At 31.3% G+C, this 67,942-nt stretch overlaps 8 protein-coding genes and 1 long non-coding RNA gene across 28 annotated transcripts; 2 read left to right on the top strand and 7 right to left on the bottom strand.

Annotated features, from left to right (window-relative positions):
* Positions 1–13,296: 13,296 nt before the first annotated feature.
* Positions 13,297–19,580, top strand: LOC105126232 (B3 domain-containing transcription factor NGA1-like). Of its 10 annotated transcripts, none has more exons than XM_011027043.1 (3): positions 13,297–14,126; positions 14,250–16,320; positions 16,897–19,526. In XM_011027043.1, exon 2 carries the CDS (start codon positions 14,287–14,289, stop codon positions 15,526–15,528), a length of 1,242 nt encoding a protein of 413 aa, XP_011025345.1. In that variant the 5' UTR covers positions 13,297–14,126; positions 14,250–14,286; the 3' UTR covers positions 15,529–16,320; positions 16,897–19,526. The 10 variants fall into 10 exon arrangements, with proteins under 10 accessions (XP_011025345.1, XP_011025343.1, XP_011025338.1 ...); XM_011027041.1 differs by having other exon boundaries at positions 13,298–15,595; positions 16,249–16,320; positions 16,897–19,580; XM_011027036.1 differs by having other exon boundaries at positions 13,298–16,125; positions 16,249–16,320.
* Positions 18,682–20,165, bottom strand: LOC105126234 (uncharacterized). Its single transcript, XR_842377.1, has 2 exons — positions 19,426–20,165; positions 18,682–19,200 (listed from the first exon to the last, which is right to left on the bottom strand). It is a non-coding gene; the product is annotated as an uncharacterized LOC105126234 (long non-coding RNA).
* A 2,358-nt stretch (positions 20,166–22,523) lies between these two features.
* Positions 22,524–25,977, top strand: LOC105126231 (protein arv1 homolog). 3 transcript variants are annotated; one of them, XM_011027030.1, is made up of 9 exons: positions 22,524–22,739; positions 22,835–22,882; positions 23,001–23,090; positions 23,265–23,310; positions 23,406–23,488; positions 23,575–23,684; positions 24,238–24,304; positions 24,454–24,529; positions 25,249–25,977. In XM_011027030.1, exons 1-9 carry the CDS (start codon positions 22,653–22,655, stop codon positions 25,353–25,355), a joined length of 714 nt encoding a protein of 237 aa, XP_011025332.1. In that variant the 5' UTR covers positions 22,524–22,652; the 3' UTR covers positions 25,356–25,977. The 3 variants fall into 3 exon arrangements, with proteins under 3 accessions (XP_011025332.1, XP_011025334.1, XP_011025333.1); XM_011027031.1 differs by having other exon boundaries at positions 22,569–22,739; positions 23,590–23,684; XM_011027032.1 differs by lacking the exon at positions 23,001–23,090 and having other exon boundaries at positions 22,528–22,739.
* Positions 25,978–29,832: 3,855 nt separating this feature from the next.
* On the bottom strand, positions 29,833–33,289 carry LOC105126229 (protein CUP-SHAPED COTYLEDON 3-like). 6 transcript variants are annotated; one of them, XM_011027025.1, is made up of 9 exons: positions 33,031–33,287; positions 32,797–32,924; positions 32,373–32,647; positions 31,818–31,952; positions 31,621–31,719; positions 31,418–31,522; positions 31,062–31,328; positions 30,480–30,752; positions 29,833–30,388 (listed from the first exon to the last, which is right to left on the bottom strand). In XM_011027025.1, exons 2-9 carry the CDS (start codon positions 32,873–32,875, stop codon positions 30,107–30,109), a joined length of 1,515 nt encoding a protein of 504 aa, XP_011025327.1. In that variant the 5' UTR covers positions 32,876–32,924; positions 33,031–33,287; the 3' UTR covers positions 29,833–30,106. The 6 variants fall into 6 exon arrangements, with proteins under 6 accessions (XP_011025327.1, XP_011025326.1, XP_011025330.1 ...); XM_011027024.1 differs by having other exon boundaries at positions 32,797–33,288; XM_011027028.1 differs by having other exon boundaries at positions 31,062–31,286; positions 31,481–31,522; positions 32,797–33,288.
* Positions 33,290–33,638: 349 nt separating this feature from the next.
* Positions 33,639–35,508, bottom strand: LOC105126228 (NAC domain-containing protein 69-like). Of its 2 annotated transcripts, none has more exons than XM_011027022.1 (5): positions 35,402–35,508; positions 35,008–35,207; positions 34,639–34,907; positions 34,067–34,261; positions 33,639–33,977 (listed from the first exon to the last, which is right to left on the bottom strand). In XM_011027022.1, the coding sequence occupies exons 2-5, from the start codon at positions 35,180–35,182 to the stop codon at positions 33,870–33,872; spliced, it is 747 nt and encodes a 248-aa protein (XP_011025324.1). In that variant the 5' UTR covers positions 35,183–35,207; positions 35,402–35,508; the 3' UTR covers positions 33,639–33,869. The 2 variants fall into 2 exon arrangements, with proteins under 2 accessions (XP_011025324.1, XP_011025325.1); XM_011027023.1 differs by having other exon boundaries at positions 35,358–35,489.
* Positions 35,509–41,349: 5,841 nt separating this feature from the next.
* LOC105126227 (NAC domain-containing protein 69-like) lies at positions 41,350–45,050 on the bottom strand. Its single transcript, XM_011027021.1, has 5 exons — positions 44,223–45,050; positions 43,946–44,125; positions 43,583–43,860; positions 42,144–43,154; positions 41,350–42,002 (listed from the first exon to the last, which is right to left on the bottom strand). Exons 1-5 carry the CDS (start codon positions 44,527–44,529, stop codon positions 41,868–41,870), a joined length of 1,911 nt encoding a protein of 636 aa, XP_011025323.1. The 5' UTR covers positions 44,530–45,050; the 3' UTR covers positions 41,350–41,867.
* Positions 45,051–45,340: 290 nt separating this feature from the next.
* LOC105126226 (uncharacterized calcium-binding protein At1g02270-like) lies at positions 45,341–49,608 on the bottom strand. 3 transcript variants are annotated; one of them, XM_011027018.1, is made up of 12 exons: positions 49,339–49,606; positions 49,211–49,250; positions 49,032–49,108; positions 48,815–48,919; positions 48,566–48,671; positions 47,857–48,077; positions 47,661–47,737; positions 47,447–47,561; positions 47,210–47,335; positions 46,195–46,305; positions 46,005–46,112; positions 45,341–45,822 (listed from the first exon to the last, which is right to left on the bottom strand). In XM_011027018.1, the coding sequence occupies exons 1-12, from the start codon at positions 49,339–49,341 to the stop codon at positions 45,577–45,579; spliced, it is 1,335 nt and encodes a 444-aa protein (XP_011025320.1). In that variant the 5' UTR covers positions 49,342–49,606; the 3' UTR covers positions 45,341–45,576. The 3 variants fall into 3 exon arrangements, with proteins under 3 accessions (XP_011025320.1, XP_011025319.1, XP_011025321.1); XM_011027017.1 differs by having other exon boundaries at positions 49,032–49,250; XM_011027019.1 differs by lacking the exon at positions 47,210–47,335 and having other exon boundaries at positions 49,032–49,250; positions 49,339–49,608.
* Positions 49,609–60,263: 10,655 nt separating this feature from the next.
* Positions 60,264–63,555, bottom strand: LOC105126225 (ribosome production factor 1-like). The gene is made up of 11 exons (XM_011027016.1): positions 63,150–63,555; positions 62,984–63,064; positions 62,782–62,877; positions 62,559–62,642; positions 62,389–62,458; positions 62,120–62,202; positions 61,643–61,722; positions 61,282–61,380; positions 61,063–61,171; positions 60,646–60,735; positions 60,264–60,526 (listed from the first exon to the last, which is right to left on the bottom strand). Exons 1-11 carry the CDS (start codon positions 63,402–63,404, stop codon positions 60,488–60,490), a joined length of 1,086 nt encoding a protein of 361 aa, XP_011025318.1. The 5' UTR covers positions 63,405–63,555; the 3' UTR covers positions 60,264–60,487.
* A 983-nt stretch (positions 63,556–64,538) lies between these two features.
* On the bottom strand, positions 64,539–66,872 carry LOC105126218 (WAT1-related protein At3g30340-like). Its single transcript, XM_011027011.1, has 6 exons — positions 66,281–66,872; positions 66,020–66,082; positions 65,775–65,891; positions 65,274–65,688; positions 64,996–65,147; positions 64,539–64,909 (listed from the first exon to the last, which is right to left on the bottom strand). The coding sequence occupies exons 1-6, from the start codon at positions 66,460–66,462 to the stop codon at positions 64,744–64,746; spliced, it is 1,095 nt and encodes a 364-aa protein (XP_011025313.1). The 5' UTR covers positions 66,463–66,872; the 3' UTR covers positions 64,539–64,743.
* Positions 66,873–67,942: the final 1,070 nt, after the last annotated feature.

Raw genomic sequence — 67,942 nt, 5'->3', positions numbered from 1 at the left:
TTTATATACCTGCTCAATACATCTTAACAAGATATTCATAAATCATAAATCAATCATCGACAATTTCATCAATGATTATCATAATTATAAATCATCGACGAACTCACTAATAAATATTAAAATAGTTAGAGAATTATGAAGATTTGTGAAAGAAATTCATGAAATTAGGATTGACCAATAAAATTGTTGATGGATGAAAATTCATTAACGAATTTCTTATCACCGACAAATGTTAACTTATAGGAGAATTATAAAAAGTTTATGATGAGATTCATAAAATTAGGAGTGACCTACAGAATTGCCGACAGATAAAAAATCATTGGTGAAATTTAAGGGTTTTAAGAAAATTTCTTAAATTCTTGAAATTATAGTAAAATAAAAATTGAATTACATTATGTGAGTGTTTTTTCATTGAAGATAACATTAACGAGTTGATTGTGTGTTTATATATTATTTTTATTTATTAATTAATTTTTAGGTTCATAAATATAAAAATTATCTATATATTAACATTAATAAAAGTACTTTAATTTCAATAGAGCCAATTTAGATATTATCGTGAATGGATGTCTATGGTTGAGGCTTTGTGGAGGGAGGTTTAAGGCTAGTAGATAAATTATCAAGACTTTTAGTTTATATATATATATATATATTAAATTTAGAAACTAATTATTTTAAAAAAAGGATTATAAGGAAAATTTTTGATAGGACGAGACAACTTTTGGGATGGACAGACGAGTCTAGGAAAACCACAATACAATTATGTAAGTTTTAACATGTGAAGTATATATCTTTTGTAAAATTATAATATTTTTTTCATTATTATTTTTTTGTTTAATGATTTTTTGAACCAAGTTATATGATTTTTAGTATGATATACACTTATGCTTATAAAAGACCCGAGTCAGATGATTTTAAGGTGTTGAAGAATTTTAGACATCCCCGTATCATTAAGAGTAATTAAGAAAAATATCTAGAGTTTTTAATGTCAAATGCGGTCACAGAGTGGGTTATCACATAAAAGTAAGGAGACTCATGATTCTATTAGCAAGCATACTAGTGGATCGTTTCTTTTTATTAACCATGTAAATGGACTAGTAAGAACTTGTTATATAATTAAAAATTTTTCTTTAAATGTTATTTATTATTTGTGATAATGTTTCGCTAATGATTTATTTTTCAAGATACGTAGGTTGGACGAGAGCCGACTCCGATGGAATTAAATGAGGAAACACATATATAGAAGGATAGACATAAAAAGAAGCAATAATTCATGGACAACCGAGTCAAGGTGTTTGTTATTAGTAAACTTTAAAAAAATTTGAATATTTTTTGACTAATATTTTTTACTTGAAATCTTTGACTTGTTTTTTCATGTAGGAAACATTTAACATCGACATGCATGCCAAACACGAAGAGGACCATACAATTTATTTAGTGATCTAATGTTATGGCTGGAGGCTAAAGCAACTAGTGGATCTATTAGGAGTTGAGTTTACAACATCTATTTAATTGTGGGCCAAGATATGAGGAAAAATTGTATTGTCTTAATTATAAACACCCTATAATCTGATCCGATATAGCCATCTCCAACTCTTCAAGAGTTGGTTCAAAAGTAAGTTGTTGTTGTGAAGGCTAAACTAGAGGCACAATATGAAGAACAAAATAGAAAACAATGAGAGTAGATAATGACATACCTGTTAACTTATTATCCTTCCATTAATAGACCTCCAAAAAATTCTCCTCCTTATGCCACTTCTACCAACAACTCCATCTTTTTTCAAATATATTAAGACATTTATAATTGATTTTATAATTAAATTAATAATATAAAATATATTCTTTGATTTTATTTAGTAGTTTAATATTGTTTAATATCAAATTGTTAGATCCAAATAAGCATGTATTAAAAGAAAGCAATTTATTGAAATACCGATGGAATCACTAACAAACATAAAAATTTATCGGTAATTCAGTTAGTAATATAGGTGCATTTTCTTCAGAGAATTACATAGAGTTGTTAGCTTTTTTTATCATAACCAATTGATTCATTGGCATAATTTGTTTATTGGTGATTTTATTAGGAAATGTTTCGGTGATAAATGATTAAGTGCTGACTATTAGTCTATTAGTGATACATTGGTAATATTTACCAATGGATTGACCGATAAAAAAAAGATGAGCAAATTTTTTTGACTCAAATATTTTGTTGGTATATTTTTCGATAAGTAACTTTACCTAAATTTAAAATCCCTAATGAGAAACTTGTCGATGTTAAGTTGCCAACATAAAAATTATCGGTAATTTATATGTTAATGAAATATAGTTTAAACACCAACATAATATTCTATAAGTGATAATCAATTTTCTAGTCATGTGAAAATCTTTGTAAAAAAAAGGAATAAAGGCCTTTGTAAACCAGAGTTTTGTGCACTATGATGACTTTTTGTTTCATGTGAGAATGGTGAATCTAATAAAGTAATTTTAACAATGAAAAATATAAAAAAGATCACTTATAATTTTTAAAAATCAATAATCTCTAAGCAGTTAAAATAGTTTATTATCTCTTTTAACTTAATTTTTAAAGTTCAAATTGAATCGTGTATGTTAAAAAATTAATAGTAATTGTTTGAGTTTAACATGAAAAAAAAAAGTGAGACCAAGATTATAGAAGTTTAACCTTGTAAATAGAAAGTAACAAATATGTATATAATCACATGCAAAATTAAACTAGATAAGTTAAACCAATAAGCTTTTTTCTTTAAACATACATGTAAAGAAAGCGATATATTAAACATATTGTTTAATATACTTACTTGTTGAAGCACTTAATTGTAATATTTGTTTTTAAAATTTTATTTCTCATTATTTATTGTAAAATGATTAATTATAATCAGTCTTTTAAAATTTCAACAACACCATCTTTATTAATTACATTTCTAAAAAAAGTCTACGAACTAGAAAAACAAACTAAAAAATCTCTCTACAAAATGCTTGAACTGAAGCTCTAGAATGATCCGAGAAAAATATAACATAAATGTTGAGAAAAACAAAGGAGAAAAAGTAGAAAAGCAACTACTTGGCATATATAGAACATCTTCCTTTCAACTCCTTTTATACTATTTTTTTTAACCAAATCTATTATAGAATTAATTATGATAACTCGCACTATTTTGCCTTAATTATCCATCATAAAAAGGATAAGAACCTCATTATTTTTCTTTAACAACCATACATTTTACATAGAAAATAAAAAATTTAAAGAAGAGAAAGGTTATTATTCATATTTTTATTCATGGACTAAATAAAAATGAGTTGGCTAAAAATTAATTCCCTATATACCTAAAATCCAAGCACAGGTCTTGAACCTCAAAATTCATTCCTCAAACCTAGGCCTAAGTCCGAGCCCATGCCTATCCATTTGAGCGAGCACATATAGCTTAAGCCCATATCCTATTTATTTTAGAGCCTCTCTTGTTTAAAAGATTTGGTACTCTATTGGTTTAATTTTAATTCTTCATCTTTTTATTAACAAAACATATCAATCAATGGTTTCTTAAGGTCAATTTTTTATTCACTCATAATTTGTTTTAACTAAATTAATACTTCATGTTAAAGTACTTTTGTTGGAGAATAATTTTTAACAAAGTCTTAACCATGGTTTTTTTTTTATAAATAAATTTCTAACAATCCCCATGAATGAAAATTGTTTGACCAACTTACAAAGACTCGAAGATTAATAGAGATTTAATTGTTGACCATTTCTCAGAGTTATTATAAATGACTCTCTAACTCTCATTCATATTTATGAACTATTATAGTGGTCTACCTAAGGGTTGTGGGCTCTTAAAGTGGTTCACTTTAAAGATGTAACATTCTTATTTATGAGTTCTTAATGTGGTTTATTTGTAAGTATCCATGATATCCTAAATATGGGGGACATATAGCCATTAAACTTGATGGAAGCTTTGGTTATAAATTCTGTTATTTGATCCTCATACTCATTTACTTAATTCCCTAAAGTTTTATATCATATATATAGAGTCAGTAGAGCTTGAAAGTGTCAAATATATATAAAAGAGAGCAGCAAATACTTGAGAAACATCAATGGTTGTAGGTACTATTTTCTTGTTATTAAGTTTTATGATTATGTTTTAAACATATTTATTCCGCATCATAAAATCGTTAATTAAGTTTTACATTAAGGACTTGGTAGATCACTATATCAACATAAATAACTTTTAGATTTAAACCTTCCTTAGTAAAATACAATTAAATTTATTTGCTTGTTAATAAATATGATATCTTGAGTTATTCAATATTTGATGCAAGTCAAGACAACAATACTCATATAGTTTTCTATGTAGAGTTTTCATTTGATTCTTACAATTGTGTTTATATTTTCCATAAAGAACTCCCGATTTCATAATCTAGTTTTCCAAGTAAAGTATAGAAATAAAAAGGAAATAATTATTTTTTAGTGTCACTAAAAATATCATATGATTTTGTTTTTACTTTGAATTTAGATCCTAAGATATCCAATCTATTTTATAGAGTTATTACTAGACATTTTTTTATTTTTAAAGGTTTTAGGTCTATTCTCCTCGAGAGAGGATACATAAAATTTCTTGTTAAAATTTTAATAAACAAATCTATAATATTTATATTTAAATTTATATAGTCAATAAAAATAATCTCATTCAAAAATAAATATTTAACAATATTATATTTAGATTTATCATTATATATACCACCATACCCTTTTTAATTATTGATTGACTTTTATAATGGATATAAATTATTGGTATTGGGCTAAGCTAATCTGAAAAATCTCGAAATCATTTAATTAGTCACAAAACTTGAAAATTAAATTTAATATTAGTCTTAAAAAAACATGATGTAACCCATTTATCATTTATTTCTTAAATCAATATATGCTTTTATCAATTAGTCAAGCAAGTTGTTAGAGAAAACAGTGTTTGGAAATGTATTTATTATTATTTTTTAAAATATATTTTATTTAAAAATATATTAAAATATTATTTTTTATTTTAAACAAATTATTTTTAATATCAACGTATTAAAATAATTTTAAAATATTAAAAAATATTAATTTAAAATAATAAAAAAAAAATTAAAATATTTTTAATATACAAAAACAACAACAAAGAAACCTAACCTTATTTCACAGTAGATATGCTTGACATCAAAGAAACCTAACCTTATTTCACAGTAGAGATGCAATTCCTAACCTTAATTCACACGTATCCATACAGACGTGTTATTTAATTCGATCCATGATGCTGGTTCTCTGATTAATACATACGTGTTCTCTTAAATCATATAATATAAATTATTCTATATTATATGACATATAGAATTGTCATTTAATTAAAGTATGGGTCAATTAATTTTATTTCTGAAGTGTTCTATATGTCAAGCTAGTAGAATAATTTAAAGCATGATTTGCAACAAAAAGCTAAAAGCACAAAACCAAATTTTAATTATTTTTAAGGTTTTTGTTCTTATCACTAGAATTGATACCATTCATATAATTATTTCTCATAAAATCATTGGTGTATTTATCAAATAGATGTGAAATCGACATTTTTGAATGGTGTGCTTAAGCAAAAGATTAATGTTGAACACCCTCTAGACTTTATGAAGAAAGGGAAAATAATAAAATCTATAAATTGAATAAGGTCTTGTATGGTTTGAAACAAGTTTCTAGAGCCTAGGATACTTGTATTGATTCGTATTGTATTGATAATGTATTCTATAAGTGTTATTTTATATATCAAAACTAATTAAAATAGAGATATTATTATTGTATATTTATGTGTAGTTGATTTGATTTTTACTGGTAACAATTTAAGATTGATGATAGAGTTTAAACAAAACCACGATTGCTAGTTTAAGATGACAAACATTGGTATGATGTCTAATTTTTTTAGTATTGAGGTTACACGAACAAAGGATGACATATTTATTTTATAAAAAAGGTATGCTAGTGACGTGTTAAAAATATCAAGATGGAATCTTGTAATCTAATTTTGACTCAAGTGGAAGAAATATTAAAGGTTATGAAAGATGACGGTGGTAATTTGGTTAATTCAACTAATTTTTAAAGATTGATTGAAAGCTTATGATATTTAACTTCTATTTCACTTGATATCATATATGGCATTATAATTGTTAATAGATTCATAAAGACTTTATGCCAATTTTATTTGCAAGCATCAACGTATATTTTGACATGTGTTAAAGATACATAAAATGATGACATCTTTTATTCTTATGCTAATAACATTTAGCTTAGATGGGTAACACTATAAAGAAATTAAGTACTTTAAATTATGTTTTTCATCATGGTCCTAGTGTGTTTTCTTGGTTATCAAAGAAACAACAAGTGGCTACTATTTTTATTATAGAGGTAGAGTATATTGTAGCTGGAAGTTGTGTTATTCAAGCCATGTAGTTAAGAAGAAGTGCAACGTAATCAAAACAAGCTAATAAAGACCTTTTATAATAATAAATTTGCAACTGGATTAACAAATACTATTAAAAACAAGGCTATTAACGTTATATTTTAGCAACAGAATACTTTATTGACTACTTTAATAATGAATTAGCAATGAAGTATGTGTGTGCGTGATTTTTTTACTATCAGCAACGAGTTTAGCAATGATAAAAAATAATATTTTATCTAATAAATAAATAGATACCTTTTGCTAATATTTATAAGTTGAAAATTTCCACTTTTCACTCCACAAGAAAACCACGATCTTGTTTACCTTGTTTCCACCAATCACATTCAAGCATTTAAAATCCAATAACTTAAAAACCAAACCTCACTCTTCACATAGATTACTAGTTAATCCAACAACCACCACTCCACCTTTCTCTTATAAAACAAAAGAAATCAAGAACACAACATGCATCCTCTCTTTCATTAAAACTAGTTTTATTAGAAAAAAAATCTTATATTATTCAATATGCAAGTTGGCTTTATATATAGCCATATAGAAGGTAACCGAAAAATAAATATAATGTTATTCCATATAAACTTAGTTCATAGCCAAAGAATAAGTCAGTGCCCTGATTTCTAGGGATTATCAATAACAAAGCTAAAATACTAAGTTGACACCTAAATCAGTCCCTCTATTAAACTAATGACATCATTTTTAATTTATTCCTGGATCCTGACAAACACCAAGCAACATACGCAACCCCTAAAAAACAACACGTGTTAAGGGTTTGGTTATGATATCAACTAATTACTTTGGAGAATGATAATGCAACAACATCACAGCTCCATTTTGAGTCAGATCATGCAAGAAATAGAAGTGAACATTAATATGTTTGCTTTGATTATGCATGATAGTATTTTTTTTAGAGTTTAATAGTAGAAATATTATAATAGTACATCATCATAGCTCCAATAGAGGCATGATTAAGCTTTTCTAATATTCTTCATAACTACATGGCCTAACATGCACAAGAGACAACAATAATGAACTTAGTTTCAATGATGGTCTCAATTTTAATGGTGGAGACTGCGATTATATGCTGATTCTTTGAGGATTATGTTACAACTCCTAAGCTTAACAAAAATAAAAAACCTGATGTACTTTTTCTATCTAACAAAGTCTCTTATATAATCACTATTAGTGTAGGAAAAAACCTCTATATTACCATTTTATTTATAAGAAATTCCATATGGAAATGTCCCCTTGATATAACAAAGTACTCTCACAAAGTTTCAAAGGTGGATTTTTACAGGATGTTTCAACTACCTATTAAGCAAACTAACAATAAATATAATATCAGGTCTGGTTGATGTTAAAGACATCAAACTTTCTACCATTTATATGTATAAGGTGTTGTCCACTACCATGCTAGCGGAGTTTTTAACCAATTTGAATACTAGAATAATAGGATTAAATATGACATTACAACCAGCCATATTAAATCTCCCTAGCACCTTTTAGGCATACCTTTTTTGACAAATAAAATACCATCAGGTCATTATAGCTCTTCTAAACCAAGAAAATATTGCATTCATCCAAAATTCATCATATAAAATTCTTTTATTTGGAGTGTAATAGAGTCTCATCATTTCTAGTAAAGATAAGGTCATCTACGTAAAGGCACATAAGCAAGAAAGTACCTTATGAAGATTTTTTTAGGAACAAAGTATGCTCATAAAGACATTTCTCAAACCTTTCCCTTAGAAAATAAGCTTTAATACGATTGTACCATGCCCGTTTGCTTCAAGTCATATAAAGCTATTCATAAGTAATACACCTTATTTTCTGCTTTTTTTACGACATAATCAAGGGGTTGCTAAACATACACTTTCTTATTTTAAGTTGTTAGAGCAAGCATTAGCCATATAGTATCCATGTAAGCCACGAGTGCAAAAACCTTTGTGTAATTTACCCTATATTGTTATGTGTACCTTTTGACATTAAGACGAGCCTTGTATTTTTTTACGTTCCCATGCTCATTTAGCTTAGTCTTGTATACCTATTTCACCTAACTATTTTTTTGCCACAAGAAAGATTAGTGAGCTCCCATTTATTATTTTTTCGAATGGCTTCAATTTTAAAGTTCATGACACATCTCTATTTGGTATTCTGAGTTACATCCATATAGGATAAAGGATCCCCATCAACAAATAAAGCAAAATTACCTTGATGATCATTATCAAAAAAGCCCTTGCTATTGTTATAATCACGTATCTAGATTGGTAGATGTCAAGAATGCCTTTCAGTAGGACTGGAAATAGGATCAATATTTATGTATTTTATGGTTGTTCGATGATTCAAATTCTTCTCATGAAAGCCTCCATGATTATCAACATTGATGGATCCATTGCTTTTCTCATAACTAGTCCCACCTGAATTGTTATTTATGTTGTTCTTGATGTCTTTATTTATATCACTCCAATTAAGAGATGCTTGAATTACTTTCACAAGACTATCATCATTTTAGGGCCAACTTTCATCTTTATTAATGATAACATCACAACTAATAAACATCTTTTGAGAAAGTGGATTATACAAGTGATAAGCTGTGGACTCCTTGTTAATTCTCAACAAGACATATTTTAATGGTGTCCAATATGATGTTTGGTATTGGAACATAAGGATAAGAAAGACACCTAAACACTAAAAAATAAAAAACATATGGTTTAGTGCCACTTCATTCCTCTTTTAGAGTTTTATTTTGAATTGTTAATGTAGGACTTTTATTGAGAATATATACCACCTAGTTGCTTCGGACCATGTTTATGATCGTTTGATTTTTCCTTTCCGCCACTCCATTTTATTGAGGAATGTAGGCTATGGTGAGTTGTCAATATATCTCATTGGTTGCACAAAACTTAATAAATATGATATCTTTGCCTTGAACAGCTTATAAACCCTGGATAATAATGTCAGCTTATTTTTTAATCTTCATTTTAAAAAGTTAGAACATTCTAAAAGCATCCGACTTCTTTTTTAAAGAAAAAAACACATAGTATCTTGTTAAAGTCATCAATAAAAGTTAAAAGATATCTCTTGTGATTGTTGGAGATAGGAGAAATTAGTCTATATATATCTGAATGAAAGAGCTGAAGTGGTTATGATGCTCTCCACATATTTTCTCACAGAAAGAAAATTTTATGTTGTTTTCTCAACACACAATCTTTGCATAACAGGTTGGAACATTGCAGTTGTGGCATCCTATAAACCATCCATTTTTTTCATAGAGTTTTGAGGCCTCCAAAACTTAAATAGCCATACTGGCAATGCTAGAGATAATATAGATTTTATGCTAGAGTGAGAAAACAATGCTGGTCTTGAAGTTGAATCATAGTAAGAAGATCCTATTAAAAGAAATGGTTGTTTCGATAATAAAACCTATCTTTAAGTGGTACACCTTACACATATTATATCGAAACAAAATTACCAAAACTTTTTCCTGTAGTTGGCCAATGTTTAAGATATTGTTTTTCAATTTAAAAATATAAAATAACTCTATAATAACTTACAAAACATGATTAACTTAGAGATGAATATGATATTTTTGCATTTCACTAATGCTAGAGTTATTGCCCTGCTATTTTCGCATTTCACTAATGCTAGAGTTATTGCCCAGCTTTACGAACTTGTGAAGCTCTCATCCAATTCTAAAAAGAATTTCTTGTGTATACACATATGGTTACAACAACTCAAGTCTAAGAACTATATCGTTTCATCAATTGCTTTATCGATATAAGCTATGAAAAGCAACTTCTTCATACTGTTGTTAACTTCAAGAGTATTATATTTTGAAAAATAGCCTTTTGACTCTTTCTTATGTCTCGCCATCTTTATAACATCAATATATGTCATGAGCACCAGTGATTTAGTGGTTTCAGCATAATAGGCTTGTGACTTATTTTCCTTGCCTTTCTTTGGAAATTCATACTAAAAATGGCCAAGTTCATGACAATAAAAATATTCAATAAATGATTTATCAAAACCTTCTCTCTCATACCCCCGTCCCTTACCTCGAAAGGCACCTCCACCATGACCTAGTTTGCGAACACTATTGTCATAAGTAATCTTTAATGCTTTCTCTCCCATAATATATCCTTGCATGTGTTGTTCATGAACCAATAGGTTACTTTGCAATTCATCAATGAAAATAGTTTCAAAGTCTTTTTAATATAGTGTATGATCTTGTCAATAACAATAATATTAGTCATTGTTTCACCATGAAAACATATTTTATTAACAATGATGAGAGTAAATGAAAATTAGTTGGAGACGGTCTCACCTTCCTTTATATGAAGGATTTCAAAATCCTTACGAAGGCCTGTAGTTGTGCATATTCGACCCTTGCATTACCTTGAAACTTTTTCTTTATAAAATCCTAGACTCCCTTCAAAGTCTCCATGTTCAAGATAGTTTTAAGGATTGAATTATCAATGGCATGAAAGAGATAATTCTTTGCTTGTAAGCCTTTTAATTTTTAATTTGCCACCTCTTTTTTTGTTTATATGAGAGATTAGCATCCTTTATTGCAGTAAAAATTCCACTCTCAACTGCATGCCAATATTCTTTTGGAGCGAAGAAAATTCTCCATCAGCATGCTCAAGTGATCATAATGCCTAACAAATCATGGAATTGTTGATTGAACAAAACTACCATTAGTTGTCATCTTTAGCTGTTTAGCTATGGCTATAAGATTTGAGAAATTTTGACACAAGTCCAAAAAAACTCTGCAACTAAATACTAAAGATAGCTTTTATAGGAGAAAAACTTATATTATTTAATATGCAAGGTGGCTTTATATATAGCCATAAGATAACAAAATAACGAATACAATGTTATTCCAAATAAACATATGTCATAATCAAAGAAAAGGCTAGTGTCCTGATCTCTAAGAATTATCAGTTACATAAAGTTGAATTACTAAGTCAATGCCTAAAGTGTGGTAACATTTATCTTTTTGAATTCAAAATTCTTTTTTTTTTAATTACCATTGATTTTCATTTTCTTCAAAAACCAAAAGAGAAAATGCGTGACATCGTTCACTTTATGTATTTAAGTTGCTTGGTGTCATTATTATTAAAATAAAATGTTGAGAATGGTTCATGTTTCTATTTGTTATTATTTCTTGTTTTCTCTTTTATATCAATTATCAAGTTGTTGTTATCATGTTCGAGTTAAGGGGAGAAAAAGAATTGATAGTGTTTTGGGTGATCAATTTGAATAAGAGTTTGAATAATAGGTAAAGATAGTTTGGGTATTTTGCATTAAAAAAAAAATGTTTGACGCACATGATTTGGGTGGTCAGTTTGAATAAGCCCAGCAGATGAATAGAGAGATACACTGCAAGATATGGTATGCCCCACAATTGATTCTTATCGTTAAATCACCAGGCAATTAATAAGCCTATGACCAAGACATGGAAACAGAGCGCAAGCTTCCCATGATTGTCTGACAAAGAGGTTATTGTTTGATATAAAAGATCATCATACCGCAGGCGCAGAACTCAGGGAAAAAAAAACTACAAAAATCCTTAACGTTGCTAATTAAATATGCATTGAATTTTAGTTTTATTGTAATGAATTAGATAGTTGCTCCTCATCTTATTTTTTAGCAGCAAAAGAATCTGATCGTGAAAAATATAATGATATCAAGTATTATTATATTCGTTATTTGATGAAAAATCAAGAAATCATGACTGAGTGTTGTTCGTCTAAGGATTAAATTGCTGAAATTTTCATAAAGTCTGTTAAAACTTATTTGTTCTTTAAAAAATGATGGGTATGAAAAAATTTAAACTTAGGGTTCGCATTGTAGAAGAACCTGTTTATAGCAGAGTTTTTTTATTGCTAAACAAAGTATTTAAGATCATCAAAATAAAAGAAAGATCGGTAGATATTAGTAGGAATTCTAATCTAAGTAGTAGTTCTTGATAAAAAAAAAAAAAGAAGAAGGATTTATGTGCTGCCATGTCCGATTAAAGAAAAGATTTATGTGCTGCCATGTCCGATTAAAGAATCGAAAATTCGAGAGCTAGCATTGAATATTTATAAATAAAAGCATGGAATGTTAAAGATGTAGTGTTTCTAAGAAAGAGTGCATGAATGACCCAAACTCCAAGGAACTCTCTGTACAAGCTAGCTGACGTTTTCTTTTGATGCTGCGTTCGCCTTTCATAGCTTTATTAATCTGGAGTGATTTCTGCATCTGAAATATTGCGAATATATATTCTTTTTTTCTTTTGTTTTTATCCCTCTTTCTTACACTTGAATCATGTGATGATTTATTATCTTTAGCATATTTCATTATTGACTCGGGTTTGAACCTTGCTTACCATGCGCTCATTGACAAATTCGTTCACATGGAGCACTTAACCTAGACAAAAGACAATACTCTACAGCACGAGAGCTGAAAGTTGACATTGTTGTTTTCAAACCCCCCATATGTCGAGAATAAGAATTTCAGGAGTTATTTAACTTACGATATTTCTAATAAACGTGGAATTGATTCTAGTAAGTTGTAAAATCGAAATTGTATCCATGGAACTAGGAATTTTAATATGGGAGAGCCAAAATAGAGGACAAAAACATCACGGGGAGCTAAAATTTAAAATTTTCTAATTTTATTGAACGAGAGGGATGGAAAAAGGCACCTATATTAATTAATAATCAACCATATATTGGGACATGAATGCGTAGATCAAAGGCAATAAGGTCTTGTAAAGCACAGGAGTGGAGAAACCTAAATGGGTTTGGTTTGTTGTGCAAACAAGCACGAGATAAAATGGAAGAATCTATGCCCACTAGCTAGGATGAGGATGAGAACAGGAGGGCGCCAGGTCGGTCTGTTTACCCTCACTACCTTCTCTCTCTTTCCTCCTCTCTCTCTCTCTCTCACTGATCACTGCCAGGACCAGCACACAATTTAATCAATGGCACCGAAGTCAAAACTCAAAACCTAACTTGAACATACCCTTTCTCTAGCAGCAGCTGGCCTGAAGAAAAAATAGAAGAAACCCCAAAAATAACCATAATGATGCATGTGACTTGAAAGTTAAAAAAGGGAGGAAAAAAAATCATCCTAAGCTGATTGCTCACTCCCTAATATATAGAGAAAACCCAAGGATGATGAAAAGGACAGAGCTCACATGAGCCGAACCAGATCATCCATGGGCCCATACGCACAAATCCTCTCTCAATCCTCAACCTTCGAATCGTCATGGGTCTTTCTTTAATAGCAGAAAGAAGCGAGAAAATATTTGTGGTTCGTTGCTTGTAGAGAGAGAAGATTTTAGGAAACTATAATTGGGAAGCAAAAACCCTCATACAACACCTCTCTCTCTCTGATGTAGCTAGGTCAACCACATGATGAACAGCTTGCCTTCTTTCTTTCTAATATTGAATTACCGTATGGCTTGTCTAGTTTAGGGTTTTGAGTGTTTTGTTTTTATATTTTATTTTTAGTCAAAGAAGAAGGCACCGACTCTTTGGTTTGTATTGAGCTAGATGATTGCTCCCCCTTTGCTTCTCTTCTTTGTGGCCTCACAGATTTTGAAAGAGAAAATCTTCTAAACAAGAAACCAAATCCTCTAGAGCAGGTGAGGTAAGGCCTTGTTTGTGCTCAATATTTCGCTAAAAAGTCGTAAGCCCACTTTTTTCTTCTTCTTTTCTTTCTTTCTCCTCAATCATCATTTCTATTTTGGTTGTTGGATTTCAATTCTTCAAGATCTACTGTGATCATAAGAAGTTCTTAGTGGGTCATCATGAACTTCGTTGAAGGAGAAAGAGGGGATTTTGATAAAGAAGAACAAGGGGAAGAGAAACAAGAAGGAGAGGAAGCTGTGAAGACAAGTAAGCTCCTCTTTTCTTCTCCTTGTACATCATCTTCTTCTACCAAGTACAAAACTTTTCTTCCTGAGCACCACAGTATGTGGCCTGGTTCATTTGATCAGTCACAACAAGATAGCAAAACCCAAGAACCATCTCTCAATTTTGATAAGAAGCTAGAGCTCATGGAATTATCACTGGGAAATAACAACGAAACTGAGAGCACTAGTGCCGCTGCTGTTGTTGGTGCTAGAGAGTCTATTGAGAGAGAGCACATGTTTGACAAAGTAGTGACCCCAAGTGATGTAGGCAAGCTAAACCGTCTTGTTATACCAAAGCAACACGCAGAGAGGTACTTCCCTCTCGATTCTTCATCGAATGAAAAAGGCCTCCTCTTGAACTTTGAAGACCGGAACGGCAAGCCATGGCGGTTCCGGTACTCTTATTGGAACAGTAGTCAAAGCTATGTAATGACCAAAGGTTGGAGCCGGTTTGTAAAAGAAAAAAGGCTTGATGCAGGCGATATTGTGTCGTTCCAACGCGGTGTTGGTGAGTCAGGCAAGCACCGTCTGTTCATAGACTGGAGACGCAGGCCTAATGCACCAGATCCAACAACATTCTCACATTCAGAGCTCCAAAATCAGCAACACTATCCACAGTCAGTGCGGTGGGGCAGGCTGTACTCCATGCCCCAATCTAATTTATCCATGCAGCAACCTCAATTGCGACATTTGAATTACAGCATTCATCCTTATCAACAACAGCAACATCAGAATCGTAATCATCAGAATCATTATCATCAACCGTCTACGATTAGTTATGGCAATTCAGCGCTGTATTACTTAAGGCCATCAGAGACACTTCAGATTGGGGCAATGCATCAACAAGCTGGAGGAAGTCATGTCCCACTGGTGATAGATTCAGTGCCAGTTGTTCACGGTAAAACTGCGGGGAAGCGGCTCAGGTTGTTTGGTGTAAACATGGATTGTCCTACACAGGATGAAGATCAGTCATCTTCCATCACAATGGCACATGGCACAATGGGTTCATTCTCTTCTCATTTGGCTTCATCTTCTCTCCTTCCTCCTCTCCAATTAAGGGCACCCACTAGTGCCCCAATGCAAGCTGAGGTTTTAAAGAAAGGAAAGAATTCCTTCTCTTTTGATCTAGATCTTTAATCCATATGAAGATACCATTTCTTCTGTTCCTTCACATCTGATTTCTTAATATGGGTACTAGATGTAGGTAAGAGGCTTTTCAAGAAATTTTCAAGTTTAGCCTTTTTTGAGTTCCTTTTTGTTGATTGTTTAAATATTGTCAGCAAATTAAAAGATGAGGTTTTGGGTATATTGTGAAGATCAAAAGATGGAAGAGCAGTGCAAGAAATGTGGAGTTCGAAAAACTCCTTCAATTGTGTATAATACAGATATACAGAGAAATATCAGAATATTTCCATCAATGTTTTTCTTTTATTGACTGGTGGCTTAACTTATTGCTATATATTGACTCTATACATGCGATGGACTCTCCCCAGTTTGTTTGGGTTAATTTCTGTTCCCTCTTTAGCCATCAACTTCAAGCTTACTCTCTCTCTTGATGACAGCATTTTATGGTACATTGCTAGAGAAAGGATATAAAGTGGAAACTTCTTTCCTATTTTCTCTTCTTCTTTTTTTTTGTTTTGTTTGTATTACCTCATTGGGTTAATATTCTTGGTGATGGTTAGTTGAGTTGGATTGCAGGTTCCGCGCAGAAAGTTTTCAGCAGCTGTAAAAGTTAGCTTCTGTATTCTTACTCTTTTTTTCACTTTATTTATTTTTAATCAATCTCTCTACATCTTAAAAACTACTGTAGCATTGTTAAATTTCTTTCTCCGCAACACATTGTTTCTTTTACAGCCACCTTCTTGTCTGGATTGCAGCAAACACAATCAAAAACTGCTTTTGTGTTGAAAGAGATTTATCAATAAGGTATCGTGATACCACCGAATCTTTTTAAGCGGTCAAGTGCTTTGTTTAATGTCTTTTGAAGCCCATTTTGCGTATGGAAATCTGAGGTTAAAGAGAGCACTGTATTCTGTGCGTTTCAGTTTTTATATGATGGTTACTTTGTATATTTTATGGTTCTTCGTTTAGAATCTAGCTCGCTCTAACATTGCCTGCATTGGCTACCCTTTCTAACTTTAGCGGTAGAAAAATTAATGGGGTGGTCTTCAGCAACTTTATGTTTTTGTTATTGCAAAATCCGACAAGCATTAATTCTTTCTTAATTCCTTGGTTTGTTCTTGAAACTCTGAAATTAAGTACTGTAGTGATTCTATAATCATTCTATATACGAATTCTCAATCATGAAAGAGTTATGAATCCTTGCTTCTCTTTGAAATTCTGGATTTTTCTTTTTAGTTTCTCCAAGCACTATATCTAATTTCTACTGATTACTATTTAACAATCGTAGCCTTGTTCGATTTGATTCGGAACTTACACACACACACACACACATTGATCCCTTTTTATTTTTTTTCATTTTGTGCGTGTGTGTCTGTACAGATGATGAATATGGGATTCAATATGCATCCTTCTTTACATGACCAGCATCTTCACAAACCATAACATTTTGTAGTGAGCTTTGGCTCTGTCTGTGGTCAAGACTGCTGTCACTTCAAAGGTACAATTACTGCCTTCACGGATGGTTCCTGAAAGTTCCGTTTATGGTATGTGCACTGCCAACAAATCTTCTCCCAGTGCTTTGATGTTTTTGTTCATACATCAAAACCTAATAAATTTCATCATGTTATAGAGATCATATCTTCGGGAAGCTGCTAAAATATTCTGTTTCTAATTGCACAAAAGATCATTAATTTGGGCATTGAGCTCAAGCGAGACCACGTTAAGACCCCTAAATCTTCAAAAATATTATAAATCTTTGGAATTGTTTCTTCATTTTATGGAAGCTCGATGGATAGCGTCTCTGTCAGAAACTCTGCAGTTTTTCACCTCATGTGGTCACTACAAAACACCTACCGTAGAATCCAAAAAATCTTTGCAAACAAATCAAGTCTCAATTAGGGTAGAAATGACTGTAATTAATATAACAAAAACAATTATAGTAATAATTAAGAACATTAAGAAGAAGTTAATTAGATCAATTCATGCACATGCATGATTGGAAGCCAAAACTATGTTTTGGTCGGAATGCGTATGCGTGTACCTACACACACACTACATGTTCTTTCACATGTGATTACTGTTAGTAATTCGATGAGTACATGTAATTAATTATGTGCATTGGTATAATTAATTTGGGAAGCATGACGTTATGGTCAAAGAGATTGCTGTGCCTAAGATATTGTTTGAAGCCGCAAAACTCATCCATTGATTTGGACACCTGAGTCACGACTTCAATTAAGTAGTTGAAGCTTTGATAATTTAGACAGTAAAACGGCCACTTTTAGACAATTGTGGAGATTTTATTAACTTTTGGCTAATAAGAAGATAGCCAAAAAAGTAGAAAAAGAAGAAGAAGAAGAAGAAAAGCCATTAAAGCACGGCTGCTGCAACGAAAAAAAAAACGTGATTGCGGCCATTGACTATGGATCCATTGTATGGAACCAGCTGTTTTTCACTAAAAGAAAACAGAAGACATTCATCGAATCAAATTAAGCAGCTGATTAGCTATAATATTATTCGATAATTACTGTATGTTCAATGTAAAATTGCTCCATAAAGCTATATAATTACACATTTCTTCTTCTTCTTCTTCAGACCAACGATGTTTTTGTATGTATGAGATTCCAATTGTTTTTGCATGGCAAAAATACCTTTGGGAATTGGTGATAAAATTAGTTGAATGTTTTCCCAATTAGAAAATATTGTCCACGATTAGAGATAAATAACGAATTAAGTTTTTCATTATGAAATGCAATAGGGGATTACAGATTCAAAATCGAATATATCACAGAAAGTGAAGATTTAATGATGGGATATGATATCAACCAAATCCTGAGCAGATATATACTTCATGCTTCTTTCATCAGAATCATGTGAACAAATCTAGCTGATATATTATCTTAATCATATTTTAAGTAAGGTATCCACATCCAGACTAATGTAATCACAGATATATATTCTTTCTTGTGACCTGCCCTCAAATTCAAACCTCAGATGATCAGTGGGGAGGAAATCCACTAACCACCAGATTCCAAAGTGTCTTATGATTTGTAGCAAAATTAATGTATATGTTGTTGATGTGTTAATTTTAGTGCAGGTAGAGGAAGGTATTCATGGTAACCATATATGTCATCATTTTTATGTTTTCACAGCTTGTTAAATTCATATTATCAGTTGCTTGCACAATGGGATTATGTTATTAAATAAGCCTGTCAATCTATCATTCCTTCTATATATGATCATCTTGTCGGTAAGTGTTTTCTTAATTCAAGATGATACATCATTAATTGATTCCTTCTTAATTAAGTTTGATTTGTGCAGCCCTAAACTGAGTTACATGATCTTACAGCGATCATCCTCGTGCTGCACGTATCAGAAATGCTCTATTATACATTTTGCATCAATAACAAAACGATGATATATATATTTTTTGAGGAATTGGCATGTACAATTTCCATCCCAACTAGCTAACCTAGTGCAAGAAATTGCTGAGAAGTTCCTTTTTATATCCGGATCAGTGGTTTAATTTCGAGATATATTCTTAATTTATGTTTCTTCTACAGTTTGATTATGAGAATGCAATCGCTGAGTTCGAAGGCAAGCTCTAGCTAGCTAGAATGTGTACCCGTTAGGGGGTTGCAACTGATCGGTCTTTGCCATATGAGCCAAGCCAAGCTTTCTGGTGTAGACAGCTGACTGGTTGTTTGTTTTAGCTTTTTTGTTTTAATTTTCGTGGTTAAGGTAGTAGTTAGGTATAATTTAATTATACATGAAATGTAATCATAAAAATTTATTTTTTTATTTTTTTATTTTTTTTATAAATCTCACACCCAAACTTCAATCTTCATTTCTAAAACCAGCACACATGCACATGTATCTGAGTACTTTCAAAAGAAACGGACGGCATATACGTGCCACCCACTTGTATTTCTTGGGTACTTTTTACCTAATTTGGCCTCAAACCTGTACACTTGTTTCTTTAGATATGCTTTTATTCGGCTTTCCTGATCGAAGCAACGTTACATTGAAAATAATCTCGAATCAATGCAGAATATTATATTATCTCAAGTTGGGAATTGTGCCGCTATTTGTGTGTGTGTGCGCGCGCGTGTAGGAATCATGCCACTACCTAGCTACGCTTTGAGATATAGTTAAAATTCCATACTGTAGATGAACAGAAATAGAGCTAAAGAACAACTATAAATGGTGAAAACAGGCACATAGAGGTGCACTGCTGATTTCCCTTTGTCTATGTCCCAGGTCTGATCTTGTAGATATGCTTCAAAGATGCCGAGCTAGAGTCTACAGTACCATGCATTTATAATTGAGAGAAAACCCAGAACAGCCTGCATGCTTACCCATCCTAATTGCCATTGATGCAATATTCCTGCAACTGTATAGTTAGCTCGATCTTGAGAGAACGGGGCTATGGGATGGTGCACACAACACGGACCAAATTCAATACGTCTTGATGGTGTGGGGCATGTACACTCACAGCTTGCACTGAATTAATAATGCTCCATACAAGTATTCTCAAAATTAAAAAAAAAAAATGAAAAAAGAGAGCTACCACATACAATTCAGTAATGACGGGGTGCATGATATATTAAAAGCTAAATAATCAGACTACATCTGATAAAGCTAATGAATGGAGGATGCAGCGAGATGTATTGGGGCAATAAACATATATTTATATATAGAAAGCACCATGGGCACAATTATATACTGACATAACGATTCATCAGCAACTTGGTCCAATTATTGTAGTAAGAGATTCATTGATTTCTCTCACAAGATTCCTATGCTCAAAGTCTTGGAATTGAAGTCCCCTCCCGGCCTATAAAGACAGTATGTGTAGGTTAGGTTTAATAGGCATAATTGATGATGATAAAGAAGCTACATGTGTGAGCCATAGCTGGTACAAAGGAAAGCAAAAGAGATTAAAGTTGCTTCACTGTTTAGTCCTTTGTTTTTTTTCCAGTCTCAAAATGAGGAACGGGGGTGATGGACAGCACAGGTATATGTGTAGCTAAACCTGCATGGACCACGTTCTTGTTTCTGTGCATTTAATGCATCCAGTACCGCATGCCCTTCTCTCCTATTGCTTTCTCCTTTCTCTGGTTCACCTCTCTTCCTGTGCTTTAACTTCTTTAATACGAAAATAACTTGAGAGAATGATCAGAAGCCATTGGGTTGCGCTAGCTGAATTGATGGGCTTTCGTCTTCATCGATTCTCTGTAATCATTTGTTAAGACTCTGCACGTAGTTGTTGCTGGTCGCTTTGCACATATACAATATATTAGCGCTAAAATCACAGTAAGATCATGCCACCATTTCTTCTCCATCTTACTATCTTGAGACTATCGATCGACCACCCCCCATTGATGGAGTACATGTAATCCTATCTTTTACTATTGAGATTAGAGCACATCATAAGACAAGCCATCTGAACAAGGAGTCCAGTCCAAGAGCAGCGTCGATGGAGGATAGATTGGACCTGGCTGTCTGTATCATATAATGCTTTAGCTAGCTCATTATGGCGAGTAATTATAAGCAGTTAGCTTATCAAAATCGAATAAATTAGAACAAATCATATAGTGTTATGTAATCATAACCATTATTGGGATTTTAATATGTCAATAACTTAATCAATCCCCTCCGTCTTATTTTGGTAGATGGAGCACTAAGCTGTCTTAGATTTTAATTTAATTTTTTTAACAAAAAATGAATTTTTTTAATCGAATTTGGAATTTTCAAATCTAATTTAATTCCTAATATTCACTGTAGTCAATCATCCTATCTAATTTTTCTCCACACTAATTTAGAGGGATGATTATTTTTTTCTAGATAACAAGATGGGAAAAAAAAAATTAGAGCCATAATTCCTCTCATCAAATCAAACATGTTAAATCTTGCTTTGTTTTTATGATAAAAATATTATTTTAAAAAAATTAAATTTATTTTATTTAAAAGTAAATTTTTAGTGTTTTTAAATTGTTTTAATTTATTGGTGTTAAAAATAAATTTTAAAAAAAATAAAAAGTAATAAACTTAAAAGCATGTAGCTCATTAAAAAGAGTTAGCATGAAGGTATTAAAAAAAAAAAAAAAAGAAGCAAAAGTATTGGTTGGAGGTAGAAAACGACAGGGTCAGAGTAGTTCGAATTTCAAGCCATCAATTACTCCGACAACGCCCGAAACAGACACAGAGTGATCCGAGGCACCAAGAATCTGTCGTAACTTCCAAGACTTTTTCAGCTAGGTCGATCGAGGGTATAATTATGCTTGCATGAGTGTTGGCATTCCTAGGCGTTCTTAATAAAATTAATTAGTCTCCTATCGATTTGAAACGCTTTTGAAAAAGGTCTGGAGAGAAAATCTTAGGCTCGGGTTTTGCCTTGACCCCAGAGCCTGACAAAATTCTTGACACAACTCATCAACGTACGGCTCGTCTTGTTAGGAGATGGAGGGCGTCTCCCTGGCTGGCTGTCTCCGTGTGTATGTGTGTGCGCGTGCGCGCAAACTCTTGATTACAGAAGGATGGGGAGGTGAGAACTTGCATTGAGAACGTTAGAATAATGATACAAAAACCAAATAATAAAAATCTTGGCCCTTTTCAACCTTAATTTATTTTTTGTTGTTTTAATTTTAGAAATGTTCATCTACAGAGATATTAAAAAGTTGATTTTCCATAAAAATAGAGAAAAAGATCATTTTTAAACATTTATTTTAGTTCAAGTAATAAAACACGAACAGAAACTAGGAATTTGAAAATCAAAATTCAGCTACTGAGTCTCTAGAAATTTGAATACGGCATAAGTATCTCCTTTCGAGCTCAAAAATTTAATTATAAATTTAGAATGGAATATGCTTACGATCATGAATGGTTAAAATTTTGGAAATAATTTTTTGTCATTAACCAAAAAAATAAAATGCAATCATCCACAAGAAAGATATTCGCTTACAGAAAATTCAAGGTCCATATTAGACCCATTTTATTTGGGCTTATGCCCCAAGTAGATAAAGGTTGGAAGAGAACACGCACAAAATTTATATATATATAACAAAGGGGGGAATAAAAGGGGGGAAAGTTGCAGAAAGCATGCAGCTCAGGGAGCGAGAGAGTAGTTAAAAAAGATGGAGCATAGATGTGCAGAGTATGGATTCCCGATAGAAACTCTTTTCGTTCAATACTCACCGGGCAACATTCAACTCATGAGATGTGTAAATCTCCCTCTTTCTTGTTTATAAATTTTATTTTCCATTTTAAATTTCCCAACTTTACCTTTTTTTTAAGAAAAAATATGTTCCTGTTGCAGGCGAATTGCGAAGCAGTTGCAGACGAGTACATCGAATGTGAATTCATGGTGAAATTCTTATACCCTTTTGATTCTTGACTTGCTATTGATTGTTTTTTATCATTTCTTTTTTTAGTGAAGATTTAGATTTTTTTGTTTTTGGGCGGGGGGTTGTTAATGGGTGAAGATTATTTTGATTGATTTGATTCTGCACAAGACAAAATCGTATAGACATCTTCTCTTCAGTGTAATCAATCAGCGTAGGGTCACTTTTGAGGTACAAACTGCTTTCTTTAGTTATGTTTACTTCTTACAGTTTATAGTGACTTTTTTCCAGGATGCTTTAAGGATATTATTGCTTATAGCTAATTATGTACTTTCTGTTTCAGTGTTTGTAATCATTGCTTTGGTCAATACGGTTTATTAACACTAACATAGGGCTGCTTTGCAGGGTTTGTTATGGAAGTCAATCTTTGTGTTTCTTCTTTTGGATGCTAGTATCCATTTCTTGTCTTGGTTATTTTCTTTGAATACTTAATTACTCCTTTAAAGTTGTGGTACGAAATGGTGTTGTATGCCTTAATGATCAAAGATAGAAGTCTTCTTTTGAAAAGAAACGCGGGAGAGTGGGGTTCTTCCGTGAGCTTTTCTTCAATTGTTTCGACATTCCAAGAGGTTAGCAATGATGGTGGGAATTGAACATAAATTTCGGTTTTAAAGTTGGAGTTGAATTACATGTGCTGCTTGAAAAGTGGGTTTAGTATTTTCTTCTGCAGATACTCGTGGATGTCTTTGTTGGAAACTTTATGTTTATCTGTGTTTTTCTTCTTTCAATGAGGCTGTTGCTTAACACATCGATTCAAATCTCCAGGTAAACGTTTGCTTCAGTATCAAGCTGTTTATTTCTTTAATGTTCTTCTTGGACTTGCAATATTAAGGGTGTGAGGCCCTAATAGCAATTGCCATGTGTGCTGCTCCTTGTTGTTTTGGTTCAAGCTCATAATTGAGATTGCCTGGGGGGGAGGCTTTAATTCTAAACTAGTATAATTATCTAAAAAACGGGTTTCATGTGTGAATAATAATTAACTGGGATGGATGAAGACATGGTGGCAGAGGTTTAGGTTTCTGTTAACAGTCACTACTTGTTGTACGTACGATACATACACCTATCCTCTATTTGAAACTAGAATCTTAGTATTATTTATATGGATTGATCAGAAAATGAAATTCAATATTTTGCACTTGCAAGAAGTTAGAGGTATTCATATTGTAAGAAGTTAGAGGTATTCGTTTGGGAGTTTTTATGAGAGAGTTGGGTGATACAGATGTCTAAGATCATTGAGGAGAAATGGCCAAAATAAGGCAAGATAGAGAAAAGTTGTTTTTGTTACCAACTTTGAGATTTATCATGCTGCTGTTGGCAGGTGCAGAGACATTTTGCTTGCAGTCCTAGTTTCAAGTCACTTCAAGATTTTTCTTATTGCCACAATGGTATGGCTTCTTAATTTGGCTTAATGAAAAGCAAATTGAACATAACTTTTACACTTTCACCTTCTATAATCTTCTAAGCACTGGTTCTTGTTCAATGCATAAGCATGAAGTTTGGTTTAATCTAACTTTTCTGAATATTCATTTTTCAGGTTTGGGAATTTCCATTTTCTGTAATTTTCATCATTGATTTATTTGTTTTATCATCCAACATGGTGGCATTAAAAGGTTAGATAAATCATTTATTCTATACAAGTATGCTTAACCTCTATTCATCAGTTTTTATGGTAGCACCATACTAGTAGTTATTGTTATATCATGCTTGTGTTGATGCTCACAGAAGTCTCAGCTTATATTATTGTGTAGATGCTGATTTTTCTAATTACAGAAAAACATTACATGGACTGGCATGAATCTGTTGTCTATGTTTGAGTATGTAACAAAAAATTTAGACAATTATGTAGAAATATATCCCAAGTGTGGACTGTCAATACTTCAAATACAGCATATGGTTGCTGTAACATCTTAAGTATTTATTTATTAGGTCCTTGTTATATTGAAAATATCCTTAGCTGAAAGCTGAGTATCCAGGTCCACAGGTATTTGTATGCACAATTAGCAGATGGTTCAAATATTCCAATTGACATATAAGATATTTAGAAATGTACTTGGATAAATTTAGTACTCATTCTAGTTTTCTGCTGTTTCAGTTCTTAATACTGAAGTTCCCAAATATTTCCATAGAATATTGCCTGCTTTCCTGCTTTTGTGAAGTTCATTTATCATGTGGATTTGTTCTGTCAAATGTGAGAACATTGCTAGTTGATTTTTCTTTTCTTTTCTTTCTATTTTTCCTTTCGTTTTTTTTAGTGGATTCTTGGTGGGTTATTGATCAAGTTGAAGTGAGCATTATAGTTTTACACGCTTGTGCTCTTTTTGTGAAGCAGTTTTCAGTGAGCCAGCTATGAATAGATGCATTGCGGCCTGCTTCTGTGCACGTGCTGTTAAGTTGCTTGTCACTCAGATATCCACTCAGATATCATTGAGATTTTAAATCATCTAGTATTGTTCATCTTCCTCGTATTCAAGCACATCATGACACGCTAGCCATTTTGGTTAAAATGCCAATTTTGGTTGACTGCTGAACATGAGTTGTGCAAATTTAATTGCCAAAATTGCAAAAATCAACATTCTGGAAATGTGATTGTGTCTTGGAGCCCCTTCAAAGCTGCTTGAGTCTTTTTAAAGCAGGCGCTCTTCCAAGTTATTGGAGTGACGAAGCTGCTGATAAAGCATGCACGCACCAAAGTATCCTGGGAGAAAGCAGTGAACGTTTAATGATTAAGAGCATTGCAGTGAAATAGCAGCCACATCAATGCAAGTGATTCAACGGAGTCAATTTTGTTAAAGAGCTGAATGGTTTAAATTGCAAGCCACCATATATGCTTGCTCCGTGCACCCCTTCCCATGAAAGTTAATCTTACTGCTCTACTGCAAGATCGGTAGCAAGATGACCACTCATTCTAGTTGTCTGTTCTATCTCTATTTTTTCAGCTGGGGAGAAATTTCATTTGTAAGTTTTTCATGTCTTTCTTTCTGTTCTTTGAAATGAATTCAATTTGCTATTCAAATTAAGATTTAAGAAAAAAAAAAGTAATTGAGTTGGTTTCAGTTCCTGTGCTACTCGTTTCACCTTCATCACAGGTCTGAATATCAGTACTCCCATCCCCCTTTTCCTTCAATTTACAAATAGTGAGAGCCCTCTGCATGAGTTCAAGAACAAAACAATGCATGCGGCAGTGAGTTGCATGAATGTGAGCCGCTTATACATGATATTAAATTTCTATGGCCGAAGAAGGGAAAGAAAAGAGCACAGAACAAACAAAAATCATACACTGAAACAACTCCTACTCGCTGCATTTTGTTTAATCACCTCAACGAACTTCCTATACACAAGTAGAAAATTCAATTGGTCTCTTTTGTAAAACTCAACTTAAAGATCGCCTCAAGATAAAGTCTGGGTCGCTAATCAAAAACATTAACTTGAGTTAATATATGAATAAAAATAATTATCATCACAGTTTTAAAACTCGATTCAATGATTGATTCAAGATCAGTCTCTGGAGTTATCATCACAGTTTTAAAACTCGACTCAATGATTGATTCAAGATCAGTCTCTGGTCACGAGTCGTGTTGACAATTGATCTTGGTTAACATAAAAATAAAAGTTGTTATTATTATAATTTTATAAACTAACTTGGATATCGATCTAGAGCTAAGCTCGAGTCACGACTCAAGACCAGCTCAGATCATGGGTTAGGCTAATTACTAGTATGAGTCTACGTAAGAATAAAAATAATTATTATTATAATTTTAAAATTCAATTAAGAAGTCAACCTGAAATAAAATTTAGGTCATAAGTTAGAATGGCCAACCTAAATTAACTCAGAATAATATAAAAATAAAAATAATTATTATTATAATTTTAAAACTCAATTTAAAAATTCACATCGTCAGATTGACTCCAATTCAAAAACAAATATAGTAGTCTCATTTTATCCAAAGAAATATATAAAAAAAATCAATAAAATTTTTAACTGTATTTTATTTTGGATTGATCTAATTTTTTATTCAAATTAGATCAGATCAATCCTTTTTTAAATTTAAAATTATCTAGATCTCAGGTTAATCAAGTCCCATCTAATATATAACAAGCATAAAATAAAATAAATTATTCAACTCAATCTAAAATGCACCAAACACAATGAAATATAATTATTTGTTCAATCCAGTAATATGGAGCCCTGTCCAGTCCATATTGTCCATCACACGTAAGAGTTTGCATAAAATCACCCTCTTTCTATACTTATTTAGAAGAGCTTAAGAAACAACCAAAACGTTGAAGATTCTTAAACAAAACAAGGGGAAAAAAGATGGAGGTCTTTAGACTTTACTCGGTAATCCCCGAGGCTCAAACTTGCAAAAGATCGGCTTCAGGAATGTCATTGTCAACAGAAGAATCAGAACCATCCATCTTGTGTTTGATGAGATCATGAGAAAGTAACTGATGATTTCTTCATCAGCTGGGCGGAATCCGAATCCAAGTGTAGCTAAGAGGGCCGAGCTTGCTCGAGAAGCTATCGGAGAATGACTAGGTCAGATGGCTAACAAAAATTGGATTCGGATTTGGGAAAGCCACATTTTCGAGTACAATTGAATCAACTGGAGCCCTACTCCAGTGACGTGTCCTAGCAAACCCCCGGGTCCAAATTACCACTCTTCACTACGAAGCTGCCAAGTGTGTTTTTTAAGAATTACAAGATCGCTGGATGAAAACAAAATAAGGACTTTTATTAGACCTTTTTTTTTTGTGTGATCAGATTTATTTAATTTTCTTAATTAGATTACACAAGAAAAAAATGGAAAAAAAAAAAACCAGGTTCAATTTATTTAGTGCAGAAGGTAATTAACAAAAACGTTTTATATACTTTTTCATTTGAAATTTTGAAATTACCATAACTTAAAAGTTGTCCATGTCCGAAAAGAGCTAGGAGGCCTTGGCATAAAACTTCCTCGGCAAGTTTGTCCATTTTTTTTATTTTCTTTTAAATTTTCGATCTCACAAGTATTAAAGTATTTTGAAAATATAATTATTGATCGCTTAATCTCATTCCTTTACCTACATGTTTTTTTTTTTTTGCTCCATAGGGTGTTTGAAAATATAATAAAGATTATTTTTTAAAGTATTTTTTCTTAGGAATATATTAAAATAATATTTTTTTATTATTAAAATTTTATTTTTGACATCAATATATCAAAATGATAAAATAATATTTTAAAAAAAAAATAAAATAAAACAATTAAATTTTAATAAAAAGCAGATTCAATTTTAATATCAAATGAATATTTAAAAGGTATTTGAGAGTGTTTTTGTGGTTATTTTTTAATGTATTTTTTACTTAAAAATATATTAGAATAATATTTTTTTATTTTAAAAAAATTATTATTGATATTAATGCATTAAAAAAATTTTAAAATATAAATAAATAATTTAAAATAAAAAAATTACAATTTTAAAATATAAATAAATAATTTTAAATAAAAAAAAATTAAAATTTATAAAAATATTATTTGGAACACAATATCAAACAACCCCTACAGATTACAGTGATTGTAACTGTTTGGGGTTTTACACGTTAAAGTCTCATATTGGTAAATTTCAAAATAAAGTCATTTTAATGATTTTTCTTAAATGAAATTATTATAAGTAAAAAACTACAACGTGTGGAATCATTACTATTGAGATGACATTGTGCACCCTCTCATTATGAACCTGCTATTCACAATATTTTTTAAATTTCATCTTCAATTTTTATTTATGCAATTGCAACTTTTTGGGCTAAATACAAGGGTAATTGAATCAAATTTGTTAACTAAAAATACAATTGAAAGACATGGCATCAAAGTAGAAAAAACACCATAAATAGGTGATAGTTTTAAAATTCATACAAAAAATTTAATTCAATCCTCATACTTTAAAAATTATCCATATTTGATGCTTTAATATTTTTTTAATTTAATTTTAGTATAAAAATTTATTTTTATTATTTTTAGTTTCTGGTTTGAGAATGAAGACAAAAAGGTCGCTAAATTCTAGCACTAAAAAGAGAAAAAATAACATTAACATCAATTGAAATATCAATATTTTGTGTCAAATAGTTTTATTTGACGAGAGGAGTTTATATTAAGTTTTTTTTAACTTTGAAGTGCATGAAAAAATAAATTTTAACTTAGAAAGATTTTTTATTTTAAATTAATTTTGATTTTTGCATAAATAGATTTATTACAGTATCTAGAGAGTGTTTTTTAAGTTTTTAAATCAAAATAAATTAAAAAACAAGTTTTTAAATAAAAAAAACTTTAAACCTTAAATTTTTTACCACTGTAATAACTAAAATCTAAATAAAATCACATTATGTCTGGTCTGATTTTTTTAAAAAAAAAAATTGAGCAGAGTCCAAACTTGATCGCTCAAAAGGTATTTTTTTTCCTTTTCATTTCAGATACCATTTTTGGTCATTATGTCTCATTATTTCCTTGAGTTGATGCTGTGAAACCAAATCTGATATTCTGTTTGATCCTTTTGAGCCCAGCTTACTGGCGGTAGCCTGTACTTATATCTGATAAGATAAAATAACCCGTAGATGTAAAAAGTTTTTTATAATAAATTTAGAAATTCTTATATATTTACATAATTTTTTTAAAAAAATAATAATAGTTTTAAAAAATAAACTCTAAAAATATATTTAAAAATATTTATTTAAAAAGTATTGAGTGCTGAAATGTATTTTTTGTTCAATTTTTGAAACCACCACTTATTTCCTCGGTTTATATTTTTAATCTTCTCCCTCCTTGAATATTTTACATAAATTAGCTATGAATTTAGGCATTGAAGAACACAATTGAAGAGAAACAAAGATTGAGGATGAAATCAAACAAAAAAAAAACAGTAGACACCACAGTTTGCTACATTGAAAAACCCATGCTCTTTAGAGTTTTCTTGTAATAATTATAACATAATATAATTTATACAGCAAACAGTAACTACAGTCTAGCCCCGGCAGCCATGAGAAAGGGGCAATATATATACAAGCTAGCAAAAACAGAAATCCATTCTGTCAGCCGGTTGAGGGTTTAATATTTTGGGATTTCAAGTCCTCCTCTTGCTGACCTTTTCTCGCAAAAAATAAAGTGTTCTTGTTATACTGGAAACTCTTGACGATAGCCTTACAAGAGAAGCTTCTCTCAGTGAACAATCAGCACTTCTCTGAGCATGATTAAGAACAGAAACAGACCCAGGACTAAATTGAAAAGATAAACAGATGGAGGAGTCGATGTATGGCTTGATGTAGTTGTTTCAAGGTGAATGAAACGGCCCCACCTTTCATTGCCAGCCGAGCCATTTGATCTCGACTTCACAGCCGGCTTTGCGTTCATAACCTGAACTATTTTCCTGTCTTTTACAGATTCTATGCCAACCTTCTTAGGCAGACCACTATTAACAACTTGCCTTGCACCTTCTCTGGCCTGCAAAGATATACCGGAAGAATTTAATTTCATTCACTAGATAGACACAAGTCGCTTCCATGTTTTTCGTCCTCCAATTTAAGATCCTCACCTTATGTTTGGATGCTGTGCTTGAAATCCCACCCAGCAATTGATCTCCTTTAGCAGAAATTCCCTCGTGCTCCATGAAGCTGTGGGGTATTGGTGCATGCTGAGCTTTGTGGATCCTTGGAAAGTCTGATTGAATTAAATTAATCTGTTCATGCCTAGTTACAGTCGTGGAATCCATGGAAGATGGCCCCATCAAGAGGGTATCATCACTATGAGCCATTTGCCTCTGCCGGTATGCCCTTGAACTACCGTGCCCACCATACAAGTTCGGAGACTGTCATGAAGATACAAACAGACGAATTAAATTTCGAAGTATCCTCAAAAGAACTAAACTGCATATGAAATGCAAATGACATCCAGCCCATAAATGCAGCAAATTCAGAATGGTTGACCTGTGCACGAAAGCATAAAAAAAAATCCTCACTTCATCTTAAGATCTTTCATGACAGTAGAGAATGTCCTTGGTGGCATTGAAATAATGAGCAAATCACAGACTACTTCAATGCTCCCATTAACATTCTCTTGTATAATTATTGAGAGAACTAGGCGCTACTGAAGGTGGCCATTAGAGATTTTCTATTACCTCTCCATAGCCAAGATAAGTTTCTCTGCCACTGCTATCCAAAACATAAGCATTACTTGACGACCTTGGTGTTGGTGGGGTGTAATCATTTAGGAGGTGTGGAGGAATTTCAACGCCATATTCATCTGGAGCAATAAGGAGAGAATCTGCAAAATCTATCACATCCTCTTCATCAAGGTCATCAAGGTTCTGTGACTGCAGTGCAGAAGGAGAATCGAAACCGGCCTCTTGACTGTCAATGAGAAATTGCAGTTGCTCTGCATCTACCTGGACTCAGAATCATAGGCAAGTAAACACATACGCTTCTCATGAAGAACCATATTGTACAAACTGGAATAGGGAATGCTCCATCTCACCTCTTGGTTATTGTTCTGCACATGGTTCTGTGACTCCAAAGCAGAAGGAAAACCAAAACTTGCCCCATGATTGTCAATGAGAGATTGCAGTAGCGCTGCATCTACCTGGAGTCAGAGTCATAAGCAAGCAAACACATATGCTTCTCATGCTTCACATGAAAAACCATATTGTACAAACTGGAATAGGGAATGCTCCATCTCACCTCTTGGTTATTATTCTGCACATGGTTCTGTGACTGCAGAGCAGAAAGAAAACCAAAACTTGCCCCATGATTGTCAATGAAAGATTGCAGTGCATCTACCTGGAATCAGAATCATAAGCAAGTAAACACATATGCTTCTAATGCTTCACATGAAAAACTATATTATAAAAATTGGAATAGGGAATGCTCCATCTCACCTCTTGGTTGTTATTCAGCACCGCATTATTTTCAACATTAGAACCCATAACCAGAATAGGCTCACCTTCATCATCAGGCAAATTAGCAGCCGAGTCATCTGCCTTATCCTTTAACTTGCAAAGAACAAGAGCCCTCTACAGAAAAAGAAGAAAAAAAAAGAACTAGAAAACAATAAGAACTCAAGCAGCAGTCTATCAACACAGTTCCAGGATAGAACAACACAAATAAGAACTCAAGCATCAAACAAGCATAGATGTAGCAGACATTCTTCTAATCACATTGAAAACACTTTCATATGACTCAAAAGCAATGAAGAGTAGCAAAACACACCCCATGTTGAGCAAGATGAACTGGTTGGAGTTTAACGCGAGCAATATCCAACATTAACATGGAATGTAGCTATAATTCAATGCCATTTAAGCACGACATCGAACACCAAAACCCTAACTTCTTCCACGCAACCAAATAACAAAACACGGTCAAACCCTAACCCCAGGATGCCAAGAAAAGAAAATGTGATGATCCCATATACACTATATGGTATTATATAATACCTGGTCGGGAGTGGAAGTTCTAGCATGGAATTCGTGGATGACCCAGCTGGTCCCGACCACTTTTTTAGAATCAGGACGTCTGTATTGGAAAACCAGAGTCCTCTTCGTACCAATCACCTCACCTGTGCGTCTAGCCTTGATATCACGAACCTTGCCGGTCGATTTCCAGTATCCATTCTTGGTTTCCCTACTAGCTCGTTTACTATTTGAGTGCTTGTAATCAAGCCGACAAAAGTAATACCACACTCGATCATTTGACGTTATTCTCGCAGAATCTACAAACAAATGATCACGCAGATGCACACGAAAGAGACATTGGGATTTATCGAGAAAGTGTGGATTTAATTACCAAGAATAACTTAGCATATTTGTAATAATCATCACTGCTTCATCAAAAATAATCATCAACGTTTGTGGTACTAACCAGGTAATTCCCATGGATCCCGCCGATAAAGATCAACCTCACCAATATGATCATCAACGAGGAAATCACGGCCGTCCATTTTGTGTTTCAGATAATAACGGATGATTTCTTCTTCAGTTGGATGGAATCTGAATCCCACCGGCGCCATCACATACAATTACTGGTTTTAAAAGTGCTAGTTGAACGTAGAAATAAAGCAAAGTTGCAAATAAAACAAGAAGCAGGGCTACTAACAAGAAGGCAGTTTCATTCCTCGTCCTAAAACAGGTTGTGGATTGAGAGACAAGGAGGAGGGTGTCTTGTGTTGTTCTGTTGTGATCTTCAAGAAAGCATTGACTTGAGATTGACTAAGAGATTCTATTGAGAAGCCATGGGAGTGGAAGAAATGCCGTACATATTGTAGAAAAAGGGACCCCACCATTCAATGGCATGGGTCCTAGTTCAGCCGGGACGAAGAAGTTGCCCGCTACTGTGTCATTAAAAGGTACAGTAGTTATATTATACTCTCAGTGCAAGAGATTTGACTTTCACAGTCAATCCGCATTGTGAATGCTTGATTTTATGCTTGATGGATAAGTTTGGGTTTAGAGATATGAAGGTATTTTTAATGGAATCTGTTAGTAATTATATTAAAAAAGGGATTAATTAATATTTTTTTAAAAAAAAACAACCGTTATTATCATTACCCCGTTACCGTGTCGAGATCATTCTAATCTAATTTCGTGATTCCAGGAGGTTTCGAGGGAGTTTCCACCATGCTTCCCCCATCCTCCTCCTCCTGCTCTCACCAACCTTCTTTTCCAACGCTGACTACAGCTAAATAATCAACAATTACCAGTCTATAAACAAAAACAAAGCTGAGCACACTTGAAATGCATTCAATTGCTCTTGGGAAAAAACAAACATGGAGAAACACCATAAAGAACAACTTGAGGCAAGTTGTTCTTATGGCATATGATCAACCACACTTCACCCGGTACATATGAACTCTGTTATTCCAGGCTAGGTTTAATACATATATATAGCAAAGTTTGATAGACATGGAAGATCGAAAACCCATTGCAGGATAGGGTTTACATATAATTCTCAGGTGAAAACTGCAGGGCAGTATTCAGGCCGAAATCTCCATCATCAAAGCCACGGAATGATTCCAGTTGTGTTCGGAGTTGATTGATCTCTTCCTGTAAAACAAACACAATTGCTTGATATTCTCTTAATATGAAATAATTTTCCATAAGAAACTGCCTGTTAAATTCGTGCTATTTCCCACCTCTAGCCTATTGTTTGCTAAATTAGAAGCCATCTGGGCAGAATGTCCACCTTCTTCAAAGATCAGGGGATAATCACGCACAGTTGGATTTTGATTTCCAAAACCATAAGGAACATTGGATCTTGATTCACTTTCTTCAAATGTTGACATGTTCTCATCTGGATGTTTCTTCATTTTGCAGAGAACGAAGTCCCTCTACACATGGTGACCAAACCATATTTTGATAGCATAATTAAAATTCTATTTTATCAATAAAAATGAAAAGAAAAGAACAGAAAATACTAAAATTTTCAGGGAGTTCTTATAAACAAGCTTCTCGGGGCGAAAAAAAAACACCATCATTAAAACAAAATCACCTGTATATAACGGGAAAAGAGTATTTCAAGTCTAGCCAGTGACCATTTTAGGTGACTGATATATATATATATAAACACAAAAGCGTGATCAATGGGCCTGATCTCATGCATTTCTGTTAATCTTTCTCTTCTACTATACCTTCAAATCCAATTCTCCTTTTTGGAATGAAAAGGGATAAAACGCCATAGAACAAATTAAGTGAAGCTTAACAGTACCTGGTTGTGGAAGCTGAAAGTTGGATGGTACTCGTGTATGACCCAATCAGTCTTGACCCCGTTAGGAACACGATTCTCGTAGAAAACCAGAGTCCTCTTGGTAGCAATATGCTCTTTGGTAGATTTAGCTATGATTCTACGATTCTTGCCGGTCCCTTTCCAGTATCCAGCTTCAGTTGTCCTATTAGCCCGGTGACTATTTACGTACTTGTAACTGCGAGGACAAAAGAAATAACACTCTGGATCGTTTGACTGATATGTAGAAAGCCCTGCGCGCGCATTAACATGAGTTTTTGTTAATCGACAATTGCAAACAAAGATAAACGGGGAAGTAATTCAAAACATTGCACATGACACATGAACACGTACCAGGGAGTACCCAAGGCTCAAAATCGCACACACTAACTTCGGCGATTATGCTGACTTCTTGTTCATAGCCGCCATGCATTTTTAACCTCAGGTAATGATTCACCAATTCTTCATCGGTCGGACGAAATACATAGCCAACAGGAGATGATGGGAAAGATATAGCTCTGTTTGTCATCCTTGCTTGATCAGGTTGTTTGCAACTGAAGAAAAAAGGAGGCAAAACAAAACAAATTAAATTGCTAAAGCAATGGAGATTGCAAGATAAACATGTATATATAAGATGCAGTGCAACTACACCGTATTTGGAGATTGCAAGATAAACATGTATTTATAAGATGCAGTGCAACTACACCGTATTTTGTACAAGAAAGTGAATTAAGGAGAGGCAAATAACCAGGAAAGAAAGCAGGTGGTGTGCACAAGAAGCTGTGGTTCTGCGGGATGAAGGGGCGTCTTCTTTATGTAGGCCAAAGGTAGAGTAGTGGAGCGCGTGCTTTTATAGTCAAGACATCAACCCCCGCACAGAATCTACTTCCCCGAGAAGTTTTCATTCCATTGTCATTGGTCTTTTAGATAAGTGGGTCCCATGTTAAACCGTGTCCTCTATGTTCGTACAATGCCTTATAATAGCCGGTTGGAGGGTGTTAGATGTTGGTTTTAATATTTTCTATTTTTTTATTTTAGTTTATTAAAAGCTAAAAAATTTAAATTTAAAAAAAATATAATTTAACTGCATAAACAAATATGTTTTATATCCATTAATAGTTAATTATCACAATAATAATAGTACAACTTGAAGTTATATGATGAGTTCTCTTCAAATTTGATCGTAGTTATCTGATTGGAAAGTTCAACATGTAAAAAGATTAGGTCTCTAGTTTTATAGATCTACCTATATTAATCTAAATTAATTTTAAAAATTTTTAAAAATATTTAAAATTTTAATATTTTATATAAAAAAATTTATATGAATATAGGCTATATATGTTATAAATAATAAATTTTAAAAAAATTATTTCACATTAAAAAATATTATATTACCCTTTTAAATTAAAATATTAAAATAAAATAAATTATCCCACGTTATCAAAACATAACTTTTTTCTTATAAACATAGAGTATATATACTAAAGGATTTTATATCTCACATTGAAAAGATAGTATATTATCCTTTTATATTAAAGTATTTAAACCAAAAAAATAATTTTATATTGAAAAAAATAATTTTTTTTTTATGAACATAAAGTATATAACAAAAGAACTTCAAATCTCACATTGAAAGAGTAATTTTTTTTTCTTGGAAACATACACTATATATATTAAAGGGTTTCAAGTCACACATTAAAAAAAACATAATTTTTTTCTTGTGAACATAGAGTATATATATTAAAGAGTTTTGAATTTCACATTAAAAAGATAATATGTTATCCTTTTAAGTTGAAGTATAATTTTTTTTCTTGTAAACATAAAGTATATATACAAAAGAATTTTAAATCTTATATTGAAAAAAAAAAAAATTTCAGAACATAAAGTATATTTATTAAAAGATTTCAAATCTCACACTGAAAATATATCATTTTATCCTTTTAAGTTAAAGTATTTAAAGTAAAAGTTTTTTTTATCTTATATTAAAAAAAACATAATTTTTTTTTATAAATATAGAATATATGTATTAAAGGGTTTCACAAGGGTTTCACATCCCATATTGAAAAAACATACATATCTTTTTTTATGAACATAGAGCTATATATACGAAAAGACTTCAAATATAGACTTATAGAATATATATATTAAAAAGTTTTAAATCCCACATTAAAAAAATAATTTTTTTCTTGGAAACATAGACTCATAGAGTATAAATATTAAAGGGCTTCAATAAAAAACAAAAGATATTATTTTATCCTTTTATGTTAAAGTATTTAAAGTAAAATATTTTTTTATCTCACATTAAAAAAATATAATTTTTTTCTTATGAACATAGAGTATATATATATAAAAGGATGTCAAATCTCATATTAAAAAAAATAGAAATATAGATTATATATATTAAAGTATTTCAAATCTCACATTGAAAAAATATAACTTTTTTCTTATGAATATAGAAAATATTTACGAAAAAGCTTCAAATCCCATATTAAAAAAATAAAATATTTTTCTAATATTTATATAATGAACTTTAAAAAATATTAATAACTAATTAAAAACATATGAAAAAAGAGATGTACAAGAGAAAAACCATATTTAAAAATTTTTAATTACTTTTCGGATCGACCATATTTTTTAAGTTGTTGCACCGAACGATCTGTTAACAAACTTAAACCGGTCCAGTCATTAAGTTTACCTCCTAAATTAGTCCGGATTTAATAATTGTAAATTCAATTGATCTATTGATTAAAAATTTTAATTGCCTTGCTAATCTAGTTAAAAACAGGTCCTCAGCCTCTTTACTTTTTTAACAATACACATTTAATCTTAGGTTGAAACAATAAAATGATATCCTTTATTACAACAAACAAATAACCATATAACCATTTTATGGAGTACGATGGTTTTTTAAGAGGATTCATATGGTAGTATATAATTAATCGAGGGTATAACAGTATACTAACTTTTTCACACAATTAAATTACATAAATACCTTTAAGATGTTAACATAAAAATAAAAGATGAGAGGGATTTTTGCATCATTTCTGGGTTTTTTTCAAAAAAAAACACGATTACTACATTGTTCTTCAAGTCAAGAAAATTAAAGAAGGGGTCAAGAGATATTTCAGTATTTTTCTCATTTTTTTTTATAATCTATTTGAATTATGGACACATCAGTAGTTTAATAAATAAATAAATAAAAGAAACGTGGTACGAATGTGCCAATGAATGAATGCTGTCTGTGTCCTTCAAGAAGCTCATATGACATATTCCGACGACCAAAATTGCATTGTTGAAAGCTTCCAACGGCGACAAAACTAATGGGATGGAACATGTAGTCCAATTTGAAGTAGTTCGGCGCTGCAGGAGCTTTTTCTTTTCCCTCTCTTTTCTCTCTCAGTTGTGGTCATTTTATTTATTTATTTTGATTTCCACGTCGAGTCAATCAAATTTCATACTTGTTTTTTAAAATTGTGGTCATCATTTTTTTATTGGTTTTCTTATTTTATTTTGATTTTTTTTATTTCATCCATTTTTATTTGGATTTATTTGAATTTTATATCAAATATGACACTTATTTTTATATATTTTTTAATCATTGTCTTAATTTGTATATTTTTTCAATTTTTTCCCTATAATAGTTTATTTTAATTTTTTATTTAATTTTGGTCTTTATTTTTTTCTTATTTTTTTAATTTTTTTCCCTCCATATTTGATTTCACTTAGTTTTTTAATTCAATTTTGATCCTTATTTTTTCAGTTGTTTTTTTATTTTATTTTTCTTATTTTTTTAATTTTTTCTACCAATATTTTATTTCATTTATTATTTTTATTTAATTTTGATCATCGTTCTTTTGATTATTTTTTTTATTTTCTAATTTTATAGGGTTATCTTAGGTTGCAGGTTAGCCAAGTTAATCTAAGTTATTTTAGATTATTTTTTTAATATCATTTTAAAAAAATTAATTTCATCTCGTGTCTTTAGGCTATTGGATCTTAAGCTTTTTTTATATATATATGTTTTCTTTTTATAGGGTTATTTCAGGTCGCAGGTTAGTCAGGTAAAATTAAGGTAACTCAATTTTATATTTTTTAACTTTGATCCTTTTTTCTAGGTTATTTTTTTTTAAAATAAAATTTTTAATATTGATTTCATGTCTCAGGTGACGGGTTAGTAGAATTAACCTATATTGACTCGGGTTTTTTCTTTGAATTTTTTTTTTATGTTTTTTTGTTCACTTTCTATTTTATAGAGCATCCTAATCTCATATCTTAATATTTATCAAGTTAACTCAAGTTGATTCAAATTATTATCACCTGAATATCTTTTTTGACATTAAAAAAACTTGACTCAACTTCCAGCATAATGCAAGAAAAAGAAGCTTAGTATATGCTAATAGACCTTGGCATTTCACTTAGCAATGAATAGTGAAATGTCAAGGCTATTTTCACTATGGTCCTCGACATTTTTTAGGTCTTTTTTCTTTTAATTTCAAACCTATTTTTTTATTTTTTTTCCTTTAAAATTAAATTTTTATGAATTTCATAATTTATTTTGATTTACTTTATATAGGGTTATCACGATATCATAATCTAAGTTGTAAATTTTACAGATTAAACAGGTTAACTCAGGGTTTTTTGTCTTTTTTAATTGAATATTTTTTTCAATTTCATACTTAATATTAGGTGATTGAGAATTAAAATTTATAATTGCCTTTTATTTTCTTTCTATAGTCTCTTAACTTGAGTTTTATACGTTGTTTTTTATTTATTTATTTTTTAATTTAATCCTTCAACATTGGGTTAATTACAAATTGAGCTTTATAAATTTTTTTATTTGCTTTCTATGGATTATCACTGTCTTATGACCCGGATCGTGGGTTAAACAGTTGGATCTGATTTTTTATCATTTTTTTAGTTGATTTATTTTTTCAATTACATCTTTCAATATTAGGTTAAATTAGGCTTCATATTTTTTTCAGATTGTGTTATATGAGATTATCTCAATCTTATGACCTCGGTCATGGGTTTGATCAATTAACTCACGTAGTTTTTAATATCCTGTTTTAATTGATATTTTTATAATTTTATCCTTTAACATTGAGTTGATTGAGTATTGAGTTTTATAACTTGTTTTAATTTGTTTTATATGAAATAATCTCAATATCATGATCCAGGTTTGGTAAATGAATTTGGGTTGACATGATTCATTTTTTTAGTTGTTATTTTTTTTAATTTCATCCTTTAACATCAGGTTAATTGAGAATTAAGTTTAATAAAAATAATTTTATTTGTTTTCTATAAAGTTATTATTGTCGTATGATTTGAGTAACAAATTTGGCAGATTAACCCTAGTTCATTTGAGTCAATTAAATATGTTATTGTTTTAATATTTGAAAAAAAAATGTTATGTTGATTTTTTCAGTGAAATTATATTTTTATCAGTTGTCTGAATTGTCTTTGAACTTGTCAAGTTGATTAGATTATATTATATCATATCAATTCTTTTATAGTTTAATTTTTTTTTATTAAAAAACACATTAACAATATTTAAGTTTTTTTTTATATTTAAAAAAATTAATTTGACCCGTAGCGAAACATGGAAAATAATCTAGTCTATCCTCTAATATACTGCACATCATTGAATTTTAAGAATATGTTTTTGAAAAAAAATATCTCAATAAATTAAAAACATTGATGAAATAGCGTAGTTTAAAAAAAGAGAATTGGCAAAATGGTATAGTTTCAACCTGTCACGATTCTTAATTACAACATCTTACCCTGTCATGATTCGTGATCGCAACATGTTACGATTTAAACTCCAACCTCCCTTTTCAATATGTTGTTTTTTTTTAAAACAAATCATGAATTGAAAAACTTGACGTTTTCTTATTGCGGTGTTTCCCAATCACGACCTTTTTTTTTTTTAACGTGGGGGGTCCGGGCCAGCTTGTGCGCACCGCCACTAATTCCCACGGCCCACTGCATACCCTGCAAACCCAGTAGGCATGTAAGGCACCGCGGAGGTGACAGGCGTGCACGCCAGAGCTCGAACCCAGATGCAGTGGAAGGAGACAAGCCCCTTCCACCACTAGACCAAGCACTAGAATGCCAATCACAACCTTTTTATAAGCCACATTGTGGAACCAAGATAAGCACAAATTGTGTTATTTTTGTCAAGACTTTTTGTAACTGTGTTATTTTGTTGAAAAAAAAAAAGATTTATTTGAAATCAATGATTATATTAAATGTTCTACATGTGGTGCTGGGGTGTCTGTTTTGGGGGAGCTTTGGTATCAGCTTTAATGGCAGGCGTCAGTACAATCAGTATCCTCTTCCTACAGTAGTCCTGTTCGATTCCAGATCCAGTTTACTTAATTTTACAAGTTTGATTTTTAGGTTTCTCTTCATCAGAGCTTCACCTTTTCTTTTTTCTTTTTACTTTTTACTTTCTATCTCAAAAGATATTAACAACAACCATGCAGGATTCATATAACATTCGAAATGAGCTTTTCAACTACATATCCATGAGGAAAGCTCAACCACGACAGTATCATCGCCATTCTCCAGGCCAGAATGCTGAACACATCTGTTCAATGTTTGAATGAGTAAATAATGAGTATATGCTTTCAGCGCCACTCAATGCTCACACTCGACAAGCCAGAGTTTAAATAATGTAAGAAACCAGAACAGGAATATATCAATTGAACGTACTCTTTGCTCATTGATCTTTGAAACACAGCTGACACATTTAGATACAAAGCTCATACGAGCTGTTTTCACTTGTTACAAATCCCCCTTCACACACTAAGTAACATGCAGCTAAAACAACCCAAGCAACTGAATATAGGAATTACTAAGTACTTTCTATTTAACAAATCCAGAACTGGACAGCAGCTAATGCATCGGGATTCTTGGACAAAACCAAGCATCTTTTACTACTAGTAATAAAATCTTCCTCTTAATGTTTGGATATAGCCGCAAACTTTAGAAGGCATGGGCTTTAAACAGCCCGGAGCTGCGTGGCCTGATCAAACTCAGTAGCATCCACTATACAGAGAGTGAATGTGCAGATCAGATACCATGCAAGAAATCGAACAACTAGAGCAGCATAAGTTGTATGGGTAGCAGATTTGGGGGTACAAGGTGGCAACATTAGCCACATAGTAACAACAGTTTGAATAGGGCAGATATATAGGAAATAACAGATGTGTTCAATAAGACACAGAACCACTGCCCGTATAATTAGGGACTTCCTCGGTGATTGTAGATGCAGGTGGCTGAGGCGGAGAGTTAAGGATGTCCCCTAGCTCCAGGAATGCTTCCAGCTCCAATTGTCTAGGGCTTAGCTGCAAGAAGGATAATTTTGATATAAGAATCAACAGTGCGTTTTCTATTTATACTCCATATGACCGGGTTTAAAACTGCAAAGCATGTTACTTCTATGTAATTATTAAAAGGAAAAAAAAAAGGCACTTTCAAGTTCTAACCTGTAGAAACTGCAGAAACGAAGCATCTGCTGGACTGTTTCCTGGTGAAGCCATCAAGCAACACAAACCACCACCTTCAAGGGTTGGCATATCAATCTTCCCCCAGGGATTTTCATTTTCCAAATCCAAAGGCATTACTGTAGGAGAACTCCTTTTACCTTCATCAAGGGCTGATATATCTGTTTCCTTGTCTATATTTTGATTTTCAAAATCTGAAGCCAGTAGGCAATTTGTAAACTGAAAAGGCATCTCCATGGAAGGACCAGTTTCACCTTCAGGTTGAAGAGGTGATAATGGATCTTCAAAATCAGAAGTTGTAAACCAATTCTCAGAGGGTGACGGGACCTGTTGTTCAGGAGGTTTGGAGAGCGAGTAACCAGGGAACACAAAAGTCGTGTCCATTAGGTTTTGATTTTCAGAATCAGAAGCCATAGAGTGGCTCTGTTCACTTCCATTATAAGCTGAATTAAATATCCGCTCATTTAGGTATTGGATTTCATAATTTGAAGTCATGGAGTGGAGTAAACCACCACTTCCATCATAAGCCGAATTAGAAATCAGCTCATTTCGGTATTGAATTTCATAATTTGAAGCCATGGAGTGGAGTGAACCACTTCCATCATAGGATGAACTAGATATCAGCTCATTTGAGTTTGGATTACCAAAATTAGTAGCCATGGAGTGGTGCAGTCCACTTCCATCATAAGCCAAATTAGACATTAGCTCATTTAGGTTTTGGTTATTAGTAGTCGAAAAGCAGCTCAACTCACTCACTTCCTGAGCTAAGTTAGTCGGCAGCTCATTTGAATTTGGATTTTCAAAATCAGAAGCCAGATGGTTGCTTGATTCACTTTCAACACAAGCAGAATTCGCAGTCAACTCACTGCGATTATGATTTTCAAAATCAAAAGCCATACTGCAGCTCGGTTCAGCTTCAAAACCTGAGATAGAAACACCTTTACCGGTCTTCCCATCTAGTTTTTTCTTCAATTTACAGAGAACATATTCTCCCTGCACTTGTTGAAAATGAAAACCTCGAGTCATTGAGTGAATTATCTGTACATGAGAGCATACACTAGCAAAACCAAATTTCTAAAAGCAACCTAACATTCAAACGAAATTTGAACAAACACAACTCATGAAGCCAGAATTACTGCCTATGCACAAATGACTATTTCTAACACCTCGAGATAATAACCAATTAACATCCTGGTTTCCAATTTCGTAGAAACGATAGCCATAAATCAAGCTAAGCTATTTTTCCCTCCCCGTTTAAGAAAACCGTAACACATTAATTCAAATCAGCAATTAACTAATGTTTTTGCAATAAGACTAAGACCTCTACTATTACAAAATAAACTACTCTTCAAATACAGCGTCACTAAATTACATAAATAATAATAATAATAATAATAATAATAATAATAATTTGCACTTACCAGATTAGAGAAACTTGAATCAGATACGGCCACTTCGTATTCATGAATAATCCATGCAGTCCTCTCGGCTTTAGGACTAGCTGATCTATAGAAAACCAAAGTCTTCTTAGTACCAATCACCTCCTTGTTACGCCTCGACTTTACTTTAATAGTTTTGCCGGTTGGTTTCCAGAATCCAGCCTTCGTTCTCCGGTTAGAGCGTCTGCTGTTTGAGTACTTTAAATCGCGAGGGCAAAAGAAATACCAAACTGCATCATCGGACTTTATTTCCGATTTAACTACATAATAATCACTGCGTTAATCCACTATTGCGACAGAAACAATAAATATAATAAAAAGAAACGGAAAGAGGTGTATAGTTACCGGGTAGATCCCAGGGTTCATGATTACAGACTTTGATCTCTGCGATGATAAGTAAGTCTTCCAAGTCATCACCGAGCAATTTTGGCTTCAAATAATTGCTAACTAACTCTTCGTCAGTTGGACGAAACCTATATCCAACTGCTGGTGCGGATGGCATTCCGTCTATTGGATTTTTCATAACTAAGAAAACAATATGACAGTTAGAGAGATAGAGAGAGAGATTGAGGGGGTAAAAACGATCATTCAAAAGTTGCATTACGAGCAAGATCTGACTCACCTGATTGGATCTTGCTATTCATTCCGCTTCCTAAAACAGGAAAGAAAGCCACGCCTGAGTTGAGATGAGGTTTGGGATTGAAAGGGAGGAAGGAAGGGCCAGCAGAATCAGAAACCGACGGGTGACATTTTTTCTTTCCTTGAAGAGGGGTGGGTGATTCGGTTCGATGAGAGAGCGACTGTGTGTGTTTATATACTGGGGAAGGTGGAGAGATTCTGTATTGTGAACACAGAGTCAATAGCCTTCCAGGAGAAGTTGTTAAAAGTAGAGAGAAACAAGAGGGTGTGCTGATGTGGCATATTGACATTTGATACGTAGACAACTACTTCGAAGAGAAGAAAGTTGAAGGTGGGTGGACCCCACCATTCGGACCGCCTCGAATGGATAAAGGGTGAGGGAAGGAAGAAAGGATCACTCTTCTCCACCGGGGCTTGAACTCCACTTCTAGCTTGATTCCCAAGTTTTATGGGGGGGCCCTCCACAATCTTCTGTAACCCTATCTAAAGTCAAAATCTTGCTTCCCGTCTTCATTCATACTACCATCTTCTAGAATGTTCTCCTGATAAAAATGCCTCCTAGCTGGTTGTCGTGATAACCTGTAGTAAAAGCAGGATAGAAGAGGATGGATCCGGCTTGATTTTATTTTGTTGTATTCCTAGCCTAATAGAACCATACAATACAGATTTACCATGCAATAACCAGAAGCAGCAGCAGCTGCGGTAACTGTTCTTCAGCCGCAAGATTATTCATGTACCAAGCGATCTTAGTTTTATCTTCCAGGTCCAAGCCTTATCTAAAGTGAAATCGATCCTCAGAGCCCATGTCAGGACCGTTAATGGACGGGTGCCATCTGGCATTAGCTTGTTTGTTTAACTTTTTAAAAAAATATTAAAAAAAATTTATTGTATTGTTTACTTTAAACTAATATATTTTTAAAAAGATTGTCAAGCTGTCTATCTTATCTCACGAGGACCAAAAATTATACTGTCCCAAAAAACAAGAAAACGAGGAAGAGAGGAAGAAATGGTTTCCATGGTAATTGTTTAGGAAAGAAACAGGTACTGAACAGAAGCATTCAGGTAACCCATAAAAAGGTTGCATCCAGATACGATATGACATGACGGAAAACACAGTTCTTTAGAAAATTGATGAACAGATTTATCAGCATTTGGAATGGTTCTGATTTGGCTTTTCACATTACAAAACAAAGACAATCTGGAATGCATAGGCCTCTCTTTGCCTGAAAATTTTGGCCAAGGGAACTAGTTATTCCCAGGGATACTATAGACAGTTATTTCTGATTTACACACTTCACTCTCTTATCTACCTCATTATTTTTTGAAGCCAGTTTTGTCTACAAACGTGTCACCCGCTGAGAACCCTGTATTCTTACTGGAGAAAACACCACGGTGAGTGGAGCATGATCTGAGAGGGAATAATTTTCAGGCCACCTTCCTTTCTCAGCTTCTCGAGGGAATAGAACTGCTTTCTTTACATTGAAACCAATGGCTTCTTCCTCTAAGCCCTGTTCAGAGTCCCCTGTCCTCTCACTGCAATTTTCCTCTCTTGGCTCTGAGCATTCTGAATTCCATATACTCCTCTGCAATTATTAAGCATTTTCATAAGCGATACATAACACATGAAGTGGTAGACACCAATCTAACACAGATATAAAGAGAAGGGAAACAGAATTCCACGTATTCTTAATATTCATAAGCATGCCTGGAATTGTAACACACGGCAATGCACCAGCTAATACCGTGGATCAGGGATGTACCATACCTTAAATTCTTCATACCCAACAACTCCATTTCCATTAATGTCAACTTGCATCCACAAATCTTCTGTCTCCTGGGAACTGAGTCCATAAGGAAGACCAATTAAATTTACCTGAATAAGATTAAAATATGGTAAGTTCATCTTTCCACTTAAAATTGCACGTTTATTATCAAGCTGCTGCTTGTAAAAGTACCTGGCGGAGTGCTTCACAGAAAGCTGAGTATGTGATAAAATTGCCACGGTCGTCAGCCTTTAGAAATGCAAATGCATCATTTTCAACCAATGAAGCTTTTTGGAGCTGACACTGGAACCAAGAAAAATTACAGCAATCAGGTGTTGAAATCAGTAGATTATGTGCAGTTCCAAATCAAAAGACATTTATGTTATTGGGGCACTTTGCCAGAGCCAGCTCTAAGTTTTATGCCCCTTGATTTGTGAAATAAGGATGCTAAAATGTAATTCAGTTTAACTTTTCAATGTATAGCGTGCGCACATTACTTTGCATTGATAAAATGCTAAGGGCAAGAAGTGAACTGAACAGCATAGCCATATATACAACACGGCATGTAAAATACTTGTAGGGACTTGTAAACTAACATGATGATAACCGGTTCTTGACTACAATTTCAGTGAGGTTTAACGAATCTTGTATGTCAGAATAGATGGTACATGCTGCAACATAACATTTACAGCTGATGTTGCAACAAGCAGCATCAGCTGTAAATGTTAAGGTTTCTTAGGCATAAATTCCTACTGTCCATGGTTAGATTGTGATTACTTAGCTAGCAGACAGTAAGCAACTGTCTTTCTTTTCTTCCTTTTTTTTTTAAAAAAAAAAAAGAAGCTTCCTCCAAATAATTACTTAAGAGAAGGAAAATAAAATAAAGGATTTCCGAACATCCTTCTCTGATACATAACATGTGTCTACTATCTCAAGATGAAAAATTGAACTAGTTTTCTGAGACGCATACAAATTTTAGGAAGATATGAACTGAAGTAAAATAAATGGTCTTGACTCATCTGTACAGTACAATTCTGTTTCCTTTTCTAACAATATTATTCCATGTTTCATCTTCACTTCTCGAGCACAAAATATCAAACTGGCAGAGCAAGCAAGTAAAATGATCTGATGTGTTGGAAAATGATCGAAAGTTAAAAAGAACTGAAGAGTAAAATATGAAGAACATGTGAGAAATGATTGAACTCACCTTTATTATTCCAAATACTGCTTCAGACCAACTTTTCTTCAATGGTTTCCTTGATTTAATAGGATTACACAGCCATATGAAATCAACACCACAGATGTTACCCCTATGATTTCGGTGGCTAACCCACTGTGTGATGCAGAAAAAGAGACAAGGAAAAAAAATTGAGGTAAGCAGCGGATTTAGATGTTGTTATCTAGTTATATGGAATCACTTGGATTGGGACTTGAAGAAACTTACCCTGTGAGCATCTGCATAACTGTCAGTATATTGATGGGCAATGTCATATGAAGATACAAATCCCTGAGACCTCAGGAATTTGTAAACATGTCCACTCTTGCTTCCATTCCAATCACTGGATAAAGCATCAAACAAATGAAAAGAAAATGAGGATGTCTATATTCAGAGGCTATGCAAGAATTATCTACTTCACAAAGCAAGACGAGAAGCTTACCCACATAGTAGGATTGGCATTAGGTTGAGTTTGTTTTCTCTCTGATATTGTTCCACATATTGTAGTATTTTGTAAACCTAGAAAAAAACCAATTACAAACCTCAAGGTAACCATTGGAACAAACATTGCTAAGAAGAACTAGGACTGGAAATTCAAAACGAAGTGGATGATTATAACTAAAGAGATATTTATATACCTGATCCAGTCTAACTACAGACAGACAGGAATCATGAGGAAATAATAAGTGAGTGTTAACAATAAGAAATTCTTGCTGGGCACTGCCTTTCCGGTTTTGTGAAAAGGGAAGCGCTGATTGGACATGCAGTAACTGAGCAACACGGTCTCCACAGTCATTGAAGAGCAACTCTCGACAATTTAGAACCGTAAAGTCGTCCTTACGCACAGCAGTTAGCAGGCCTGTGGAGAGAATAAAATTTCCAGTCCAATCAGCACTAGCTTACACAAGCTGAATTGAATGATGATAACATCAGGGACACATGTAGCTGGATTTTCAACTTGCAGGTCAGCAAAATCATATAGCAAAAAATAAGCATGCTTAAGGGTAGAAATAGCATACAAAGTGCAGTTTACATATGACTACAAAAATAAGCAAAAAGAAAATAATAATTCAAATTACTGCTAAGACCCAAGAAGATGGTTTTTCCACCTCATGGCCTGCCAGTATGTGAAGTCGGCTATCCAGAAATATGGCATGCCTAATTTATTTTCTTCATGTTTGTACGAAATTGAATGACAGTCAAAATCAGCCTGACCTAAGCTGATGACCAAAGATGTCTTTTGAAAAGCAAGAGAACATTAAAAAAAAGGGTAGCTTGCTTGAAGGATCCACATAGCCCAAGAAGAAACTAAAAGAAAAGAAGGAGCTTAGACAACAAATTAATTACCATCTCCCCGGTTATTGGTTCGTGCAAGCTGGAAAGTCACATAGCCAGCATCACCAAGCCTCTGCTGGTACATACGCACAAGTTCTTCATTTCCAACCCAGAATTCCTACAGATAAAAAAAAACAAGATTTCAACACAGAAAACAGCCAGTTAGCATAATTTTCAAATACAACAACCAACTCTTTTTATTTTTTCATACAAGGCTAGATCCACAGTGACAGTGAAATAGAAAGGGAATTAAGCACCCACCTGGAGACAAATAATTGAAGATCTCTCGTGAAGCAACCAATTCAAAATTTTTTGGTTTCTAGAGAGCCAAACTGCTCTGAAATTGCTTTCACGAACACTTTGATTCTATTTCACAACAAAACAAAAGCACACAAATAAGTTCTTAAAAAATTAAAAGAAGATGAAAAACAAGAAGAATTAACACTAATTTCTGAATTCAAAAGGGACAAGAACAGACCTTTTGATCAAGTCGCTTGTAGATAGGAGCCAGGATGTTAAAAGTTGTGCAAGAAACACAAGGCTCATTAGTCATTGCTGTACTCGTTGAAGACACATAGCCACAACCACTGTTAGTTCTTGAAATAATTCCATTTCCATTTAAAATATTACTCTCATTAAATCCTGAATTTAACTGACCCACGATGTTTGAATTCGCATTAGACTCCACGACCGCAACCTGTATCAATCATTCAATCAAACCCCACGTAAGAAAGATAAAAACCCAACAAAAACACTGAGAAAATCGAAGCAAACAACAAAGTTACCATCTTTTAGTGTTCTAGCCACCGTAGGAAAAACCTGTTGTCTTCGTTGAAGGAAAGGGGGAAAGAAAGGAGAAGAGAAGATATAGCAAATGAGGGTTCGGGAAACTTGTGGATGGAGACTGAGATTATTTTCTTCTCTGGTAAGTGTCACCCTCGTGAAGATGCTTTTCGCATTTTATAAAGACCAGAAGGGAGAATCCCTGTGCTGTTTTTGGAGTATATCACCGGTAAAACCTCTTTTTTGAACTTTCAGAGAAATCTTCAATTAAGACCTTGACAGATTGGAATCCGTGTATGTTGATGTTGGAGAACCAAACAGGGCCCGTGGCTGTTTTGTATTTTTCTGCTTGCTTGCCTAAGAGGACAGCTTAGAACACTCTCCTGTCTGTGGGCTCCAACTTTATTTATCATATTTCTCACTTCTCAGGCCTCGCAAATTTTATTAGATTGCGGTACAAAGTTACATTTTAAAGGATTTTTAACAAACAAATATTTTTATTTTTTAAAATTTACTTTTTATATCAGTAACATAAAAATATTTAAAAATTAATTTTAAATAAATAATATTTTAATCGCACTACCAAACACCACACTTGTTTTTTTCCATTAAAAAATATATATTTAATACTTTGTTAGCATTTTTTTAATTTAGAAATATATTAAAATAATATTTTTTATTTTTAAAAATTTATTTTTAATAATAACATATAAAAATATTTAAAAATAACTTTTACGAAGAAAAGTGCTGAAAAGCAAACGAAACCTACGTATGCAAACAACAGGCTGATGATTTCATTTGTTTTTTCACTGTTAAGCATTAATCATGTTTCTTCAATAATACAAGGATTGATTGAGTTGTTTTTTATATTTTTTATAAAAATATTTGTCTTTTTATTTTTAATTGTATTTAAATGTATATCAAAAATTTATTTGGTTTAAAAAACATTTTATCTAATTAATATTATTTTTTTAATGATCTTAATATATTAATGTTAAAAATAAAAATATTTATATGTTTTATAATATTCTTAAATAAAATATATTTAAAAAAAATATTTACATCACAATATCAAAAACATTTCTACACAAATAAACGGAAGCTTTAGCTGTGTTAATTTAGTAAAACTTTTCAATTTACTCGTTGATTTTCATTTATAAAAATTATATTTTAATATTTTAAAATTATAAGATATTTTAAAAAAACAACTACATCATAATATGAAGAACACTTCTACACAAATAAACAAAGCCTTAGATGTGTTAATTGAGTAACGCGTTTCAAATTACTCATTGATTTTCATTTATAAAAATTATATTATAGTATTTTAAAATTATTTTTCAAATATTTAAGGAATTGAATAGAAATTAGAATAAATAAATAAGTAAAAGAAAATATTCTCATGAAAGTAAAGTTCAGTAATTAATAATTAAATATTAATCATACTCGAACCATAATTTAATTTTTTTATTTTAAATAAAAGTTTTTCTGTTTTGTTTAAAATATTCAGGTTTTATTCTTATTTTTTAAATCAGGAAAAATGTTTTAGTTTAATTGCTTTCTTTCTTATGCTTTTATTTTTGTTAATTTGAAACATTGAGTTCTTTTTCTTATGTTCTGTTATTTTATTTTCTTTCAAATTTTTCTTATTTCAGCTTATTCTATAATATCAAGAATGATTTATAATATTAAGAAAATAAAATATATTCAGGAAATGTGAAAGGGCTACAGAAGATGGGTGTCGAATCATAAGAGATGTTATTGTTCATTGTTAACGCCATTACTAGCGGAGGGCTAGTGATAAATAAACGGCTAACGTAAAGAGATCCAATCGACCCTTATATTAGATGGAGGTAGCCGTTCAAGCATGTTTCATTCACACAGAAACTAACAGAATCAGTAACCCTATAAACAACCGGTGAGACTTAATAGAGGGCTATGGTGGAAATCCGTGTTAAATAGAATAACTTCCAACAAAAAATTAATAAAGTACAAAGAAAATTTTATAGCTATAGATGAAAATCCTCGTTTTCTTAGTTAAAATATTGGATGAAATTAAAAACAAAAAAAAATATTGAATGAAAAATGCCAACTATCAGAGATTGGTCAGAAATTACATGTTGATCATAAAGGAATGTCATTTTTTAAATAAAAAAAAAAAAGAAAACCCCTTCCCATTCTCCTTGATGGAGTTTTCAGGCATAATAAAATGATTTTTTTACCTTTAAAAACAAAAAAAAAATCATTAAAAATCATTTAACTTTAGTCAGTATTTTCAAGTATTTTATTTTTTTAATACACATTAAAATTATAAGTTTGATATTAGAGTTAAAAAAATTAAGTCATTGACACAGAGGTATTAATGCCTTTTTATATCAGTTTTTTTTTCTTGTAATTGTTGGTTTTATTAAAGGTGATAAAGTAATTTATTATTTTTTAAATTTAAAAAATTATTTTTTGTAATTGTTAGTTTTGTTAAAGGTGATAAAATAATTTATTATTTAATTATTATTTTTTAAATTTAAAAAATTATTGACATGTTGAAGACTTCATACATTTTGAGTGGCACATGCACCACCTTCCAGTGATTAAAAATATACTTCGTCTGTTTTATTATTCTTTTCCTCATGTTTTTTTATTTTATAAATGACGCATATTGACATGTTGAAGACTTCATACATTTTGAGTGGCACATGCAGCACCTTCTAGTGATTAAAAATATATTTTCTTTATTTTATTATTTTTTTCCTTGTGTTTTTTTATTTTATAAATGACGCATATCATATAAAAATATCTAATTTATCATTAGTAATTTTTTATTTTTTTTCATTTCTCTCTTCTACTCTTGAAAAAACTAAATTCAATCCTCATTATTGTTGGTGTTTTAAAATTCATTATTTTTATTTTTATTTTTATTTTTATTTATTTTTATATTAAAATTTTATTTATTTTCAATTTAATCCTTCGATTTTAATTTGCATACATAATTTTTATTTATTTGATCCTTCTACTTTTGATTTTTTATTTTTTTTCATTAGCTTTTTGGTCAAAAATTTTATAGCTTTAATTTTATTCTTCAAATTTAGTTTATGATTTTTTTCATTAATAATAATATTAATTTTAATCTGGTCATTCTTCATTTGATTTCTTATTTGTATTCTTTGTTATTTTGTCAAAGTTTTCATTATTTTTAATTTTATTCTACAAATCAAGTTTATAGTTTTATTTTATTTTAATAATAATAATAATATGGATAATGATAATCATAGTAATAATAATGACAATTATAATAGTTGTAGTAATAATAATAATAATAACGATAATGATAATGATACTAACAATATTATTAATAATACTAATAATAATGTTAATAATGGTGACAATAACAATAATAATTGATAATGATAATAATAATGATAATGATGATGATAAGAGTGATGATAATAAAACCAATAATAATATTAATAAAACCACTAGCAGTGATGAACTGATAATAATTGTAGTACTAATAATAGTTTTTTTATGATAATAATTATGGTAATGATAATTAATAATAGTAATAATTATGATAGTAATACTAATAGCAGTAATTGTGATGATAATAGTAGTAATAATAATAGTAACAAATAATAATAATAGTAAGATGTTAATGATGATAATAATAGTGATAGTAATAGTTTATTAAGATAGTAATAGTGATGATGGAGATGGCGATAGTGATAGTGATGATAATAAGGATAATAGTCATGATAATAATACTGTTATTAATAATGATAATGACAATATTACTTATTAATAACAGTAGTAATAATGACAATAGTAATAATAATAATAACAATGTAGCAATAATAATAATAATAATAACAATGATAGTGATAATAATAATACATCATTCAACATAAAAATTATTGGGGATTGAGTTTCATCAGTTTTTTATGTATGATTTCCAGTCTAATAATCAGAGTTACGGGTTTAAAAGATTGATGTGGCTCAATGTCCGTTTTTATTTTTTATTTTATTATTATTATTTTTTATTTTATCATTCAACATTAGTTTTTTTTTTCTAGGAACTAGCTATCCAAAGTTTCCTTAAACCTATTAAATAAATCAATTCATATTTAATCAATTCATACATAATTTTACCAAGAAAATCATGCTACATAAAGATCTAAGCTAAGAGATTTAAAAATTTTATTTTTTTATTCAAGTTTAATAATATTGTAAAAAAATCTTGATGCTCTTAATATTTTTTTTATATTATAAAAAAGAAATTGGTTTGGCCATGAATCAATAGACTAGTATAAAATATGGTACAAAGAAAACAAAAAAAACAAATTACAGGGGATACGTCTAAAACAGTGAGAGCAAGTGGAAATTCATGGATAAAGCATTCTCGAATGCGGTTGTAGTCAAGGAGAGACTAGAAATAAAGTATGCTTTGACGTTTAATTAAGATGCCCGTATAGATAGTCCAAGCACTAGAATTCTTATTGGATCGACAATGGAGACCTAGTCTTAGCACTGTTAATATGAAGCTAACTCTAGCCACACAACCCAAAAAAAAAAAACGTTTAGCCTTCGTCCGCAGCAAAAATTCCCGCTGGAAAGCCATCAAGAGCCGTCCTCGTACCTTAATAAAACCAATCAAGATCTGTGTGGTGAATTGTACATACAATTATAAAAGGGTGCTTTATTTAACTGTTTATATAAATAATAAATTAAATTAATATATTTGTTTAGTTAATTTTTTTCTTATTAATATCAGTATTAATAATATAAGCTTCCAGTCAATAAAGAAGCTAGGGTATTTTAAATTAAAAAGCAAATTATTAACAAATACTATATTATATAGATATACATTAAAAATTAATTCGAAACAAAAAACTTATATAAAGCAAAATTAATTTAAAAATACTTTTAAAATAAAAAATTTATATCATAATTGCTCTTTTTGAGTTTTTATAATACTAAAAATCAGTTGAGTTACATAATAATTATAAATTTTTCATATAATATAAAATTTATAATAAAATATAGATTAATTCATCAAAACTTATTTCATACCTCATTACCATGTAGCATGCTGTATATAATACATGGATATGGATTAAGATTGATAGTCTAAATTTATTATGATAAATCATTTTAAAAATTCATATAATATAAAATTTATAATAAAATATAGATTAATTCATCAAAACTTATTTCATACCTCATTACCATGTAGCATGCTGTATATAATACATGGATATGGATTAAGATTGATAGTCTAAATTTATTATGATAAATCATTTTAAAAAAATAATTTTTTTTTTTAAAAAAAAACCAACCTGGATTTAATAAAATTAGGCTTGCATGCACATGTTAATTATTCTCTATTAAAATATAAATTGTCTAATGAAAACAAAAAACAAAAAAAATATAAATTATTTAATTATTTATCCTGATTATTTTATTTAAAGACACATAAAAATTAACATCACAAAAAAGACTAATCTCAGGATAAAACAATTTTAATTCTGCATGTATCAATCTTTACTTGTTGATAATAATTAGAATATTTGCTTATTCATCCTGTGAAAAAATTTAATTTTATATTTAAATCAATTTAATTAGAAATGATATAACTCTTCATTAATTCAAAACAATCAAATCAATTTTTTTTTATATTCGAGGAAACTTTATCTCCCGAAAAGTATACTTTGTGGATTCAGGTAAATGAATAAAACTCTAGTTATTACATACTTTTACAAAAAATATATGCCCTACCTTAAACTCGAGATATGTTATACACATCTCGAATCATTTGCTACTATACTATGACATTGAGAGATAATCAAATCAATATTTATAATTAAAAAATAATTCAAAACAATAATAAAAAAGGGGCAATGGTTTGTTTTTTGCTTTTATGTGGCTCTATTATTGTTTTTAATAATTATGAAAAAACTCAAATTATAAATTAAGCAGCTAATCAAATATGTAATAAATTAAATGACCCCTTAGGTTAATAATTGTATACCATATGCCAGTGGTTAATACAAAAGTGTAATGCCAGCATCGTAGGTTTGAAAACAAATTTGTTTCTGTTTTTTTCCTTAAGAAGAGACGGGCAACTTGTTAATAGCAAGGGAAAAAAAACAATCCAGTTGCGTGAGTCTCTCTCATGCACATCCACCTCAGCATTTTAATAGGTATATAGCTTCTTTTTTTTATTGGTCATTTGATTTTTTATTTTTATTTTTTAATATTGATTTTTTATTGAACTGTATTATTCAATTAATTATTAATTAATTTCTATAATAAAATAAAAAAATTAATTCAACTAACTAGAATTTATAAATCAAATTATGAGTTTAACGAATTTATTAGAATAAATATAACTTTTTTTTCCTTTAAATTCTTTTTTGAATGAACCTAGTGGATAAGATTATTTCCAATCAAATCCTGTATACTTTCTAAATAAAGAATGATGTTGAACTTTTTTGAATTATCTAAATGATAATACCAAAAGTTTTGTCCCTTCTTTTTATATAATTTATAAATAAATGAAAATTATAAATCCAACTTGACAGGATAAAAAGCAGAAATGGGGCCCCAACGTTTTGTCCCTTCTTTTTATATAATATCCGTTTAGTTTGGTATTTTTTTAAGAAAAAAGAAAAAAAGAAAAAGGAAAAGAGGTGAAGGGTCGGGGAACCAGATTTCTGGAATGAAAGGAGAAACGAAGTGACACGTAAGTGCCAGGATGCATCATGCAACCGCGTACACGTCGCTGTCGGTTCATGACGGTGCTCTTTTCTGGCTGCCAATGGCAAGTTGGGAGTCATGACGGTGATGTGACCTTGATTGTGCCTGGCTGTTGTCTCGGTGGTCCCAACTCATTGAGTTCTTTTTGGATTTTTCTTTTTTAATATTTCAATGGATATTTTATCACTAATTAAAATAAGGAACTATAAGAAAAAGAATATTATATTTTTCAATATCGACACAAAACTACATTATATATTTTTTTGCATATGAGTTCACTGTAAGAAATTAAAAAAATCCATGTTGTAAAAAAAAACTGCAAAAAAATAAACAAACCTTTTATTATATCGAAAAGGTAACCAGATCATTACAATTATTAATAAAAAATACGCTGTTCAAAACTCACCAACGAATTTTTTTCAGATTTAAATATTTTATTAGTAATTTTATTGGTAATTAAAATAAAAAATTATATAAAAAATATAATTTGAATTAAATGAAAATCCAAATACTCTATGAAAAAAAATAAAGAAAGAAAATATGGTGAAAGGATGTCGATGGATTTGATTACGAGACGTGAAGAATAAGATAATTAGAAGGATAGAGATAATGGAAAGAACGAAGAGAGGGTATGAGAGGAAAGTTTTTTTAAAATATTTTATATGAAATTACTAAAAAACATATTTTTTTTTTGTTTTTGCTGCTAATTTCGTCACTAATTAGTGACAGAACCATCAATTCTTTTGATAATTAGCGACGGAAAGTCCCTTTCATAGATTCTGTTTACAATAAGCTCGTCACTAAAAAAACAATTTTATGACTGTGAAGTTATGGTGTCCATTTCGGACTAGATGGGAGAAGCAGTGGTGCTCAAAAAGTCCAAATAATGGTTTTTTATAATATAGAAATTTTTTTAAAAGTATTTTTCCTATAAATATATTAAAATAATATTTTTTATTTATTTTAAAAAATTATTTTTTATATTAGTATATCAAAATGATATAAAAATATTAAAAAATATTATTTTAAAAAAATAAAAAATAATTAAAAAAACACTTTTAAAACAAGAAACACACAAATTAAAAATTTCACAATTGGATAATTTACTTAATATTGTTTTCATTACGAGGCTCGCAGTTCCAGAATAACAAATTTTATAATTTCTTTTACTTTAACCATAAGAAAGTATTTATACTAATTTTCACATATTAAAATTAAATTTCTCATCTGAGTGATCTTAGGCACATAGTTTATTGATGAATGTTACATGTCTGTACTAGTTAGGTAGTTTGTATTATACTAATGAGATCTTAGATTGATGAAAAATCATTAAAAGTTATTTTATATGTCTTTTGATAAATTAATTTAAAAAATTAATGAAATAATAAAATTAAAAAAAATAACAAGTAGCTGATTTTAGGCCACTGGAATCTCTTAATTTAGTGAATGTTATGGTTGGAACTTGATACCTAGTTATTTTAGGCCACTAAAATCTCTTAATTTAGTGAGTGTTATGGTTGGAACTTGATACCTTGTTATAGTGTATCATAAGTTCTTTGACTTAATAGGTCATTTACCCAAATCAAAGTTGTGGATTAAGAATTATGATTTTTGAAAGTAAATCACTTGAATTTGTAATTTTTAGATTTATAAAAATAAAAATATTTTTAAAGGTATTCTCGGTTAAGTGAAGAGTGCAATTTACCCTAAATATTTTATGAACCCTAAGTTTCTTGTTTCAATGTTAGAGTGTTTTTAATATTTTTTTTTGATAATTCTTATGAATTTATGAGAAATTATTTCTAATTAGTGAAATTTAGTAGTTAATAACTGAATTTTTATTTTGGAGATTGAGAAGCTTTTATAGTTTGGTTTTAATATTTTTAATATACTAAATTTATTTTTATTTAGAACTTGAATACATGAAAGGTGTTTTATAAAGAACTTGATTTTCATGTGAATTAATTTATTTACTTAATAAATAATTTTCTAAAAATATCCTCAATTAATAACACTTCTACTTTAATTATACTTGGAATACTGCTATACTTGAAATAAAAAAGTTTCTTATCCTTTTAGAAATGCAAAAAATGCAAAAAAAAGGTTTAAAAACATATAATCAACTCGAAATCAAAATTTTTTCAGAGCTCAAATATATTTTTAGGTGTTTTTAAAGTAATAAAACATATAATTTTAACTTTTCTTATCATATAAATCATTTGACACAAAATAAACTGTTTCAGTGATCAGAATCGTTGCAAACAATAACTTTATCTCTCTAAACTAGAATCTAACAACCCTTTCTCCTACACTACAAAAAACTAAAAAAAAGATGATATTAAAATATAATTTTTGAAAATTATACGACCAATTACCTAATAATTTAAAAAGATATAAGGACTTAAATAAGCTTTTCAAATAAATTTCAAAGTTATTATTTATATTATTTGTGTTTTTTATTTAAGCTATTTGTTTTTCGATCAACTCTCATAAAAAAACATATAATTAGGTTTTTATTTGGATTTAATTGTGCAAAAATAAAATTTGATGATGAAATTAAATTTTTTTAAATATTTTATTATTACAATTCAATGTGAATTGAGTTGTGAGAAGATGGACAGTAAAAAAAGTTATAATAAAAAAAGTCACATACTTTATGTGTTTAAGCTACCTTTCTATCTTAAAACAATTTTAGTTTGACTCGCATCATAGCTTAGGGCATGAAAATAACCTTAGTTAATGTTTTTCGCCTGTTGTGTGATGAAAAAAATCATAATTGAAATAAAATTCGATCTCCTTCCCCATTGCTGTAAAGTTCAAAAAATGTGTTCAAGCTGCCTTTCTATCTTAAAAAGTAATGGAGACTAAGATCTACGTGGATGTGAGTAAGAGGAAAAGTCCATACATGGTGATCCATGTTTTCTTTTCTCCAGGTTTAGGTCAAAAGTTGCTGGCAGAGCCGACAAAAGTTTATCCATGGCCATTGCATCTCACGTCATCATCAGATCTACAAAGTTTGGATTTCATATGGCTGTAAGATATACATTTTTTTTTTATCTGATTTGATTGGTATATTTAATTTTTTTTAAAAAATTAATTAGAATTTTTATTTAGATGTATTTGATTGGTATATTTAATTTTTTTAAAAAAATTAATTAGAATTTTTATTTAGAAAATTTGAAGGATATTTTAATTTTTTTATAAAATAAAAATAATTTATAAAAAATTATTTAGAATTTAAAATGTTTAGGATATTCCAGTAGTTTACATGTTTTTTTATAAAAAATAAAAATATAAAAAAATTATTTAGATACTTTAGTTTATTTTTTATAAAAAAATAATTAGTATTTTTATTTAGGATATTTCAAGGTAATTTAATTTTTTTTTATAAAAAATTAAAAACATTTAAAATTCTTTAAGAGTAATTTAAAAAATAAAAATAATTTATTAAAATAATTAATTAGAATTTCTGTTTAGAATAATTAAATGGTGGTTTAAATATTTTTAATAAAAAATAAAATAATTATAAACAAATTAATTAGAATTTTTATTTAGAATACTTAAAGGTAATTTAAATGTCTTTTATAAAAAAATTATAAAAAGATTAATTAAAATTTTATTTGGCATATTTCAATAGTAATTTAAATATATTTTTATAAAAATAATTATTTTTATAAAAATAATTAAATAGACATGGCTAACAAATTTAATTTTATTGAATTTAGCATAACAAACAGATCTAATTTACTTGAATTTGTCTAAGTTTTTAATGACTAACAGACTCATTTTGCTTAAATCTTGCATAATTATCAAATCTAAAAAACTTAAAAATATTACCTATACTATTAATATTTTTTTGATATTTAAAAAAAATTTAATATTACCCCTCCTATGAAGGGCAAACTAACATACTAGTTTACATTAATTCATGTTTTTTTACTTGTAAAATATTTATGTTTATAATTCATTTATAGGAAAAAGAAAAACAAACAAATCTACCCACTAAAAATTATTTTTAATGTAAATACATAAAAACAATTAATTATTATTATTATTTTTTTTTTTGTATACTTCAGATATAAAAATGCAACCATTAATTTTTCATAAAAACAAAAAAGAAAGAGATGCATCACACAATCAGACAAGAAAAGGGTATATAAATTAAGAAAAATTATGATGGGTGTTCTAATCAAATGATAAATATATTCATATAATCTTCAAGTATTCCATAATTGAATAAACAATTGGGCAAAACTTATCACAATTTTCATGTTTCTCTTTTTAAATCACACATTACAAATTTGATCAGGATTTTAACATCAGCTGTTCAGGTACCAGCCCGGAATGCAAGAAAATCTGCTTATACACCTAGACAAATAAACTGGAACGATCTGATGCAACTCACAAGAAAAACCTCCTCCGGCTGGTGTCCATTTCCGGCTGAAATTCAAATGAGAAGAAATACGAACAGTTTCATAATCTCACAAAATTTGGAGGCAAAAAAAGCATCAACAAATCAAATAAATATATATACCAAACAGAAACCGTTCAAAAGCTACCTTGTGAACCCATTCATATTCACCACCTTTGGTATCAAATGTTCCATGTTGAAGACTTCTCAACTTCAGTGTAAATCTAGGACCACACTCCTGCATGTTTAGAGGATAACTATTGGCACACAGACTACCAAGATAATAGGGGTTTCAGACAGAGATGTTTGGGAAAAATTGAGACCCATAACTTGGATGGAGTATCCAAATGTAGTTGAAATTATCAAGGGCCTAGCTAAAGTTCCAGATGCGTTTGATGTTTCACTAGTGCCCTAAGGCAGAATATTAAGATTACAAGGTTTGACTCAGTTCATAGAGTTAATCAACAAGAAGAGAAAAAGACAAGTATAACTTATGATCCTGGTAGAAAGGATATCAACTCCACAATGAAAAATGTTAACAACAAATTTAATAGGGAAACATAACCTGAAGGCGTGCAATCACTTTCTGTTGAGAGATCTTCCCATCCTTGCCATCTTTATCTTTTTTACCTTTTGAATCACTCTTTTTACTCTCTTTGGTTTCAAAGATGTAACTGTGCAAGTAATAGTTGGAAAACTCTATTGGAAAGGTGTTCATAGAAAAGAAAAGAAAAGACTACCCACAGGTTTATTCTTGGAAAAATTTAATGAATCCAAAGCATACCGGTGATGCCGGAAGAATATATAATCACGTTGATTGTGAAAGGTTACAACTCTTCGACCCCGGAAATTCGGTTCTTGCGGGAAAAGTGACTGTATTATTCTGGAGGGTACATATGAACAAAAGAATGTTTTATTAAGAAGAAAACCAGTGTAAGAAGTCAACAAAGAAAATGCTACATGGAAAAACTGATAGATCATACAAACCACACTGAAAACATGGATAAGTTATAGAAAACAAAAGCATTATCATTTTTGTGGGAAGATAGCACATATGATCACACAGCTCAACTCATTCTTCCGGTCAACTATAGTGAGGAAAATTTAGATGTTTTCTAACATGCAACATGAAGAAAATTTAATACCTCCCTGCACGATGTCCCAGACGAGTTGTAAAGTTAGTCAAGACCAGCTCGGGCTCATGACTGGTGGGATTTCCATGATTCTGCAAGCAACACAAGGCAGCAAAGGTAAGACGTTACCCTCCTAGAAACTACATCAGACAAAACTTAAATCACCCTCAATACCCTGTAAAATAAGATCAGCTTATTCTAATCCATTGAAACCTAATTAGATAACATTTCTAAAACCACATTTCTCTCTTCATTGATCAATTTCTCTTGGATTTGATATTATTTCTCCAATAAAACAGGCCACGTCCACTTAAAGACCAGACAAATTAGATTTAATTGATGAGAAAATAGATACAGTTTATTGATGCAGAATCATCAAGGACTGTAACTTTCTTCAGTAGATGAATAAAATCAATTCATTTTAGAATAGAAGGTAACATTGCATTAAATAAAAGTTATATATCAATATCCACAAGGTCAGCCATAAACCTTGATATCCTTGCGTAGAACAAGCCGTGAGAGTTTGAAATGGGCAGTAGGGCCATCAGGCAAGCCAATGATCAAGAGAGCATCTACAAACAGTCTGAAAATTGTTAAGATTCTGATAGAAAATCGCAGTCACCCAAGGTTTTATCCATTGATAAATGAAATCTATTTCCAACTTAATAGTTATTGGAATAGGAAATCACGGTAAGAACGTGCATATCCTAGGCAATTTGGCATGTATTCTGTATTGAAAACTAAGAAGTACCACTCACCTGGTTCCCTGCGGTTGGTGTGAACAACTATAAGAGAAGTAAAATCCTGCTTCTTTGCATATTCTACAATCTACAAGAATGTTATGCACATCTTAATAAGAGATGAAACACTACTGCTAGGCATATTATATTAGAACGAGTGAGAGGGAAGGACAACCAATAAAAAGCACCTTTTTCAAGTCGTAAGTTCCTCTCTTGTAATAATGTGCATTTGGGATCACCTGGAGCAGTTCTGATATAAAAGCCGGTCCCCTCTGTAGACCACAAATGACATGTAAAGGCAATTCAACCATATCACAAGTGCAGGGAGAGATTTAAATTGGCATCAAAATAATTTTCATCTTCCATGGCTATTCAATGACAAAACAAATTAAAAAGAGATTACGAACTTACAGTAGAGTTAAAACGGGAAGTGGTGATCAATATCTTCGGAGTCCGTTCACGTTTTAAGATGGAGCTAAATTCGTCAGCATCATTGCCAGCGAATAGCTATAAACCAAGAGAATTAACACATCAGCTAAAAGAAGCATTTGCTATTTTGGCCATGAGTAGAAATAGCTGATTCCATCGCTGTGCATGAGCTATGAGTTAGTACCTCCTCGTCGTCAGGCTTGCATACAGTCTCGTCATTCTCTCTAGTATTTTCAATGGTGCGTGGAATCTTCCTTGGAGGAGGCTGCAGAATAATCACACCACACCAAATCAATTCTGATTAACAAAGAACAAAAACCCTAATGTGATATTTCAATTGGGGACCTGACCTCCTCACCGAGCTCGAGAGCTCGCTTCTCTTCGGCGTCTCGGGCTTTAAGCTTCTTGCGTTTCTCGACTTTCTTTTCATGCTTGAGTTTGGCGTGTACAGCAGATCTCTTCTCCTTGTTCTTTATCATTGACGGGAGTATTTCTCTCCCTTTCCCCTTCTCCATCTTCTTCTTTTCCTCCTTTTTGTCCAACTCTACATCGCTGCCATATTCTTCCATAGCCTCGCTTTCGCTCTTCCTTCTCTTCCCCCCCATTTTTTGCTAGTTATTTTCGCTTTATAGATACAAAAGTTTCCAGTAGCAGCATACACCGTAGAAGAAGAAGAAGTCAGTGAAACTAGGGTTTTTGAATCGGGCAGGGTATTAGAAGAGGATTTGTTTATGGGCCGGAGAGGCAAAGCCGTCAATGCAGAGGCCTGTTCTTATGTAAGAAGAAACGACATGTAATTTGGTTGGGGTAAACGACTGCTGAACTAATAACTATTCGTTGTTCCCTATGAAACACGTGTCAGTCAGAATATAAAGCAGAGCTGCCTGATTAGGCGTTCAAGGAAGCTGCTGTCTTTCCATTCTACAAATTAGGAAAATGATGATTTTAATCAGAATACAAACGTTTTTTTTTTTAATATTTTTTTTATTTTTTTTCATTACATGCGCACCTTTTTATATGTGGATTTGCGTTTTTTTAAATTTATTTTACAGTTTTTCGATCTGAAAAAACTTATTATATGTTGCTGTTGTTGTTATAGTGTTAGTTTTGATAAATTGTTTTAAAAAATAATATTTTGATGAATTTTAATGCAGAAGCATTAATTAGATAACACGATTTTAACTAAAAAGAAATATTTTTTTAAATCTTATTTCCAATCATCTAGATTTTTTTTTATTAATTCTAATTGCTTATAATTTTTATTACATCAATAAAATCTTTTTTATATTTATTTTAGATTTTTTTCATCGATTTTAATTGCTTATAATTCTTATTTAATTAAAAATACACAAAAAAATATAATTTTTCATTAAAAAAAAGCATGTTAACAAGAAAAGAAATAATTATACCAGATTTTTTAAAAATAATTGAAATAATGACTTTTCTTGCAAGGAATAAATTTCTTGTTGTATAATTAACTTGTTTTTTTGAAAAACTCCTTGCGAGATATCTTAGATATACATATATGTTTCAATTTATCAGCTTAATCGTTAATTAATATTAAAAAAGTTTCTAACATTTATTAATATATACAATTATTGATTTATTTTATTAAACAATCCTCATAAAATTAAAAGTTTGTAATGATTTAAAGTGCTATCTACTCTATTTGTGTCCGTCTCTTTTAATTACACAAGTGGAAAATTGAGTATAATAGCATAGCATCATTTAATTTTAATTTTAATTTTAATATAGTACATGGAAATTGGGGGGAACGAAGTTAAAACTTAGCCAAATGAAGTAACAGACAATGACTTCTCTATAAATTCAAATGGTGCTCGTTCACGGTAGACTCGAAACTTTTTTGCCTCCAATTTCACTGCAGTACTGCCTTGAATAACCAGCCTCCGGCCACCAAATAATTCACTTAGGGAGAGCATTTATTTATGGATTACTCCTTGAAATTGTTGCTGGTATCTGAGCTTCGGTGTCACAGTGTTCCTCTTCCCTGGCTAGGTGGGCTTGCTTCTCTCCACAATCCCCTGCTTCAATGCTTTTACCCCAAAGTAGAGTGTACAGACCTAGTATGACTAGGACAGAACCCAGGACACTGCTCGTTAAAATTAAAGAATGTTAGGAACAGTAAATAATCTGTTGTAAAGTAAAAGCATAATGCATGTAATGAAAGGAAACAACCTTCCCAGATAAAGTTGTTCATGCAGGATGGAGAAATCAAACATAGCAGCAAATATCTGTGTGAAAGGGGTGAATGCTGATGTGAACACAGGACCCCTTTGTTTGACGCACCATGACATGCCAACATAGCACAAGCCAGACCCTATGATTCCCTGTGCGAACAAGTGAAACGGTAATATTTCAAGCCTCCTGTGCCAACTGAAACTAATGAAACTTATTCTCTCTTGATATTGAATGAAGCACGCAACATTAATTTAAGCTACCCGGAGAATACTTACGGCATAAAGGACGCTTAAAATCTCCAATTTTGTTCTCAGAATCCACATGGAAAAATTCCTTTCAGTGCTTAAACTCAAGACAGCAGACTGGATTGCGCCCAAGAAGGATATAAGGGCGGTGCTAGAATATTGAAATGGGTAACTTTCGCTAATCTTAGCTTGAATGAGGAACCACAAAGACCACATGAAGCAGCCTGCAAGAGAAAGTATCGAACCAACCACCCACCTTTGTCTCTTCTTCCCTGAGATCATAGTGTCAGCATGGTTTAGGATGTCAGTTGTAGCAGCTTTTGAATGTGAATTGGTTAATGGGATTCCCTTATAAAAGATTAATAGGACAGCTCCTCCCATGCATATAAGTGTACCTAACACCTTTGTTCTTCCTGCCTTGCTTGTCATGCTCGCTTTTTCTATACTGGAAAGAGTTTTAACACCAGTTACCAAGGAATATTATTTTTGGTCAGAAAATGCAGTAAACTACTCACTGCTTGCCGCGCTTACCCAAAAAGTAGTGCTAGTATGAACGTGTTTACAGGGACCGTGTTGAGGAATGCACAGGCCAAGGTAGCAGATATATACTCAAGTCCCTTAAGGAACAAATATTGTGTGAGAGCTAACCTGATAGACATCAATAATTCTCAGAGAATCAGAGTCTCTAGTACTCATAATCATGGCAATTGTAGTTACATATTGCGAAGCATAACGCACAGAACCACCTTGAAGATTACTAATATAGTTTAACTAACCCGAAAAGGGCACCGAGGAAGAGGTGGCAGAAGATGGAAGCTGTTAGCCTAGGTCTGCTTTTCCTGCAATCAAACTAGCTATATTACAGACCCTTGTAAGAACCTTTGAACATCAAAGAAGTATTTAGTCCATGCTCCAAACTCGGTGATATTTCCAATGAAGGAGCAACAGAGAAAATAACTAGTTGACAGACGTCAAAATCGTGCTTAGAGGAGCTAAACAAGCATGAAATAATAATTGTGCAGCAGCTGAAAGACTACCTTTCCCAATAGTAAGAAACAGGCGCCAAGAAAATTGCAGAAGTTGATAGTCGGTATGTGGCAATAACCATACTGTTCGTTCCTTGATCCAGAACCTTTTTAAAAAGCACATTCACTATTGCGAAGGCAAAATTAACGACCACCATTCCCACAACAGGCTTCCATTGTCCTCCGTCACTCATGTTTTCTCCACGAGTGCAGTTTAAACAGATATTTTGGAGAAGCAGTAGTTGAAGAATAGTTAGGTCCTCTCCAAAAGAGATACAAGTGTGTGCAATGGTAGTGTAATCGGACTGATAGCCTTCATCTATATATAGGAACACCACTTTCCGAAGGGAAAAAGCATGATTACATAATCGTCCGAGTACCGACTTTCCATTTCTTTAATCAGTATTCGCTTCACGCAATCTTTTGTCAGACCTTTTTTTTTTTGTTTTATAGTCAGTGAACACGAAATCAAATTCTAAGCTAATATTTAAGCATCAAATGACCTCATAAAGTTGTCACGACTTTTGGTAATTAATATGGCTGATGACCGTATATATTTAGCAGAAGGAAGGCTCTATGTCACTTGGCCTTTCTGCTATTGAGCATGTAGTGATTTAAATATTCAGTAAGCAATAAGCATCTTCTCTGAAGGAGGCAGATATGATCCAAGTGTCCCTTTCTGCAAAGTATCTAATACTTTCGAGCACAGATCAACCAACTCTTTCAGCTTGGTGAATGGAAGAACATTGTGTCAAATCTTAAAAGTAAGATTAGTGCCACTATAATGGGGTCCTTTGTAGCTGTAACTTGTTCAAGCTATGTTTTTTCCCTTCTGTCACGCATTTAAAAGCCTAGTTTTGAAAGCTTTACGACTACGCTACCAAAAATTCTATAAATATAAATATAAATAAAATTACTAATAATTTTTTTATTGATATTTTATTGTGATATTTATTGATAAAATTTTTTCTATCATTAAAACTATTGATATATATATCAAGAGAAATAATTTGTTGGTATGTATTGAGAGAATCCTAAACAAAATATAAAGAATTAAAAAAATAAATTGTGTCATGATGTGTAAGTTTTTATAGACAATTTTACTGATGGAGTTACAGTCGAATTCAAACTAGACTATCCATATAATGACATGTCAAACATATTGATAGAATTTCCAACAGAGCGATAGATGAAATAATTCCATCGAGAATTTCATTGATAATATTTAATATATAACTAAATATTGAAATAATTCCATCAAAAATTTTATTCGTAATATTTAATATATGACCAGGTATTGACCCTTCCGTATCCCCCCCCTCATCTAAACAAACCCCCTTTCCAAAAAAAAAAACATTAACAACTAGCTCCCTCCCCCCAAACACCCCCCCTTTATCTCAACACAAACTTTTCTAGTCTTAAAATTCATGTTTTGATTTATTATAGATTTTTTTTATTTTTAATAAGTAAATCTATCTATTTTTAATTTTAATAAAATTTTAAAATATCAATTTTATTATTGAATATTTTTTTAGTATATATATTTTGTTTAGGTGTTTACTTGTTTTATTGTTTTTTCTCAAACATGTAGTATGGATTTATAATTTTGTACTTGTTTGTTTTAGATTTTGTGAAATATTATTTGTTTGTAAATTGTTGAAAGTTATGTCGAAT

Source organism: Populus euphratica, unplaced genomic scaffold (assembly GCF_000495115.2).
Source record: "Populus euphratica unplaced genomic scaffold, PopEup_1.0 scaffold75.1, whole genome shotgun sequence".
Classification (NCBI taxonomy): Eukaryota; Viridiplantae; Streptophyta; class Magnoliopsida; order Malpighiales; family Salicaceae; genus Populus; species Populus euphratica.
Note: the sequence above shows the minus strand (reverse complement) of the source record. Positions and strands in the feature narration are given on the sequence as shown.

Excerpts from the sequence above, each read along its gene's own strand:
- LOC105126225 (XM_011027016.1), bottom strand. The coding sequence starts at position 63,404 with ATGGGGGGGAAGAGAAGGAAGAGCGAAAGCGAGGCTATGGAAGAATAT. Across the intron at positions 62,878-62,983 it reads GCAAGCCTGACGACGAGGAG|CTATTCGCTGGCAATGATGC; the intron begins GTACTAACTCAT and ends CTTGGTTTATAG. Across the intron at positions 60,527-60,645 it reads AATATGAATGGGTTCACAAG|CCGGAAATGGACACCAGCCG; the intron begins GTAGCTTTTGAA and ends TTTGAATTTCAG.
- LOC105126228 (XM_011027022.1), bottom strand. The coding sequence starts at position 35,182 with ATGACAAACAGAGCTATATCTTTCCCATCATCTCCTGTTGGCTATGTA. Across the intron at positions 34,908-35,007 it reads TGAGCCTTGGGTACTCCCTG|GGCTTTCTACATATCAGTCA; the intron begins GTACGTGTTCAT and ends ATGCGCGCGCAG. Across the intron at positions 34,262-34,638 it reads CTTTCAGCTTCCACAACCAG|AGGGACTTCGTTCTCTGCAA; the intron begins GTACTGTTAAGC and ends CACCATGTGTAG.
- LOC105126218 (XM_011027011.1), bottom strand. The coding sequence starts at position 66,462 with ATGAGTGACGGAGGACAATGGAAGCCTGTTGTGGGAATGGTGGTCGTT. Across the intron at positions 66,083-66,280 it reads GTTTCTTACTATTGGGAAAG|GAAAAGCAGACCTAGGCTAA; the intron begins GTAGTCTTTCAG and ends GTTTGATTGCAG. Across the intron at positions 65,148-65,273 it reads TTTTAAGCGTCCTTTATGCC|GGAATCATAGGGTCTGGCTT; the intron begins GTAAGTATTCTC and ends TTGTTCGCACAG.
- LOC105126232 (XM_011027042.1), top strand. The coding sequence starts at position 14,287 with ATGAACTTCGTTGAAGGAGAAAGAGGGGATTTTGATAAAGAAGAACAA.
- LOC105126229 (XM_011027024.1), bottom strand. The coding sequence starts at position 32,944 with ATGGCGCCGGTGGGATTCAGATTCCATCCAACTGAAGAAGAAATCATC. Across the intron at positions 31,953-32,372 it reads GAACTTCCACTCCCGACCAG|AGGGCTCTTGTTCTTTGCAA; the intron begins GTATTATATAAT and ends CTTTTTCTGTAG. Across the intron at positions 30,389-30,479 it reads GCACAGCATCCAAACATAAG|GCCAGAGAAGGTGCAAGGCA; the intron begins GTGAGGATCTTA and ends ATATCTTTGCAG.
- LOC105126227 (XM_011027021.1), bottom strand. The coding sequence starts at position 44,529 with ATGTCAATATGCCACATCAGCACACCCTCTTGTTTCTCTCTACTTTTA. Across the intron at positions 43,155-43,582 it reads ATTCAAGTTTCTCTAATCTG|GGAGAATATGTTCTCTGTAA; the intron begins GTAAGTGCAAAT and ends CAACAAGTGCAG. Across the intron at positions 42,003-42,143 it reads CGTTTCTGCAGTTTCTACAG|CTAAGCCCTAGACAATTGGA; the intron begins GTTAGAACTTGA and ends TCCTTCTTGCAG.
- LOC105126231 (XM_011027030.1), top strand. The coding sequence starts at position 22,653 with ATGGAGCATAGATGTGCAGAGTATGGATTCCCGATAGAAACTCTTTTC. Across the intron at positions 22,883-23,000 it reads ACATCGAATGTGAATTCATG|ATTATTTTGATTGATTTGAT; the intron begins GTGAAATTCTTA and ends TAATGGGTGAAG. Across the intron at positions 23,091-23,264 it reads AGCGTAGGGTCACTTTTGAG|GGTTTGTTATGGAAGTCAAT; the intron begins GTACAAACTGCT and ends GCTGCTTTGCAG.
- LOC105126226 (XM_011027017.1), bottom strand. Across the intron at positions 48,920-49,031 it reads ACAAGCGACTTGATCAAAAG|AATCAAAGTGTTCGTGAAAG; the intron begins GTCTGTTCTTGT and ends GTTGTGAAATAG. Across the intron at positions 47,562-47,660 it reads ATGCCAATCCTACTATGTGG|TGATTGGAATGGAAGCAAGA; the intron begins GTAAGCTTCTCG and ends TGCTTTATCCAG.